Below are 72,089 nucleotides of genomic sequence, written 5' to 3'. Positions count from 1 at the left end.
TTGTAAGTACAATACCAACCATAATACCTACTAAAAAATTAAATACCTTGGAATAAATTTAACTAAGAATTTGAAAGATCTTCACAATGAAAATTACAAAACATTAAAGGAAGAAATAGAAGAACACACACAAAAATGGAAAAATATTTCATGTTTGTGCACTGGAAAAAATAATATCATCAAAATGTTCATACTACCCAAAGCGATTTATAGATTCAATGAGACCCCAATCAAAACTCCAAGAACATTCTTCTCAGATCTAGAAAAAAAGAATGCTTAAATTTGTGTAGAAACACAAGAGACCCCCAAATAACTAAAGCAACATTAAACAAGAAAAAGTTGGAAGTATCAGAAGACCAGATTTCAAGACATACTACAGGGCAGTTACAAACAAAACAGCCTGGGACTGGAACAGAAAAAGACATGTATACCAATGAAACAAAATATAAACCAAAAAAATTAATCCATGCAGCTACAACCAACTAGTCTTTGACAAATGAGCTAAAATCAATCCCTGGAGAAAGGACAGTCTCTTCAACAAATAGTGTTGGGAAAATTGGATCTCAACATGCAGACATATGAAACAAAACCTGTACTTACACCCAGACAAAAATCAACTCACAACTGATCATGACTCTAAATCTATGGCCTGATATCAACAAATTACTAGAGGAAAATATTGGGAAAACTGCAAGATATTAGCATAGGAAAGACTTCTTGGTAAAGACCCCAGAAGCACAGGCAATGAAAGCAGAAAGAGACAAAAGGGATTACATCAAGCTTAGAAGATTTGTGCTGCAAAGGAAACACTAAGCAAAGTGAAGAGTGGTAGAAAATATTTGCAAACTATATAACTGATAAAGGGTTAATATCTTGAAGTAACACCTTGACAGTAGGGACTCCATTTTGGAGCACTTGAGACTCCATTCTGGGAAGGTGCCCCCCCCACACCATGAGACTCTGGTCTGAGACTATGATCTAAAACAGTTGAATAATAGCAGTCCACTACATCTCACTTGGCAGAGCACAGAAACCCCCTAGCATGATCGCTCAAGCTTGGAAGTGGATAGACTACACCTGGGTTAATGATAAAAAATGTAATTTGTCTAAGTCCTACGTATGATTAAAACCAATACCTGGATTAATGTCAAGATTATAATTGGAATTGTTAAGATTGTAACTGGTATTGTCAATATTATAATTGATACTAGCTTATTGATACTAGCTTATTGATACTAGATTATAATTGATACTAGTTTCACATAGGTTTTAGGTCAGTAACCAGTAACCAGTAACCATGTATTCCCCCCTATTCCTAGCAAGCATGAATTCCCCTCCCGATTTTGTGGTTTTTGCCTTTGTAAACCCTGTTGCTTTGGGCTTCAGGGTCGAGAGTTCTTTAGGGCATGAGCCCACTCTCCACCACCCGCAATAAAGGACCACCAAATTTTATCAATCTGTGGAGCTCTTTTGTTTGCACTCACTCAGGTACAACAATCTGATGTTCATAAAGATCTTAAGAGACTCAACTTCAATAAAATAATGCAGTTAAGAAATGGGCAAAGGACATGCACAGAAAATTTTCAAAGGATGCAATCAATACAAATGGCCTACAGACACATGAAAAGATACTCAGCATCACTAACCATCAGGGAAATGCAAAAACACCATAAAGTTTCATCTCATCCCAGTTAGAATGTCTATCATCCAAAAATGAAAAAAAATAATAAATGCTGGTAAGGATGTTGGAGAAAAGGCACACTTATACGCTGTTCATAGGAATGTAAAGTAGTACAACCATTATGGAAGACAGTAAGGATATTCCTCAGAAATCTGAAAATAGATCTACTATATGACCCAGCAATCCCACCCATGGGAATTTACCCAAACAAGATGAAATCAGGCTTTGGAAGAGTTATTTATAACCCCCATGTTTACTGCACCTCAATTGGCAATAATTAAGATAAGCAATCAAATCAGATTCCCATTAACTGATGTCTGGAAAAAGAAAATGAGTAGTATGGAATACTGCTCAGTCATAAAAAAGAATGAAACCCTGTCTTTGCAATACATGAATGCAACTGCAAACCATTATGCTTATTGAAATGAGCAATTCAAGAAAGATAAATGTCATTTCTTCCCTGATAAGTTCTGATTAATATAGGATACAAGAATAAATAAGAATGAAATGGATTTATGATTTGATTATTGTTTTTAGCCCTTGTGAATACTCTAGTCAAACTGTGGTTTTGGATTTTTTTTTTTATTTGTTGAATAGTATGGTTAGTGGTGCACTAAACCCAAGGTTCAAAAGAAAATTGTGAAATCATGTTTTTTTTTTTAATTTATGTTTTTGCAAAACTTATAGAGAAAAAGGAAAGGTGAGTGGGGATTGATGGAGGGAGTGAGGGGACTATGGATATCTTCTTAGCATTGTATTTATAAAATACATGATATCTGTTCTCTTTATATTAATAAAAAATTTTGGAGAGCCTAAAGGTAAACATCTCCTACGAGCTGATCTTCAGCAGAAATGCTAAGAATATTCACTGCAGAAAGGACAGTCTTTTCAATGAATGGTGCTTTGAATATTGAATATTCACACATAGAAGATTTAAACTTTATCTCTCATCATATACAAAACTGAACTCAAAGGTGTTCATTTACCCTAGGCATTAAGATGTCAGTTAAGATGCTAGTGTCTCATATCAAAGTACCTAGTAGATACCCAGCTCTGACTCCTGACTCCAGTTTCCTGCTAATGCAGATACTGGGAGGGAGTAGGGATAACTCAAGTACTGGGTTCCTTCCACCATGCAGGAAAGCTGGGTTGAATTCCACACTATTGGCTTCTGTTTGGCCCAGTCCTGTCCTTTGTGGGCATTTGTGGAGTCAATCAACATGAGAGCTCTCTCTTTTTGTTTATCTGCTCTCAAATAAATAATTTTACACTCAATTCAAAATTATTTAAAGACTTAAATGTAAGATCTGAAAGTACTAGGAAAAAAATGCTTCAGGACATTGGATTGAGTAAGTATTTGAAGGATACGACAACAAAGCACTAGAAGAAAAAAGCAAAAATAGTCAAATGCACTTTTTTATTTATTTAACAGGTAGAGTTATAGACAGTGAGAGACAGAGACAAAGAGAAAGATCTTCCTTCCATTGGTTCACTCCCCAAATGGCCACTATGGCTGGCGCTGTGCCAGGAGCAAAGCCAGGAGCAAGCTGCTTCCTTGTGGTCTCCCATATGGGTGCAGGGCCCAAGCACTTGGGCCATCCTCCACTGCCATTCTGGGATGCAGCAGAGAGCTGGACTGGAAGAGGAGCAACTGGGACTAGAACCCAGTGCCCATATGGAATGCCGGCACTGCAGCAAGTGAGCCACGGCACTGGCCCTGGAATTTTACCAAATTAAAAAACTTCTGCAAAGCAAACAAAATAATCAACATAACAAAGAGACAATATGAAATTGGAGAAAATATTTAGAAAATATACACCTATTAAGGTGTATACACCCTTTAAGACATTTTAAAAACTCAATGAAAAATGAACAGATTTTAAAATTGGCATTAGATCTAAATGCTCATTTGTCAAAGAAAGGCATACAAATGGCCAAGAAGTACATGAAAAATGTTCAGCATCACTAATTAACAGGGAAATACAAATACAAATCAAAACCACAATTAGACACCAAGTTACTCCAGTTAGAATGCCTATTATCAAAGGCAAAACAGTGGCTGGTATTGTCACACAGCAGGTTAAGCCATGCTCTGTGACACTGGCATCCCATATGAGCACTAGTTCAACTCCACATCCCATCCAGCTCCCTGCTAATGTGTCTGGGGAAGCAGCAGAAGGTGACCCAAGTGCTTGGGCCCCTGTCATCCACATGGGAGACCCAAATGGAGTTCCAGGCTTCTGGCTTCAGTCTGGCACAGAACCAGCCATTGTGGTCATTTTTAGAGTGAACCAGTGATGAAAGATCTGTCTCTCTGTCTCACTATGTGTCTCCCTCTTTGTAACTGTTCCTTTCAAATAAATAAATTAATCGTATAAAAAAGAAAAATACACACTTGAAGGAATTGTATGCAAATTTAACAAAAACTTGGAGAACTCAGTAACAGGAAAATAAATGCCTTCAAATTTAAATACTGCCAGAATACATAGAGACACACGTAAAATGCATAATAAAATAAACATATACGGGGCTGGCACCATGGCTCACTTGGTTAATCCTCCACTTGTAGTGCTGGCATCCCATATGGGCACAGGGTTCTAGTCCCAGTTGCTCCTCTTCCAGTCCAGCTCTCTGTTGTGGCCTGGGAGTGCAGTGGAGGATGGCCCAAGTGCTTGGGCTCTGCACCCACATCAGAGACCAGGAGGAAGCACCTGGCTCCTGGCTTCGGATCAGCATAGTTCCAGCCATAGTGGCCATTGGGGGATGCACCAATGGAAGGAAGACCTTTCTCTCTGTCTCTCTCTTTCTTTCTCACTGTCTAACTCTATCTGTCAAATAAATAAAAAAGCATATAAACCAATCTGAATATTAGAGAATTCTGAGAAAAAGAAATGTACTGTACATAAAGGAAGAGCACATTTAGACAGCAACAAGATGGATACACTGTGTATCAGGATGGTTACACTTAAAAACACACATTACAAATGCTTTCAAGGATAGAGTAGCAGGACATCTCATTCATTCCTGGTGAGAATGCATCATGGGGTAGATGCTTTATCAGACATCTTGGCATGTTATTAGGAATCCAACACCGTGTCATACACCATACATGTTCTAATATATTTACAGAGCTGGTGTGAAAATGTATGCCTTGATAAAAGCTGACATGAAAATATATATAGCAGCTTTATTCACAATGGCTAAAGCTCATAGAAAACCACATTGTTCCTCAACAGTTAACCACATAACCAAACCTTCAAAGTGTGTGGAGACCCTGGGAAGAGAACAGGAGATGAAGACACATGAAATGTTTAGGGTGCAGGCATTTAGCATGGGGACACAAGAAAAAAGCCGAGGCTGAAGTCATAGGGGATCTAGAAGCCCAAGGAAGACAATGACTTCAAGCAAAGGGCAGAGAGGTATCTGAAGGCTGCCATGAGCTGAAAGCTCAGGCTATGAAGTCACTCCAGGGTAGCAGGATAATACTCCGGAGTAGAGATGCAGATAACTGATGGGAGATCACGGCTTCATGCAGAGGGGCTGGCGGACCTGACAGCTGGCTTGGGATGCAGGCACAGATGGACACTCAAGGAAAGATGTGATGGAGGGTCTGGCATTGTGGTGCAGTGGGTTACACCACTACCTATAATGTTGGCATTCCATATGGGTGCTGGTTTGTATGCTGGCTGTTCCCGTTCAGATCCAGCTCCCTGCCAAAGACCTGGGAAAGCAGTGGAAGATGGCCTTACTGTTTTGTCCTCTGCCACCCACGTAGGAGACCCAGAAGAAGCTCCAAAGGCCTGACTCCTGGCTTCAGATGGGCCCAACCCTGGCCATTGCAACCAATTGGGGAGTGAGCCAGAGGATGGAAGCTCTTTCTGTCTCTCTATGCCTCTGTCTCTCCCTCTATGTGATAAGGAAATAACTTGAGATATTAAATTTCATGGGGTTTTTTTGGACAGAGTTAGGCAGCGAGAGAGAGATAAAGATCTTCCTTCCATTGATTCACACCCCAAATGGTTGCCACGGCCAGTGCATAGTGGCAATCCAAAGCCAGGAGCCAGGTGTTCCCTCCTGGTCTCCATGCGGGTGCAGGGTCCAAGTAAGTTGAGCCATCCTCCACTGCCTTCCCGGGCCACAGCAGAGAACTGGACTGGAAGTGGAGCAACCAGGACTAGAACCTAGAGTGCCAGTGCCACAGCCAGAGGATTAGCCTAGTGAGCCATGGCACTGGCCCTCTATGTAATTTTCAAATAAATCTTTTTTAAAAAGAGGTGCTGGAGACACAGGGGATGGAGACTTATGAAGGCACATGGAATAAGACTGTGTCTAGGGAGGCCATTCATGCATCAGAATTCTACTTCTCCACTGTCTGTCATGATAAAGCCTCCCTTTGAGCAACCACCATTTAAAGATGCCACGTGACAGACTCCTTGTCTCTGAGGCTAATATGTGTCCGTAAAGCCTACTTTAGAAGTAAGAAGTACAGATAATCATAACAAAATCTGTGACTGCTTCTGGAAGACTGAGGGACCAGGGGGTGTGGAAAAACACAAAATTGGGGCCAGTGCCGTGGCTCACTTGGTTAATCCTCCACATGTAGTGCCAGCATCTTATATGGGCACCGGGTTCTAGTCCTGGCTGCTCCTCTTGCAGTCCAGCTCTCTGCTGTGGCCTGGGAAGGCAGTGGAACATGGCCGAACTGCCTGGGCCCTGCACCCATATGAGAGACCATGAGGAGGTATCTGGCAGCTGGATTTGGATCAGTGCTGCACACTGGCCATAGCAGCCATTTGGGGGGTGAACCAATGGAAGGAAGATCTTTCTGTCTCTCACTGTCTAACTTTGCCAAAAAATAAAAATAAAAAACACAAAATTTAATATCTCAATTTATTTCCTATCACTTCTTTTTTTTTTTAATTTTCACAGCAATGTCTTGCAATCACTTGGAAACAGGTAACAACATAGGGACCTAACATATAGACTGAAAGGATTGCAGACTCAAAACACAAACCTGGTTATTCACATCGAATGCACCTTTGCTCTAGAATGACACTGACTGCTGACTGTGAGTTTCCAGCAGTTCTTAGGATGCCAAGTCTTCTGAAAACACTTTGAAACCTGTCTTCCCAGACTGAGAACCCATGGATAACAGGACTGGAGAGAGCAGTGCTCTAAGACTAGCTCAGCATCTGCTTCCACCCTTGGCAGGGAAGTGCCAGGGTCACCCCACACTGAGGGGGAGTAGCTGCATTCTCTGTGCCCTCCAGCAGGCGTGTGTACTAGGGTTCACTCCCAGCCCTGGGGCCTCCAGAAACCCTGCAGCCAGCCTTCCTCCACAGCCATGTGGTGGGGTCATGGGTTGGCTCCCACAGGGTGCACGGGGCACCTGGTGGCCCTCACCCCCCACCATTCCCTGACCTCTGGTCTGGTGCCCCCACCTCCGGGTTGGAAAAATCCCAGAATCAGTTGAGAGCCAGAGATAAGAAGGGAGGATTGGCACAGCACTGGCTGGGAGAGACCCTGAGGGGCCCTGTGGCACCCATGGGTTGGCCTCAAGGTCCCAGGGTGGCTGCAGCAGGGCCTGCGCAGGTCCCCCTGCACTCTCCCCAGACCCAGCTATCTGGAGTTCACAAGTACAGAGATCCTGCATCCTTCAGTGCTGGGAGCACACTTCCTCAGGGTCTCCCACAGCCAGAAGTTCACAAAGGGCCACCACTTCCTCCTGTCCATCCATTTCCTCGCTCCTGAGTCAGCACCATCCATTTATGCTGAGTCATCATGAAATTTCTGCTGGGTCATCATTACCATACCTTCTGAGTCATCATGAAATTTCTGCTGACTCATCATTACCACCTACCTGGTCCCCACATGTTCTCTTTAGAGACCTGAGCCCTGTCAAGGGGTCCTGAGAGATAGGGTGGTCCCCAGCAGCTCCATCCTAGTCTCTAGCAGGTATACATTGCCCCATCTGGGTCCCCAGGGCTCCATTCAGTCTCTAGGGCCTTCATACAGATCTCCTGGTCTCCATCCGGGTCTCCAGGCCACCAGCCAAGTCCCCAGGTCCTCCATCCAAGTGCTGGGGCCTCCATCCAGGTCTCTAGGGCTCCATCTGGGTCTCTAGCAGGTGCACAGGGATCCATACAGTCTCTAGGAGCCTCATCTGGGTTTCCATGGCTCCATCTGGTTCTTCAGTGCTCCATCTGGGTCTCCAGAGCTCAATTTGGGTCCCCAGGGGCTCCATCCTGGTTTCCAGCAGGTGCATGGGGTCCTCAGGACCTCCATCTAGTCCCAGCAGGTGCAAGGGGCCCCTCCTTCCTTCCTTGCAACCTTGGGTTAGATTTAGGGGTAGAAGCATGACTCAGCTGGCCTGGTGCCATGACTCAGCAGGTTAGGTTTGATGTCAAGGTTAGGGTGGGGATGGGATTTGGGTTAGGGTTCATGTTTGAAGCATGACTCACCAAGTTTAGAAGCACAACTCAGGAGGTCTGGAAGCATGATTCGGCAATTTTAGAAGTGCGACTCACTGGCCTAAGAGTATGACTTGGCAGGTGTAGTTGTCTACCTTTGTGGGTAAGGATGCCTGGTAGGTAATAATGACTCAGCAGGTATAAAATGGTGACTCAGCAGAAGTTTCTCAATGACTCACCAGGTCTGGGATAATGAGGATTAAGTGGGTATGTATAATGATGGCTCACAAGGTGTGTGCTAGTGATGATTCAGCAGAATTTCCTGATGACTCAGCAGGAGTCTCAGCATGACTCATCCCTTCCTTCCTTCCCTCCCCTCTTTGCATTCATTTCTGGTCCACTTTCAATTTCCTAAACCCACTTCTGGTCATTCTAGACCCACTTCCAGTCCACTTCTGCATTCCCAGAGTCAATTCCAGTCAACTTCCCGATTCCTACAGTCACTAACTTCCAGCTAATTTATGTCACTTCGGGGTTCTCAGACTCACTTTAGTCTACTTCTGGGTTCCTAAGTCACTTCCGGTCCACTTCCGGCCATTGTATACCCATTTTCAGTCACTTTGGTTCTGTTTATACCCATTTTTGGGTACTTCTGGTGTACTTCCAGGTTCTTATAGTCACTTCCCAGAGGGTCTCTGTTGGTCCCTGGGGGTCTCTGTGGGTCCCAGTTGTCTCTGGGGTTCTCTCAGGGTCTTTCAGCATCTCTGGGGGTCTCTGAGGGTCTCTGGGGGACCCAGGGCTCTTGGCAGGGACACCTGTCCATCACCCAGTCACCCTTGTCCATCACTCAGAAACCTGTCCATCACTCAGAATAGACCTGTCACTCAGGAAAAACATTTTAATTCTCATACAAGTTTCTGTCAGCAAATTGGTCCTGGGTCCGAAAGACACCTTTTCTTACAGGGACTCCCTTGAGTTTTTGTCAGAGAAATTTTGTCAGGATCCAATATGGCTATAGCTCCTGTCAAAACAATTGCCAGAATCCAAGATGGCCACCACTGACATCAGAAAACACACTGCCAGACTCCAACATGGCTGCCACTCCTGTCAGAAAAATTTGCCAGCCTCCAAGATGCCTGTCATTCCTGTCATAATGAGAATTTGCCAGGATCCAACATTCTGCTGCTGATGTCAGAACGAGAATTTGCCAGACTCCAATATGGCTGTCATCAGAAAATCTAAAAATACATTTCTTAAAAATTTCATTTAAAAATTCATTAAAAATTAAAAATTAAGTAAAAATTAAAAATGTAAAAAGACATTCAAATTCCATTTAAAAATTCATTAAAATTGGCTGGCGCCGCGGCACACTAGGCTGATCCTCCGCCTTTCAGCACCAGCACACCGGGTTCTAGTCCCAGTCGGGGCACCGGATTCTGTCCCAGTTGCCCCTCTTCCAGTCCATCTCTCTGCTGTGGCCCAGGAGTGCAGTGGAGGATGGCCCAAGTGCTTGGGCCCTGCACCCCATGGGAGACCAGGAGAAGTACCTGGCGCCTGCCATCGGATCAGCGTGGTGCGCCGGCCGCAGCGCGCTGGCGGCAGCAGCCATTGGAGGGTGAACCAATGGCAAAGGAAGACCTTTCTCTCTGTCTCGCTCTCTCACTGCCCACTCTGCCTGTCCAAAAAAAAAAATTCATTAAAATTCTTTTAAAATTAATTTAAAAAATAATTAAATAATTAGTGTGCATGAGTGGGATTGCCTAGCAACTTGCTTAAGCCAGAGGCCCTGAACGCACCTTTGAGGGATTGCCTAGCAACTGGGTTAAGCCCCGCAGCCCCGGGCAAGCCTGCACGGGGTTGCCTAGCAACGAAAGAAAGCCAGAGGCGTGGAGGATGCCTTCATGGAGTTGCCTAGCCATGTTCCCCCAGTCTCTGCATTTTCCACGGTTCTGGCCCAGGGGCCTTGGGGGTCACCAGCTTTGGGGGGAGGGTTCCAGCTGGACTGGAAATGGAGCTCCTGGGGGCCCTGGGCACCTGCTGGAGACCTGGTTGAAGCCCTGGGGACCCAGATGGAGGCCCGGTGCACTTGCTAGAGACCTGGATGCAACCCCTGGAGACCCAATGGAGCCCTGGAGACCTGTATGGAGCCCCTAGATACCCAGATGGAGCCCCTGGAGACCTGGATGGAGCCCTAAAGACCTGGAAGGAGCTCCTGGGAGCCCCCGGCACCTGCTAGAGACCCAGATGGAGCCTCTAGAGACCCAGATGGAGCCCCTAGAGATATGGGTAGAGCCTTGGGGACCCAGATGGAGCCTTAGAGACCTGGATGAATCCCTGGAGACCCAGATGGAGCTCCTGCAGACTCGGATGGAGCCTTAAAGACCTGGATGGAGCTCCTGGGAGCCCCAGGCACTTGCTAGAGACCCAGATGGAGCCCTAGAGACCTGGATGGAGCTCCTTGGGGCACAATGCACCTGTTAGAGATCTGGATGGAGCCCCTAAAGACCCAGATGGAGCCCTAGAGACCTGGATGGAGCTCCTTGGGGCCCAATGCACCTGTTAGAGATCTGGATGGAGCCCCTAGAGACCCAGATCGAGCCCCTAGAGATATGGGTAGAGCCTTGGGGACCCAGATGGAGCCTTAGAGACCTGGATGGATCCCTGGAGACCCAGATGGAGCCCCTAGAGACTCAGATGGAGCCCCTGTGCACTTGTTAGAGACCCAGATGCAGCCCCTGGAGACCCAGATGGAGCCCTAAAGACCCAGATGGGGCTCCTGGGAGCCCCAGGCACCTGCTAGAGATTCAGATGGAGCCTCTAGAGATATGGATGGAGCCATGGGGACCCGGATGGAGCCCTGTGCACCTGTTAGAGAACTGGTTGTAGCCCCCGAGACCCAGATGGAGCCCTAGAGACCTGGATGGAGCTCCTGGTGGGCCCATGCACCTGCTAGAGACCTGGATGGAGCATTAGAGATCTGGATGGAGCCCCTGGAGATATGGATGGAGCCATGGGGACTTGGATAGAGCTCTGGAGACCCGGATGAAGCCCTAGAGACCCGTATGGAGCCCCTGGGGACCCATATGGAGCCTTTGAGACCCAGATGGAGACCTGTATGGAGCTTTAGAGACACCAATGCAGCCCCTGGTGCAGGCTTGGGGCCTGGAAATGGGCAGGGCTATGGTGATTGATAGTCCTGATCCCCAACCCCATGTTCCCACAAGGTGTGGGTGGTGGGGAAGATGGCGCTGGAGTAGGGGACCTAGGGGTTTCTGGGAGCCAGAAGTGAGGGCGTGGCTTCTCCCAGGGGATTCTGAGCCAGACATGGGGGCCCCAAGGGCCTCTGGGAGCCAGATGTGGGAGCATTCCAGAGAGACCACAGAATCCACAGTCGTGTACAATCAGTTTATGACATCAATGAGAAAGAGAAACTGAGAGCGAGCTGGGGACAGAGGCTTATGGGACATTCCAGAACATTCTGGAACATTCTGAAAACATCCCAGAACATTCCAGAAGCTTCCAGCAGAGATTGCAAGTGAGGGGCAGGGAGACGTTGGCTTTTTACCTGTTGGGGATGAGAAAAAAAATGTGGAGCATTCTGGAAATGTCGCAGAATGCTCTGGAATGTTCCAGAATATTCCTGTTGCCTGAACATCTAGAACATTCTGGGATATTTCGGAAACACTCTAGAATGTTCCCCTGGGAATGTGTGAGGACTGGCTGGCACCACACTGCTCACCTGGGTGTCAGCATCATCACTGGGGACAGGTGTCTGTCAGGGAGGAGAAATTGGCTGAGTCAGCACGGGATGGCCTGGTGGCTCCATGGAACGTTCTAGAGTTTTCTAGATTTTTCTGGAACCCCCTGGAATGTTCCACCCAGGCCACACCCACCAGTTCATTCCCCTCCACCCAGACCACACCTGATTCTCATCCATGTCAGCCATGCCCCCAGCTCACAGCCATGCCTCCACCCTGGCCACACCCCTGGCTCACTCGTGACAGCCATGCCCATCCTGGCCATGAACCCTCCACACTGGCCACACCCCCAGCTCACCCGTGCTGGCCACACACTCCATGTTCTCCCGGGGATCCCGTTCTCCTCCATTAACACCAAGAACTGTGCCAGGTGCTCATCGCTCAGCTCCTGGTCCTGGGCTGTGGGTGGGTGCCCTGTCTAGTGGGCGCTGAGTGTATACAGCCAGCCAGACGCACCGCAGGCAGCATGGGCTCCGTGCTGTGTACACCGAGGGTGCCTCTGTCTAGAGGGTGCCCACTAACTACCACTGGGTCTGCACCAACTGTATACAGTCACAGTCAGGATGGCTCCTTCTAGTGTGTGCTGACTGTATACAGTCAACCAAAATCACCCAGGATAGGATGGGGCTGGGATGGTTCTGTTCAGTAAGCACTGACTGTATACATTCAGCAAAACCTGCCCCAGATATCTAGTAGGTGCTGACTGTATGTGCTTGCCCCATCTAGTGGGTGCTGACTGTATACAGTCAGCCAAGCCCACCCCGGACAGGATGGGATCTACTTAGTATGCACTGACTGTATACAGCTGGCCGAGCCCCCCTCTAGGGTGTGCTGGGGTTGAGGATCTTGTATTTAGTAGGTGCTGCCTGAACACAGCCAGGGTCAGGCTCTCTCTCTAGTGTGTGCCACCAGTATACAGCTGGCCAAGCCCCTCTAGGATGCACCAGGGTCAAAGTTATTCTGCATAGTAGGCACTGATTGTATATGGTCACGGCCAGAATGTATCTCTCTCTAGTGGGTGCTAACTGTATACAGCAGGGTCAGGCTTTCAGGTTGCAATGTGTGTCCCTAGTAGGAGCCGACTGTATACACTCAGGATCCATGTATACAGTCAGGGTCAAGCTCTGGACTGGTTGCATACACTCAGGGTCTGTGTATACAGTCAGGGTCAGACTCTCTTTCTAGCAGGTGCTGGCTGTATCCACATGTGTGTGCAGGGGGCTCACCAGCAGTAAGGGTGATGCAGGTGGCAGTGCCATCGGTGCCCACATTCTGATTGAGAAAGAAGATGTGGCCATTCTCCTGCACCAGGAACTTGAAGTAGTTCTGGCCTTCAACTTCAGGGGGAGAGGTGGGCATTCAGGGTGTGCCAGGGCATGCTGGAACATGGTGGAATGTTTCAGGGCATTGTGGAGCATGCTGGGACATCCTGGGGCAAGCTGGGACGTTCCAGAAGCATTTTCTAGAACATTCTGGAACATTCTAGAACATTATGGAATTTTTCTGGAACACTCTGGATGCTTCCCTAGGGCCTGTTAGAGTCTACTGGGACTGTCTGTAACATTTCGGAATGTTCTGTAATATTCTGGGGGAGAGATTCTAGAACATTCCAGAACATCCTAGAATTGTTAGAAACAAAATTGGAAAGATTCTGGAACATTCTAGAACATTGTGGAATTGTCTGGATGTGTTCTAGAACATCCTGGAATATTCTGGAACATTCCAGTTGCTCCCGTAGGGCCTGCTAGAGAGTCTATTGCAATCATCTGGAACATTCTGGAACATTCTAGGACATTATGGAACATTGCACAAATGATGCGAGTGATTGATACCTGGGCACAGGCCATGCCCACCACAAGGGCAAGAATGAGAGCCTTCATCATCATCGTCTTTTCGTCGTCTGGAACCGGCTGCTACCAGGCATCTCTTTATAGCCAGGGCTTGGGAGAAGGGGCAGGGCTGAGGTTGTGCAAACATCCAGGTTGGCACTGGGATGGGATGAGGTCCCGGGGCATTCCAGAATGTTCCAGGAGCTTCCATGAGCTTCCATTATGGATTCTCTGGGGCTAGGGATTTTCCAGAATTTTCTAGAATGTTTCAAGGACACTAGGCGAGTGTTTCTCAGGTCTTAGAATATTCTAGAATTTTATGGAGTTTTTTTTAGAACTTTCTAGAATGTTCTTAGAACTTTTTCTAGAATACCTGCTGAGTGTCTTCGGGGGTCATAGAATTTACTAAAACGTTCTAGAATACACTCAGAATTTTCAAGAATGCTCTCAGAAATTTTTCCAGAATGTTTCCAGAATGTTCTTGGAATTTTTCCTGAACACCAGGTAGACATCATTGGGGTTTTAGAAATGTTCTAGAAACAATGGTGAATATTCTCAGAATTTTCTAGAATGTTCCCAGAACATGCAGTGAAAGTCTTTGGGGGTCCTGGAATTTTTTAGAATGTTCTCAGTATTTCTAGATTTTTGTAGAATGTCCTAGAACATTCCAGATTGCCCGGTGACCATCTTGGGGGGCCGAGAACCTCTTCTGATGGGCTGGAAATTACTACGGCCCCCAGAGATCAGCACAGGATGTCCTGGAGTGGCCACACCCCCTTGACTCTCCTCCCATGTGTGCAGGTGCTTAGGCTATGTGCGCTGTGTAAATGTCAGCCGGGCTGGGCACAGCACCAGGACACCCGCTGCACCTGGCTGGGGAATTTCCACTCAGACCTGCATCCCAGAATCCCCCTAGGATCACTAGGTGGCATTTTGGAACATTCTGGAACATCCTACAAAATCTCTAGGACATTCTGGGAAAATTCTAGAATATTCTAGAATGTTCCAGAAGATTCCAGAATCTGGATATTTTTTTTCCTACTTTTTCCCTGCCAGGTGTCCAGGCATGGTCTTGTGAGCTCCGGGGAGGTCATTCTGGGCCTCTGTCTCTCAGTGAAAAAACTGGCTTGGAGCAGTTTTGCAGCATGAAATCCTTTAATCCCATTTCCTACTCCAATGACCCCAGGGTTCTGGCTGGCTTCAGCCAAAACAAACTGACCAGGGGAAGCACAGGAGTTTGTGGGGGGCCCCCTGAGAACAGGCAGTGCCGAATCTGGAAGATGCTATGGTGTTCTGGCTTGTACTCTCTTGTACAAAAGTGGTTAAAAGACATCCTCATACTTAAGAATGAGGTATGCCTCCTAAGTAGTGGTTTACCCTGCTGCACCAAAATGCTCATCCTTGGCATTTTATCTGATGTTTCCCTGGCATTTGGACTTGTTTACCTAAGTTCATTTGTTGGAGCCAGTGTTGTGATGAATTAGGATAATCTGTTGCCACTGATGCTGGCATCCCATATGGCCACTGTTTGTGTCTCAGCTGCTGTACTTCCCATCCAGCTCTCTGCCAATGCATCTGAGAAAGCAGCAGACAACCCAAGTTCTTGAGTCCCTGCCACCCATGAGGGAGACTTGGGTGGAGTTCCAGATCCTGGCTTTGATCTGACCCAGTCCCAGCCATTGTGAGTATTTGGTGGGTTGACCTGCAGATGGAAGATCTCTCCCTCCCCCTCCCTGTCTCTCCTTCTTTATAACTCCATCTTCCAGATAAATAAATCCTTTTCACATATTTATTTTTCAACATTTTTTCTCCTTACTTGCTAGTATAGCATTCTCCCTTGGTGCTGCTGCTCTCAGTGGACTTGTCCTCCTCAGCCTCTGACTAGAGCACAGCCACCTCTCCAATGCTGACATCCTCTGACACATGTTTCACTCTTTTGTTCTTTCTAAACTGCAGACTCTTGGGCAACCTAAGTAACTCTCATGCATAAACTTGCATAGACACACACACTTGAGGACTACTTAGTCTTGGATTTCAGGTTGCAATTAACTTTAATTTTCAGAGGACTGGTGAAAAAACAAGTCTGGAAGCCAGGGTGCAGCCTTATGGTTCAGATGTCTGTGTCCCACATTGGACTTTTTGGGTTTGATTCCCGGTTCCAGCCCCTGACTCCAACTTTCAGATAATGTAGACCCTGGTAGCTAGCAAGTGATGGTTCAGATGATTAGGTTCCCTGCTCCTGGGCCAGCCCTGACCGCTGTGGACATTTCAGCAGTTAACTAGAGGGTGAATACCACTTCTCTGTCTACTTGTTCATTTCTTTGCATCTCAAAGTAAAAAACAAAACAAGCATGTTTGCATCATCCATTAAAATAACTTCCTCAATGGAAAAAGTAGTGTCATTGTTATTTTTGGGGAAAAATAATGCTTCTTGGTTGTAAATGATATTTGAATAATGCATAAGTGTACATCAAACTTCCATTGTGGACAAGGAAGAGAAAGATGGAAGCAATAATTTTTACTTCTGGCTTTGGTACTTGTCATGTAACCTTGAAAAATTCATTTAAACTCATGGGACCTGAGCATCCTTAAAATTACAGGCTCGTCTAGTTGAGGCAGGTGGTGTAAGGGGAGGTGGCAGGAAGCTGAGAGCTTTCCTTGTTTCTGTGCCAACAGAGCTAAGTGACATTAGCAAGTCATTTGACCCCTCTGGATCTTCCTCCCTTGTGAGATAAGATTGTCTTTGTAGTTAAAGGATTTATTCTACACAGTCCTATCTTATGGTAAGGTTCACATGACTGTGAAGTGTTTTATAAACTGGCAGTGTAATAATCAAGTTGGCACTGAAGATGAAATATTAAACAGCATAGAACTTCTAAGGCTTGTAGTTCTATTAGGAGCTACACAGAAACATTGAAGTTCATGGGCATTTTTAAATTTAAAAACAGAAACATTGAATCACTGTTCAGAATCAGTATAGTTGCTAAAATTCTTATTTATAATCACTGAGATTGGTAGTGTAATTACTGATAGCATACTCCTAGTGTTGTATATTTTAGTTTATACAATACTTAGACTATATAAAATATAGGTAGCATGGGAAGTGCGATACACAGCAGTCTCGTAGAATGGCAGATGTCCTAAACAGCACTCTGGCCTCAGAATCAGCCCTTAAGGCACTCAGATCTGGCTGAAGAGCCCATGAGAGTATTTTAGGTATGGAAAGCTGTGGGGAGCAACTCGGACTATACTGTTACTGGAATTAAGACTTATTCTATGCATCTGCTCTCCCACAATGTGGCGCTGGGAGAGGAGCGTACAGCTTCTACCCAGCTGCCCCTTACCAACTTGATAAGCTGCAAGAGCCGCTCCTGATTGGAGGAGAGCGGCAGGCTCAGCATGTGAGTAGCAGAGCATGGATTGGTGGAGAGGACTATATAGGAGGAGAGAGATGGCATGGTGGTGTGGGTTGGTTGGAGAGTGCGTTGGAGAGTTCGCGGGGAAGTTCGTTACTTCATTCTTTCTCACTTCTCTCTACTCATTCTTGCTTTGGGAGTCTGCTGTTTACTTATTCTTACTTTACTCTAGAAAGGACTTGTAAAAAAAGGGAACAACAAGCGTCCGGTCCGTTGCAGCTCCTCCGCATGCGGAGGAGCAGCAAATGGTGCCGTGACTCAGATAGGAAACCTAGGAGGGAAAAAACGGGAAGAAGTGGGAAATTACTGGAGAGAGAGACTAGCAAAGAGCCTAGGGGAAGGCCAGACGGAAAGAGTGCCGGTGAAAAGCTAGTTAGAACCCAGGAAAAAAGTCGTCGGGGAAGAAAATTAGAAGCTAGGAAAGAGGTATTAACTGGGAACGTCTGGGAGATTCAGTCTTCCATTACGCCCACCGCTCCAACATGTCACAGACGGTACAGACAATGGAGTTCTTTGGCTACTCTTTGCCCACTGGCTACCTCTTCCTCCTGCTAGGCACCATTCTCTATTTCTCCCTAAAGATCATCCATTGTGGGCTGAATGTGGTTTCTCTCTCTTCCTACTCCCCACCTCCTCGCAGCTTTTCTTCTAAGCGAGGGAAACGAGGGGGGAGGAAAATTCATGCATTCGTAAGAGCAGTTGTGGAGATGTCCCCCTGGTTTCTACAGCAGTGGAGGCAGGTGGGACGGAAATTACGCGAGGCTGGGGATTCGATAGAAGTGCTGAAGCTGTGGCAACTCATTGATCAGGTGCTTCAGGACCCCACGGAAGGGATCGAGTTGTTGCTTAATGAGGGGAGTGAATTGCAGGAAGAATTATGGCAGGGCAGCCAGGCGAGCAGCTATTGTAACGAACAGGTGAGAAGAAAATCAAAGAAGAATTTAGAGAGCCAGGAAGCTTACGTGGGGGAGAAGGAAGCTGAAGAGGGAACCTCGCCCCCGAGAGAGATGCCAAGAATATATCCTGGCCCTACAAGGCTGGCAAATTCAACCATAAAGGATGAATCACCACCCCGGTATCGCCCATTAGTACTACCAAAGTTTCCTCCTGTAAAGAAAAGTCCCTTTTTTCCACATGAGATTGAAGAAGAGTGGGAGGAGGAAAAAGGAGTGATGGAGGGAGTAGGTATGCAGGAGGAGATAGAAAGGCCGAGAACCAAAAGCAAGCAAAGGGGAGCTGTTTATAGAAAACCTGCTTGGGAGCAGTACCAGGAACCAGGCCAGGTGTTTCCTGTAATTCAGGATCAACAGGGAAACAGTGGTTGGACGCCTCTTGACCATAAATTACTTAAAGAGTTGCAACAATCAGTACAATTGTATGGGCCCCATGCAAGTTACACTCAGGCAATCCTTGATAACATTGGGCAGCAAGGCCTAATACCCGAGGATTGGAGAAACTTAGTAAAGGCGGTGTTGGGCGGGGGTGACTTCCTCTTATGGTTAGCTGCTTATAAAGAATTCGCGCGAGAATATTCAAAGCAGAACTATCAAGCAGGGAATCAAGCATGGGATGAGGAAATGTTAAATGGAGAAGGGCGATTTGCCAATCCCGATGAGCAGGCCCGATTACCAACAGCTGTCCTCTTACACGTGAGAGAGATAGCAAGAAGAGCCTGGAAGGTGATACCCAGAAAAGGAGAAATAAGACACAGCCTAACTAAGATAGTACAGGGCCCTACTGAACCTTACACTGACTTCGTGAACAGATTAATGGAAGCAGCAGGAAACATTTTTGAAACTGTGGAAGAAGCAATGCCCTTAGTCAGAAGATTGGCGTATGAACAGGCCAATAAAACATGTCATGAAGCTCTTAGACCATGGCAGCATAAAGACATCCCTACCTTTTTGAAAATCTGTAGGGATGTCATGGATGATGTAGCTTCTGGATCACATGCTGCAGTAGCTGTAACCCGACAATTTAGACAGAACATGAGGGGACGAATATGCTTTAGATGTGGTCGAGAAGGGCATCTAATGAGGGAATGTAGGGCGAAATTTCCAGCCCGAGATCGGCAGGGCATAGAGAACTCGAGAAGACCAGGCCTTTGCCCACGCTGTAGAAGAGGAAATCATTGGGTCAGTGAATGTTACTTTAAAATGAATAGCGCAGGCAATCCCCTGAGGATGCCAAATGAGCCGGGCCCCATAAGAAGATCAGGTGTATATGGACAACAGCAAAAAAACGGAATGTGGGCCCCTGCACCCTGGGGCCAAAACAATCGGTGGGTGCCACGGTACCAACAATACAAAAACCAAATATTTACTGCGCAGAGTTATGAGCCACCGAATATTCGGTACTAACACCTCAAATGGGGCCACAAGCCATAGAGGTGAGGGCAGAAACAATTTCAGCGGAGCATAAGGGACTTGGAATAATCATAGGAAAAGAAACAAATGCTTTAAGAAGCCTAATGGTCATTACCAGAGTCATTCAATTACCTTTTGATAAGTTAAAAGTGCTAATACAATCTTCAAAGGGTATTATTCAAATCAAGCCAGAAGAACCTGTGGCTCAAATGCTGATCATGATTGGAGCGCAGGATGTTCATGGACCCCAAAGGGAGAAATTTGCAGCCTTGTCCCTATCTTTAGCAGATCGACCTCTGTGGACCTTAACCATTAGAGGAAAGTCGATTCAGGGCCTGCTAGATACAGGTGCAGATGTAAGTATAATTTCAGAAAATGATTGGCCGAAGTCATGGCCCCTTCAGCCAGGAGATAATACTTTAGTAGGCCTAGGTGCGGCCATGACACCATCAAGAAGTGCTCAGGTGCTTCATTGGCAGGATCAAAAAGGGAACAAGGGAAATGTGCAACCTTATGTTAGTGCACTCCCCATCACATTATGGGGAAGAGACATTTTAGAACAATTGGGACTGACATTAACAAATGAGGGCCAATTGGAGAGTTCTACAGGACGGCGTATTATGTATAAAAAGGGATATCAGGAGAGAGGATTAGGCTCCAGAGAAGGCAGAAGGGACCTAGCCCAGCCCAAAGGCGATTTTAAAAGACAGGACACGGGTTTTTCGTGGGGGCCACTGAGATGCAGCCGCTACCATTGTCATGGCTGGACAACAAGCCAAAGTGGATACCACAGTGGCCCCTTACCCAGGAAAAGTTGGCTGCGGTAAATGATATAGTGTTACAACAATTAGAGGCAGGCCATTTGCAACCATCAACCTCCCCATGGAATACGCCAATATTCGTGATAAAGAAAAAATCGGGGAAATACCGGTTGTTGCATGATTTACGGGCTGTTAATCAGCAGATGCAACCCATGGGGGCGTTACAACCCGGACTCCTGGTTCCTACTATGATCCCAAAGCATTGGCCATTAATAGTACTCGATCTGAAGGACTGCTTTTTTAGCATACCTCTACATGAACAAGACATTCAGAGGTTTGCTTTCACCGTACCTTCCATTAATCATCAAGGTCCCGACAAAAGATACGAATGGAAGGTGCTTCCCCAAGGAATGACTAACAGTCCTGCCATATGCCAGCTATATGTTGACCAGGCAGTAGAGCTGGTTCGACAACAGTGCCCAAAAGTACAAATTTTACACTACATGGATGACTTGTTAATAACGGCTGAAAGTGAAAGTCACCTTATGGAAGCATATAAGCTGCTGCTATTATATTTGGAAAAAGTTGGGTTACAAGTAGCGCCAGAGAAGATACAAAAAGGGGAAGTAGTACAGTACTTAGGGCTTAAAGTAACTTCTGAAAAGGTGACCCCATTAGAATTTGAAATTGCAATAGATGGGTTGCAGACCCTTAATGACTTCCAAAAATTATGTGGCAATTTAAATTGGTTGAGGCCCTATTGTAAATTAACCACCGAAGATATGATGCCATTATTCAATATTTTAGAAGGAGATGCCCAGCTTGATTCCCCTCGTAGATTGACAAAAGAAGCCCGCTTGGCGTTACAGAAAATCGAAAAACAAATTAAAGCAATGCAGATGGAAAGATGTGATCCACAACAAGCCCTAGAAATATTAATTTTTATGGAACAGCTGTATCCCTTCGCAGTCATTTGGCAAGGAGGACCCTTGTTGTTTGTATACCCACATTCACATGCACCGCGTGTACTATACACCCAAGGCATAGCGGTGGCTGATTTGATATTAACAGCAATAAAAAAGGCGACAGAAATGGCGGGGAAGACTCCAAAGTGATGTGTAGTTCCCTTTGCTCAAGAGGCAGTAGAAGCCTTTACAAGGGAATGCTGGCAATGGGCATACATAGTTCTCATTCTACAAATAGAGATTGACAATCACTACCCTCACCATCCATTTGTTAACTTCTGCACACAGGTTTCAATAAAACGGGTGCAGAAGGTGCGAAGGGATCCAATTCAAGGGGCAGTTACCATATTTACGGATGGAGCTAAAGGCGGAACAGGAGCAGCTATATTTAACAATCAACGATATTTTGTCTTAACAGCATCCCATTCTCCACAACATGCAGAATTAGCTATTATCGCAACAGTATTACGCAGAGAGAGAGCGCACCCATGAATATTTTGTCTGATAGTGCATATGTGGTGAATGCAGTTCAGATGCTTGCTACACAGTGCCTTATTCTTAAATCCTCCTCAGTCTATTCTTATTTAAGTGAAATTCAGGGGTTATTAAATCAAAGAGAGCATGCTATTTACATAGGCCACATAAGAGCTCATTCTAATTTACCTGGCCCACTTACTCGAGGAAACATGATGGCAGATCATTATTCAAGATTCTTGCTTGCATGCACCGCTTTGGAACAAGCTAAAGAATATCACTCTAAATGGCATGTTAACACCCACACTTTAAGTTTTAAATTTAATATTCCCCGCAAGCAAGCAGAAGATATTATTAGATCCTGTGAAAAGTGCGTTGTTATCATAGTTCCAAAGATTCCTGCGGGAGCCAATCCCCGTGGCCTTAAACCAGGACATATCTGGCAGATGGACGTTACACATATCCCCTCTTTTGGGCGACAAAGCTGTGTTCACGTCACTGTAGATACATATTCAGGTGTAGTCATGGCCACAGCCATGAATAAAGAAGGAGTACAACAAGTAATCCAACACTGCTTGCAGGCTTTTGCAGCCTGGGGAGTTCCTCATGTGATCAAAATGGATAACAGCTCAGCGTATACATCAACTCGTTTTGCTGCATTTTTGAAAGAATTCAGAATCTCCCATATTACCAGTATTCCATACAATCCACAAGGGCAAGCTGTGGTAGAACACACTCACTTATATTTAAAAAATTTAATAATTAAACAAAAAGGGGGAATAGGGGAAATGGCCACATCCAACAAGGATGCCTTGGCCCTAGCTCTTTATACAATTAATTTTTTGAACAAGAAAAAGAATGGTAAAACACCTGCAGAAATGCATGCTCAATCAGCTGATAAGGAATCAATACAGTGGGTAATGTGGAAGGATTTACAGGACAACCAATGGAAAGGCCCGTTCCCCTTACTCAGAAGAATACGAGGCGCCATTTGTTTTTTTCCACAAGGTGCGGCACAACCAATATGGACCCCTGAGAGAAGAATTCGGTTGGTAAACCTACCAACAGAAGAGCTAGAAGAAAAAAACTCTATTTGAGGAAGAAAAACAATGAATAACCAATCCCTGGGATCTTGAATATGGGACATTTTTCAACGAACTCTGAAGTAGCACGACAAACAAGACAGTCAATAGCATGAAGATCACGCTGAACTTTACACAGGCGCGTATCAACGCCAAAAAATAAAAAGAAAGGGGGATATGTGGGGAGCAACTCAGACTATACTGTTACTGGAATTAAGACTTATTCTATGCATCTGCTCTCCCACAATGTGGCGCTGGGAGAGGAGCGTACAGCTTCTACCCAGCTGCCCCTTACCAACTTGATAAGCTGCAAGAGCCGCTCCTGATTGGAGGAGAGCGGCGCGCTCGGCGTGTGGGTAGCAGAGCACGGATTGGTGGAGAGGACTATATAGGAGGAGAGAGACGGCATGGTGGTGTGGGTTGGTTGGAGAGTGCATTGGAGAGTTCGCGGGGAAGTTCGTTACTTCATTCTTTCTCACTTCTCTCTACTCATTCTTGCTTTGGGAGTTTGCTGTTTACTTATTCTTACTTTACTATAGAAAGGACTTGTAAAAAAAGGGAACAACAAGCGTCCGGTCTGGTGTGGCTCCTCCGCGTGCGGAGGAGCAGCAGAAAGCCACTCTGGCAAAAAAGAAAAAAAAAAGGACCTAAATAAAAGATCTCTGTGAGTGAGATCCCAGTAGAAAGAACAGGCCATCAAAGAAGGAGGTACCTTTCTCTGAAGGGAGGAGAGAACTTCCACTTTGACTATGACCTTGTCTAAGTAAGATCGAACTCAGTGAACTCAAGAGGCTTCCATAGCCTTGGCAACTCATGACTAGAGCCCAGGGAGATTTCTGATGCCATAAACAAGAGTGTCAGATTGTTAAGTCAACAACAGGAACAACTGTGTGCTTACTCCTTATGTGGGATCTCTGTCCTTAATGTGTTGTCCAATGTGAAGTAATGCTATAACTAGTACTCAAACAGTATTTTACACTTTATGTTCTGTGTTCTGCAAACTGATGAAATCTTAACTGAATATAAACTAAATCGATCTTCTGTGTATAAAGATAATTGAAAATTAATCTTGATATGAATGGAATGGGAGAGGGAGTGGGAGATGGGAGGGGTGCTGTTGGGAGGGAAGTTATGGGGGGGAAGCCTTTGTAATCCATAAACTGTACTTTGGAAAATTATATTTACTAAATAAAAGTTTAAAAAATTAAAAAATAAAAAATAAATAAAAATGTAGGTAGCAATATTTAATGCTTCTCTTACTGTTCCTGGATTGGATTATAGTATATGTTAATAAACCCTTTTTAAAGATTTATTTATTAATTTGAAAGACAGAATTATAGAGAGAGACACAGAAATAGACAGAGATGTTCTGTCTGCTGTTTTACTCCCCACGTGGCTGCAAGCAGCTGGAGCTGGGCTAATCCAAAGCCAGGTGCTTCTTCCAGTTCTCCCACATGGATTCAGGGGCCCAAGTATTTGGGCCATCTCCTGCTGCTTTCCCAGGCACATTAGCAGGGAGCTAGATTAGAAGCAGAGCAGCTGGGATATGAACCAGTGCCCATAGGGGATGCCAGCACTGCAGGTGGTGGCTTCACCTTATATGCCACAGCACCAGCTACAGCCTATTCATTTTAAATTAATAACTAAAGATTATCTGCTGTTCAGCCTCCAGGCTTTGGCTTGGCCCAGCCTCTGCTGTTGTGGACATTTGCGGAGTGAACCAGAGGTTGAAAGATCTCTTTTCTTATGTCTCTCCCTCTCTAACCTTGCCTTTCAAATAAATAAATGAGTCTTTGAAATAAAAATACATACACACACACAAACACACACAGTACCAACACAGTGGGTAAAGCCATGGCCTGCTGTGCCAGCATCCCATATGGGTGCTGATTCAAGTCCCAGCTGCTCCACTTACAATCTAGCTCCCTGCTAATGTGCCTGGGAAAGCATCAGAAGGTGGCCCAAGTGCTTGAACTACTGCATTCATGTGGGAGGCCTGGAAGAAGCACCTGGCTTTAGATTGGCTCAGCTGAGGTCAATTTGGGAAGTGAACCAGCAGATGGAAGATCTGTCTCTACCCCTTCTCTGTAACTCTGCCTTTCAAATAAATAATAGATTTTAACAATGGGGGAAAAGGGCAGTTGTGTTGCCTTCCCTTTCCTTAGAGTAACATAATCAAAATCTGTTAGGCAAATGAATAAGGAAAATTCTGAAATCATGTATTGACCACAGAAGAGAATGGATTCCTTGTGCATTTTCTGGAAGCCCATGCTAGTTAGAACCAAGGGAAGCATAACAAAAAAGGGGAGGCCTATATCCCTCTTATTTGTCTTCTTTGTTCATTGGAGCAGTGGAGAGTTGAGTAATGTAATATTGGTGTTTGTCTCCATACAGTTCACTTCTATTTAGCTGGTTCTTTTTTATTTTTGCATTTCTTTTTTATTTATTTTAAGAGATTTATTTGAAAGGCATAGAGACAGGGGTCTTCCATCTGCTGGTTTGATCCCCCAATGTTTGGGTGAGGCTGAAGGCCGATGAGCCCCCTTCCAGTTCTCCCATGTGGTGTGGGGTCCAAGCACCTGTCCATCACCACTGCACCTGTTGGCTGGAGTGGGACAGGAATTTGGGCGGCAGGGACTTGAATCAGCAACTGTGATGCAGGCCCTGCAGTTCTGGTTGCACCCCCAAACCATGGTGCCAGCCTTGATAAACTTTTCTTTAAAGTGGAATTAGGGGTAAAAACGATCTGAGGTGCATGTGCGGTTCCATTGTGAGAGGGGCTGAGGCCCCACGGGTGACCAGGGGCCAATAGGAACACCTGCAGCCTTGGCCCTCAGGTCCCAGACATCTCCCCTCTCCTTCTGCCCCACCCACAGCAGCCCGGCCCAGGCCCAGTCGTGCCTTAGGGATTTCCACCCCAAACTGGTCAATTCAGGTCACTTTGTGATCCCTGAACAGATTCAGTAATGCATGCTTCTTCTCTACTACAAAGATCTTATGTTGGTCATATTTCCAGTTACCAAAATCAAATCAACTCACACCTGGACTCTGAGTATTCAATGACATTAGTTATCAAAATAAATGTATTCAAATATTCAAAGACCACTTCAAAGCTTAACTGCCTTCAAGAGTTTTTGGCACTGGAACAGCCACTGTGGTTTTCTACACATGAGCACTCACTATTTTATATACCATTTAACAATTCAAACATCACTTCAGCTTCAGCAATACACAACAATAGAATGGATGATTCTACATAATAAACATGTTACATTAGTTTGGACTTAAAACCTAGAACTAAAACCATGTGGTAATATGGATGGATTTAAGGAAAGATGTAGAGCTAGGTAGCTAAGGCCACAGAATCCCAGACCTATTGATTTTAAGTGAGTCTAGAACAATAGCATTCCATTGCATTATCTTCCATCTCAGAGTCCTGCTTTTCCAGTGAGACCCACCCCACTCAGACCATGTATTTCCTGCCTGTGTCTTCACGGTGGTGGAAGCTGTTCTCATACAGGCATCTCCTGGATAGTCACCAGCTTCCTGATTTACTACCTGAACTGGAATCAACAGTTGTGAGGGATGTTTCCCAAACACCCAGGCTGAACTGAATGTTCGTCTCTGGCAGTCAAAAACTTCTGCCTTAGGAAACAGAACATGTCCTCTACTCTGCGGCTCCTTTTTCTTCTCATGGGGTTCTGTGGTGATCTGTGGTTTTCAACACAAATCCTGGTAGCATTCTGACTCAAAAGAAAGACCAGGGATAAGAGTTACTACTGGGGGCTGCTGTTGTGGCATAGCAAGTTACACTGCTGCCTGCAGCACTAACATCCCACATGGATGCCAGTTTGACTCCCAGCTGCGCTACTTCTTCCCTAGCTCCTTGCTGGGTAAAGCAGCAGAGAATGGCCCAAGCACTTGGTCCTCTGCCCCCACATGTGAGACCTGGAGGAAGCTGCTGGCTTCAGCCTGGCCCAGCCCTGGCCATTGTGGCCATTTAGGGAGTGAGTCAGCAGATGGACCTCTGTCTTTCCCTCTCTTTTTCTCTCTGTAACTCTGCCTTGCAAATAAATACAACTTCAAAAAGTTATTCTCCATCAAGTAATACACCCTTTTCCAGGCAGTTGTAAAGCTGGGAGTCATAGCTTCTTGTATATTTTGGATAATAAGAGTTTTGGTTTGAAAGCATGTTCATCTGAAACAATGATCACTCATTATCCTTTGTTAGAGAAGGGGGGTCTGCTCTTTGAAAGTGAAAATTAGAAGCGGTAATGTGTGATGAGCTCCACCTGCCAGGTCTGGGGAGACTTATTTGAAAGACAGGACACCAGGAGAGGAAGCTTTTCTGATTCCCTGGCCCTTGCTTTAGTCTTATGTCTTTACTTCTTTTGTTGCATCTTGATGTCAAGAGTGTACTCTTTATGCTGAAATGAGGAATTGTGTCTTACCTCTTTTGGGCCTTTTTCTAAGAAGAGTGTATATATTTTTCTTGCATATAAGGATGGCTTCTGGGGTGGGTGGATCTTTCTTGGAAGTTTTCACAAGCCAGCCAGTAGCCTATATTTTCTTCACAGAATTCAGTTTTTAGAAAAGCCTCCAATACAGCCAGACCATCTATATGTAGGGAAGAGCAGGTAGAAAAATAAAAAGAAACATGAGGAATATGAGGAAGCTAATTATCAAATAATCCCTTGTACTTTTCTAGTACTAGGATTAGCTATTCTCGTTTTTACTCAATCCTGTAATCCTGCGGATTTAGCTCTTTAAAGACAAAGATGCCTGTAGGCAAAATACTTCATTGGTTCCATACTACTAAAACAGAAATACTTCAGTTTGTTTTAGTGCCAAAAATGTATTTACAGGAGAGGCATAAATCCTCAGGGAACTAAGTCTCTTGCAAACACTGCATGCAATGAAAAGCATCCTCAGCCTCAACCAAGAGCACTGCCATTGCAGAGCTGAAGGCTGATTTATCTTCCCCACCTGGTATGAATATGCTGCGAAATAAGTGGAGATAAACAGACCTTCTAGGTTAAGTCAAATTCTCCTTGGTGAGCTGCTCATTTGAGGACACAGCCTTTCTGCACTCTTGTGATACTTGCAATGGATTCAATTCAAGCCTAATTCACAATTGCTGGCCAGCAGCTCCTGGAATGCTTCTGACCACAACAGTGCCTCCTTCAGGGAAGGTCTGCAAGAGCAGTTCTCTAATGAGTTGTGCTCAGAGCAGTCCCCCTCCCAGCTCAGCAGTGAGCTCTTCAGATTGCAAACACAGGAATCTCAACTTACTTGATGAAAGCTTGCTACCCGCTTTTCTTGCCAATTGTGGCCTTCCCAGGAATGGTGGAGTTTTGCCATAGGTAGCTCAACCCAGTCTTCAATACTCTTATTCTTAAAAAAAAGACAATTCACTAAGTGGTCATCCTTGAATACACTACTGAGCCTGAATGCATTTTTACCAAATAAAGTCACCCAATAGCTATAAACCAAAAGCCAACAACAGGCTTACCCACCTAATATTACACTCAGCCCCGAAGTACTGAGCAGTTTCATCAGTTCCTCAGAATGTAACTACGCTGTGAGGACTAAAGATAGGACTGCCCAAATTTTAATTATCAATACACTGCACAGCTAATAAAGCAGATGCTGTCTCTGGCCCACAAAAGGAGACAATTTCCCTGGAAGGTTAACCACAATCGGGAGACATTTTGCACCTGATGGAACCCACAGCAGAACTGCCTTGAGCCAGCTCCTCTCCTTCCCTTTCCACCTTTAGTCCTGGATGGGCCAGAGACCATGCACAGGAGGTGCCATTGGTCACCCGTGGCCCCCTGTCTACCTGCAATGCTCCTGGTAGGAAGATGCTGCAGAACAGTGATTTGTCCCATCATTGTCACTGTGTGAGATCATCCCATCATGAGAAAATGACCATGGATTCAAATGAGATATCAACCGCAGAAGCACTTCCCCCAGCATCAGTGCAGGAGGGTGGATGATGGAAGGCACAGCATGGCCAGGACTCTAGGGACCCTGCAGGACTCTGCTGCCCTGGATGCCTATAGCAGGCAGCTGCATGCGGCCCAGTGTGCCAACAGCGCCCTCCTACGAAACCCTTCCCCCTGTCTGCCCATGCAGACCACACAGATGCTGTGTCAGTGAGTAAATCAGCACCGCGCACTTGGTTTTCCTGATGAGACTTGGCCTTCATTACTTCCCCAAGTGCAGCACGTGCTGCAAGCCTCAGCCAGCAGGGCCAGCGGGAGAGGTGGCAACTACCAGCTGCCCAACAATGACCACTGCCTTTATAGCCAGCCTACATGGGGCGGGTCTGGCAGCACTGGTCCTGCCCCAGGGCAAGAAGGATTGGCCCGAGGTTCCCCGCTGGGCAGAGCCTGAGCTGTCCTGCAGCAGATTCTGGAAGCAAGAGAGCTGCTGATGGCTGAGGCCCTGGCTCAGAGCACACTTAGTGAGACCCCATGCCCGGCAAGGGCGCTGGGGCCCTGGACTTTCCCAGGCTGCAGTCCTAGGGTGGAGGCTTACTCAGCCCTCCTTCCCCAGCCCTGCCCACAGGTGGAGCGGGGTTCCCACGGGGGCATCTTCCTTCATGGGAGCATGGGTGAACCCCAAATGCCGCGACTCCCAGTTCTGAGTGCTGGCCCGCAGCCTTCCGGGAGGGAGTAGGATACAGAGACTTTGTGGGGAGGTGACACTTGAGCTGGGCCTGTATTTTGGGTTTGCTCTGGATGCACAACCCAGTGCGCCTGGACCTGCGGGTCTGCTGCAGGCCTCCTGGAGGCTCTGGGAGCTGGGCGTCCTGGTGGCAAGGGCAGGAGGGCGGGAGGTCGAGGCGCTGAGCTCCCACTGGGTGCACCAGGCACTTTGGAGCTGTTCAGAGTAAGGAGTTGAGGTCACCTCCTGAACCACTGCTGGTCCCAAACTCCTGGTTTGGGATTTGCCAGAACCCTGAAGTAGGGGTGTGGTGGGGGTGGTAGTGGTTGGCTTCAATGCACTGTATTTGTGAATTCTTCAAACACAGCTTCTCCCTACTCCTGCAGGCTTTCAGGTGATTGACGAGGACAGAGTCCCTCTGCTGCAAAGTGACTGAAGTTTGGAAACTACGTCCAGAACATCACAGTGTGTATTCAGCTGATCATCCTTCAGGCCTGCAGGTGGACAGCAAGAGCAACAGTAAGATATTAACTACTGTAGATACTCTCCTTTCGTTCCGGTAGACCCACCAAAAGAGAATGGGAGATGAGTACTTGAACATTGGAACCAGTCAGCATGCTAGGGTGAGCTGCCAGTACTTGGAGCTCAGGAGTGGACATGGAGAGCAAAACATGCATTGTAACTAAAGAGGACAGTTAGGCATTTTACTGTGAAAAGGGAAATCATTTAAAAGTGAGCAAGACACCTTAAGTAAATGTCTGTATATTTATTTTTGTTTATTTGCAAGGCAGAGAGAGCCCTTCCATTTATTGCTCATTCCTCAAATGTCTGCACCAACCAGAGCTGGGTCAGGCTGAAGCCAGGAACTCAGTGTGGGTCTCCCACACAGGTGGCAGGGACTCAAGTACTTGAGCCATCAGCTGCTGCCTCCCAGGGTTCTGTTAGCAGGAAGCCAGAAGCAGAAGCAGGGCTAGGGCTTGAGCCCTGAGCATTCTGACTGGGATGTGGAAGGCTTTACCACTATGCCAAACACATGCTCCAGTAAGCTGTTTCAACACGTTTGCAAAATGTAAGAATGTGGTTTTAAATATATGCTCTTCATCTTAAAAATTTGCATAATCTTATATTCAGTTTCATGTGATTCAATACTTATTATTAAATACAAGTAACATTTAGATACATGCTTTCCTCACCAATACAAACCTCAGTAATTTTTTCACTTAGAACCTTGAATATTAGCATTCATTCAGACTGAAGTTCACTCATAAGCTGGGAATTGTGACAAAGAGACAGTAGGGAAAAAATCTAGATGTGTATCTGATACCTAATAAGGTTCTGAACCTGAATGACAGAATCTGAGTAACTGTTCAGAGAGTGACTTCATACCTCTCCCCTCTGTAATGAGAAGACTGTGTCCTTTGGCCACTTTCACATGATGTTATGTAAATTTTACCTGAAAAGCCTTTTATAAATTCTGAAGTACCATACAGAAGCATATTATGCATTTCCATATGTGTGAAAAAAGGCAAAGTCAAAGGCATAGCTATTCCAGAGAGAAGTTAGGAGGATTAGCTCAGTTTTTAAGTGTGTAAGTACCATTAAATATCAACATATTTGAAATAGATTTATATATAGAGTGTGGAGTTCATGATAGATATTGAATAAATGCACTCTGGATAATAAGCAAATATCAGAAATAATGCCACACCCATCAGTGTTTAAACTCTTCAGACAGCTCCGTGCCAGGGAAGTGCAGTGATCCCTGTAAATTAACAAAAATCAATCTGTGTATACCCATGGAAGCCACTGGTTTATATGCAGCCTATACTAGAGGTTTTTGTGTTTAGTTAAATTACTTGATTTTTTAATGAATGCTTTCAGACTGATACCTGATGCTGAGTGGCAGACAATTTTTTCTGAAAAATATGTGGTTGAGAAATATAAATATAAATCAGTTTATAATTTTTGTTTCTGAACATTTTTATGCATTGAGACAGTACCTGCAATAATCAGAAGACTTTTCCTCAAAAAGTTGCTACATTGATGCATCTTCATTTATGTATGTAATGTATGTTTATGTAAAAGGAAGGAGAGAGAGAGAGAGAGAGATCTATCTTTCATCTGCTGGCTCACTTCCAGATGGCCACAATAGCTGGGGTGAGCCAGGCCGAAGCCAGGACCCTGGAAGTCTGCCCCAGTCCCCCATGGGGGTGCAGGAACCCAAACTCTTGGGCAATCTTTGCTGCTTTCCCAAGCAAAGAGCTGGACGAGAAGTGAAGGAGGTGAGTCTCAAAGCAGTGCCATAAGGCATGCTGCTGTTGCAGTTGGCAACTTACTCCTTTGTGCCACAATGCTGGCCCTGGATTGATGACATATTGAAGTGCTGCCACTGGCTTTTGGCTAAATAGGATGACTTAACGTGTTTTCCACTCTGTGGAAGAGGAACAAATAAGGCAGTTGGTTGTAAAAGTTGCCCATGGAAACCACAGCCTGAGAAAGATGAATCAACTCACCTTGCATTTTCCACATTGCATCTACACCACCCTTTTCTGGACAAACATCTGATTGTATGCCCTTGTGATGGAGGTTCTCAGGATGCTGGAAATTTTTCTAATTTTTTTAAAAATATAGATTAAGAAGAAGGCAAATAAAAAAAAATTACAAACTGCTGCCAATACCAAGAAGAGATTATTGAGTGTAAAAGGTCACCTGTTGGAGCCAGCACTGTGGCACATCAGGTTAAAGCCCTGGCCTGAAATACAGGCATCCCATATGAGTGCTGGTAGAGTCCCAGCTGCTCCACTTCCAGTCCAGCCTCCTGCTAATGCACCTGGGAAAACAGTAGAGGATGGCCCAAGTCCTTGGGCCCTTTTGCTCATGTGGAGACCCAGAAAAAGCTCCTGGCTCCTGGCTTCTGATCAGCTCACTCTCTACCTCTCCATATAACTTTTTCAAATGAATAAAATATTTTTTTTAAAAAAGGTATCCTGCCATACTTCTTTCTTCCCTGTTAATTCCTAGGAATTAAAAATTGTTACGGGGCCAGCACTGTGGCAAAATGGGTTATAGCAACACCTGCAGCACTAGCATCCTCTATGGGCACCATTGCATGTTCTACTTCTGATGCAGGCCTCTGAAAACATACTGGGAAAGCAGTAGAATATGGTAGAAATCCTTGAGTCTTGCACCCAAGTGAGAGACCTGGATGAAATTTCCCTGACCCCTGGCTTTTTTTTTTTTAAAGATTTGTTTATTTATTTGAAAGAGTTACAAACACCCACACACACACACACACACAGAGAGAGAGAGAGAGAGAGAGAGAGAGAGAGAGAGAGGTCTTCCATCTGATGGTTGCAATGGCTGGAGCTGCGCTGATCTGAAGCCAGGAGCTAAGAGCTTCAAGTTCTCCAATGCATGTGCATGGGCCCAAGCACTTGGGACATTTTCTACTGCTTTCCCAGGACATAGCCAGGAGCTAGATCAGAAGTGGAGCAGCAAGGACTCAAACCAGTGCCCATATGGGATGCCCATAATGTTTTCTTTAATTGGAGAAATGTTCCTTTGATAGAATGAGCGTATGACCCCACAATATTCTCTACTTACTCATAATAGGGTCTGAGATGTAAAAGTCATGATTAATTTCTTAGAAGAAAATTTACATACCCAGAAGCAAAGAGTGAAAATTAACCTTTTGTTTTTCTCATGAATGAATCAGAGTTTCAAAGCTAATACTTAACTTGTATTTTAGAGGAGTTAATGACTTAACCATCTCTTCTATTAGAAATACTACGTTGTGGCCAGTGCTGTGGCACAGCAGGTTAAAGCACTGGCCTGAAGTGCCAGCATCCCATATGGGCTCCGGTTCTAGTCCCAGCTGCTCCTCTTCTGATCCAGCTCTCTGCTATGGCCTGGGAAAGCAATAGATGGCCCACATCTTTGGGCTGTTCTGAAGCTCTTAGCATAGTGAACATATATTAGATTCTCATTATTGAAATCTTTAGAAATGTCAGAAAGCATGTAACTTTCTTTAATGATCTGAAACAGAGATGAGATCCATAAGGGCAGAACTGCTCAGCAGCCACACTGCAGGAATATGCATCTTTCTGACGATATCTTCATCTGCTTCTTGCAGTTGCAGCTAGTCTATGAGCTCTTGGTCTGTTTTTTGCCCTTGGGAGGGCCTAGGGTGCTGTATATTGTCTGTAAGGATTCAAAATTTGTTGTATATTAGTGTCTAATCATAAAATTTCCAAAGTGACAAGCTGGATGTAATAAACTATTCCAGACTGAAAAAAAAAAAAACAAGAAAATACAAACATGGTGTACTGTCTATAAAGTACAGCGGTAAATCTCTATTATAGAGATACAATGTCTACACAATTCTTTGTTTCTTTCCCTCTGAAAGTCTACATTCAGCTCTCGATGGTGTGATTACTTAGGAATAGATTTCATATTCTTAGTTTCATAGTCAGTGAACTCGGAATTATTATTGTAGTATTGAGGATTGTACTGACTAAAACACTATGTTTATTCCATGTTAAATAATATCATCGTATCTTTGGATTCCATTTGTCCTGCTACTGATGTATTCACAGGAGAGGGGAGGTGGGAGGAAAACCCAAGATCCATCAGGGTGGAGGAGGAATGTCAGAGGCTGTGGTTCTATTGTACTGCAGCTTGGGTTCTGGAAGAACACATTAATGGACCCAGATGGTTTGAAGCTAACTGAAGGGCTATGTTCTGTACAATTGTCTGTGGTGCTGCATTTTCATTTATGTAAAATTTATTTCCTTCAAGTAATATATTAATTTGGATGAAAATGAAGATGTTAAGGAATTTTCAGAATGGGTCTGTTTAACCCTCATTGGCTTTGTTTTTAGGCACTTAACTCAGAAAAGAAAAGATAGAAAAATACATTTTGGGTTCTCTTCATCTGTACCACAGCACTCTTTGGTTAAGATTTGTCATTTTGTCATATTTGATTCTCTAGACTCCCTGAAAAATCCCCTACTTCATTAGATGGAGTCCGTGTCTCACCATGGCAGTGAAATGTTCCAGCTTTGCATTTAGCTAGGCCGTGGACACATGCCATGGCACTTGCCAGCCAATTGTGTCAGGGGCATCATCTGAATCAGAATTACTTGCATGAAAAAAGGAGTTGCAGATTCTTCCAGTGAAAGTGGAGAGGAGCAAGAGCTGCAGAACATTGCCAGGGTTGAATGTGCCATGGGATGCCATGTGGTGGCTGGTGTCTGGGGTGCTGGTTCTGCAGAAGATAGGGCTTATGGGGGCTGGTGCTGTGGTATAGCAGGTAAGGCTGCCTCCTGCAGTGCCAGCATCCCATATGGTCGCCGGTTGGAGTCCAGCCTGCTCCACTTCCAATCCAGGTGTGCTGTGGCCTGAGAAAGCAGTAGAAAATGGCCCACATCCTTGGACCCCTGAACCCACATGGGAGACCTGGAAGAAGCTCCTAGCTCCTGGCTTTGGATCAGCTCAGCTCTGGCCATTGCATCCAATTGGGGAGTAAACCAGCAGATGGAAGATTCTCTCTCTCTCTCTCTCTGCCTCTCCTCTCTCTGTAATTCTGACTTTCAAATAAATAAATCTTTTTTTTAAAAAAAAAGCCTATGCTTAAGGGTAGTGTTTATGGAAAATGTGTGGGACATTTTTCAGCAAGATTTTAGATGAATTTTCCAACCCCTGAACCTCCTAGAGATTAGAATAGACTTCTAACGCACAACTTCCACTTATGCTTAATTAGGTTTTTGTTTTGAATTGTTTTTGATGAAACAGCAAGGAATTCTGAGTTATAGACTTCCTATTTCAGAGACAGAAGAACACTGATGCCTGCATTATAATTAAATAATGCCTATCACCCTTTCTTAAGCAACAAATGATCACAGATTCTCTCTTTGCTGCTAAGTAATGAGCATGGTGATTCTTCCCACCGTAACCACCTTCCCACCTACACTCCCTCCCCTCTTCCTCCTTCCTCTCCTGTTGACATGGAATGCCTTACATAGCTAGGCTGAACTTTTAATCCACTTGGCCCTAGGTGTTCATACATTTCAACTCTGTGTGATTATTCATATGCCCTTTTTATGACAAGGCTTATGTCAGAATGACAAATTATATATTCACCTAATACTGAGAGTCATCAAATTGATTTCTATTTTCTTCTCTCTTAGGCAGTTCTTGAGGGGCAGAAATATTTATTTTGTATATCATGTATTTATTCAACTAAAAGACTGACTGTCAAGATGCTGAGTTTTAGTGTCAAAGCAAATATGTTTCTAGACCCCATGAAGTTTACAGTCTGGCAAGAAAGAGCCATCTACCCAAAGAATATTGTTTAACATAGTAAATGCTGGTGTGAAGTCAGTGGATAAAGATTGAAGCATTCTTAATCTAGCACTAACTCTAATCCCATGATCTCTAATTGAGAGAAGTAATCAGAAACACAGAACTCCATGTTACCCAGTTATCTCTTTGAATTTCTGATTAAAAAATAAAACATATCAAACAACACACAAATACCTAGTAGTGCATAATATTTGTATACTATCTTGATATTAAAAATAAGAACAAATAACCATGAAAAATAGCAACTTTGAATCTCCTTTGTTTTCTAGACAAGTTATAATCCTATGTGGTTGTTTACAGTAAATTATTACAGTAAATTACAGTACATCATTACAGTAAATTATTACAGTAAATAATTACAGTAAATTATTTTTGTAGGTACTCTTCATCTCTCACATTTTTCCATTTGATAAATCAGATTTTAAAAACTTAGACACAAGACAAAAGAAATATCTTTAAGCTAGTATTATATATTGATTGACATTCTAAAAAACAGTTATTTATTTATTTGAAAGTCACAGTTACACAGAGAGGAAGGGGAGAGAGAGAGAGAGAGAGAAGCATCTTCCATCTTTTGGTTCACTCACCAATTGGTCACAATGGCTGGAGCTGTACAGCTCCAATGCCAGCAGCCAGGAGCTTCTTCTGGGTCTCCCACACAGATGCAGCTGCCCAAGGACTTGGGCCATCTTCCACCGCTTTCCCTGGCCATAGCAGAGAGTTGGATCAAATGAAGAGTAGCCGGGTTCAACCTCCACCCATATGGAATGTCAGTGCTTTACATGCTATGCCACAGTGCTGGCCCCTTGTTTGGCCTTTAACTTAGACTTTTTTATGATATTAAAAAACACCATGCTTTTCTAAGCTCTTTCCATTCAGTTTCTATTTTGTAAATTCCAGATAATACTGTCCCCAGAATTAATCTAAGGTATAAATGCTATGATATAAGGCATTTAAACCCTTAACCTGTCTCTTTGAATACACAGCTATGTTAGCTCTGTGTCCATTCTTCTGTCTCTGTACTAGATGAATAAAAAGACAGTTTAAAATGATTTGAAAAGAACTATAAGGGGTTGGTGCTGTGCTGCTGCTGCCAATTGGGGAGTGAACCAGCAGATGGTAAACCTCTCACTCTCTCTCTGTCTCTGCCTCTCCTTCTCTGTAACTCTGACTTCCAAATAAATCAATAAATCTTAAAAGAACTATAAACATCAATAAAACACAAATGAAAATTGTATTCTCAAAACTGGATATTAAACCATGCCTTCTACACCTCTGTTAAAAGCTAAATTCTATCATAGTCATTTATGATTTCTAGGGCCAAAGTAGTAAATAAGATTTTTCTGGAAGAGACAGAGGTTATGAGGGAGCCAGGATTTGGGGTCAGTTAGCAGCAGTGAGTGTCATTCTTTCAGATTTGATTCAGGAAAGGAAGAAAGCAACTGATCCCTGAGATTTTGGTGGGGGGAAGGAAAGGAAGGAGTGACTGAATAAAAGCAAAGGCCCTCTGGTTGTGGGCACCCACCCCTGACTACAGCCTTTGGGAGGGTCAGCTGGTGTCTCTAGGGATGCTGCGGCCTGTACTCCATTTCCCAGAGTTCCCAGGAGCTCGGATGTATTATGCCTTCTGAATGCCTGTGCACATGCGCATGCTGCTGCCATTCCCTGGGGCCTGAGTTGGAACAGAGGGAGTTCATTCCCTGATCAGGGTCAGCCCTGGGGGCTGTGCTTCTCCTTCTCTGGCATTTACTGCATCTCCTGCTCTGCACGTGCGATCCCAGGGAGTTTCCAAGTGCTCACCCCAAGCCTGCCTCCTGCTGCATCTTCCCTCTTCATCCTCCACCTGTGGGTCCCACTTACCAGGGAGTCTCTTCCCGCCACTCCCCGAATCGCTCCCCGTGTGTCCAGAAGAAAGGGTACCTGCTCCAGTGACTTTCTGCTGCAGGTTTGGCATGCAGGAAGGGGCGGGGACACGTGTGGGAGAAGGGTGGGTGCCAGGGAGCCATAGATCATGGCAGCTTCCCCCGAGGTCAGGACTGGGACCCGGGCTGTTCTGTCTCCCACCTCCACTTCCCAGGCTCCCAGTGCCTGGAATCTCTCCTGCAGGACCTCACCCAAACTGTCCCTAATGTGCTTTATTTAGTGGTTACAGGAGAGAGGGGGCAGCATTCTGGGAACATGCACACGCAGGGAAGGAAGGCAGAAAGACTCCAGCTCTCCACAGTTAAATAAGCTGGGTTCCCACTGTGGGTGGTCTCAGAATGCAGTCTGGCCAGGCCTCTTGATGTTTCCTGGGCTGGTTCCTGCAGGGTGGGGCTGGGTGGCCTTCAGCAGGGAGCCTGGGGCAGCAGAGGGGTGGGCAGGAGGATCTGACTAGGATCTGCCCCACTGCTCTCATCCTGCACCTCATCTTCCTGGTGGGGAGAAGTGTGAAGTGTGCATTGATCCCTCTCATATTAATTATCAGATTTTTCCAATGTGGAATTTGAAGCTGTTCCAGAAACCTGGGGTGGGAAAACTCCCTTCTTTCAAACAGGCACAGAGACAGTGGAGGATCCAAGGAGTTTCTATTAATGGCCCTAGGCTCAGCTGGAATGATTTCCTGAGAATTGTGCATCAAATTCAAGTTTCTTAGCTGTTACAGCATTGGTGGGTTTAAATGGCAGCCTTCATGACTTAGGTCCACATTTCCAATGGTCAGTGGGTCCAGTATGTTTGTAAAAGAGATGCCGGGGACAGATTTATTAGGATAGATTTATGACTGGAGTTTACAGAAGCAGAACTTAGGACATCTTCCCTCCCTAGATAAGATTTCAGTGGGCAGCTGTTTCACTCGTTAATTGTGAGCATCCACTTTTAAAGGTTTGTGTTGGATGGGGTCCACTTCTCTTTCTTTGATGATGTATTTGGCTGCTTTTCATTTTCTGTCTTCAGCTATTTCTTCTCCTGTTAGCAAGGCTGTCAACTGTTTTGACCTGCCACTGATCCCTTTGCAAAATAAGAAGGGAACTAAAATTAATGCAAGTCTACTGTGTTGTCAATAACTGGAGCTACTTTTTTAAAGATTTATTTATTCATTTGAAAGAGTTACACAGAGAGAGGAGAGAGAGAGAAAGAGAGAGAGACGTCTTCTGTCCGATGGTTCACTCCCCAATTGGCAGCAACAGCTGGAGCTGTGCCAGTCTGAAGCCAGGAGCTTCTTCTGGGATGAAGCTGTTTTTTAAAATAATTATTTATTTATTTGAAAGGCAGAGTTACAGAGTGGTAGAAACAGAAATCAATGGCTGGAGCTGTTTGGATCCAAAACCAGAAGCCAGGAGCTTTGTCCAGGTCTCATAGGTGGGTGCAGGAGATGAGGGATTTGGGCCATCTTCTACTGTTTTCCCAGGCCACAGCAGAGAGCTGGATGGGAAGTGCAGCAGCCAGGATCCCAACCGGCACCCATATAGGATGCTGACACTGCAGGCAGTAGCTTTACCCACTATGCAACAGTGTTGCCCACTAACTGGAGCCCTTTTAATCTGAGTTTGCATAAAGTGGAGAATTACAACATCATAAATACAGATAAGTAACATCTTTTTCTCTGCCCAGTACTTTACAGTTACCCAGTGATCCACTGAGAATCTTACTTTCCACACTGTGTAATTAAGAAGGCCAGTTACTTGTCTTATTTTGGGTTCTGTGGTTAAACCCATGACATTTTTGAAATGGGAGGATATTAGTTCTGAAATTTCATAAAGACTGCTCTGTGGAAGCATCAATAGAAGTTATAACTGTGAGAGTGGTAAGAAAGAAGAGGGGAAGAAATAAGTGCCCCTTACTCCACACAGAGATGTCCACAAATGGAGTAGAAGATGTGCCCTTGAAAACTATGGCTGACTTTCTGGGACAAACTGTGTTTGAGTGCTTCACATGTTCTGATAGAAAGGTGTTGCCACCAGGTTATTAGTATATTTATTTAGTTAGTTTTTAAAAATTTATTTATTTATTTGAAAATCAGAGCTACACAGAGAGAGAAGGAGAGACAGAGAGAGAGAGAGAGAGAGAGAGAGAGAGAGAGAGAGAGAGAGATGTCTTCCATCAGGTTCATTTCCCCAGATAATACTACATAATTGTGAACTTTGCTCAGTTCCTGACCTATACCTTTCCTTTAACCTAGTACTTTGCCATGTAGTAGCCCATGAAAACTGCAGACTGCATAAATGAATGAATATTTGGAGGGTTGTGATTTCTTAGAGGAACATCATGAGACAGAAGGAATAAAACAAAACAAAAGTATCCTCCGTATATAGAAGATATACTGTTTTTGCAAGCTATAGAGAAGAGGAAGAAGAAGGAAAGTAGTGAGACTGGAAAGGTTGTGGCAAAGGTAATAGGCACTAGTCAAGAATTCAACAAGCCCATTAGGAAAGTATTAAGGATTCTTTACTTCCATGTAGACTCTGCCCTCTAATGGTGAACAGGGTCCTCTAAACCCACTTGTTGCACAAATGAAAACCCAAGCATTGTCTTCTCCCACAGATGGAGTCTGCTATTGGTTTTGGTTTACATTTCCCTAATGGCTAGTGATATTGGGCATGCTCATCTATGTCTTGACAATTGAGATTTCTTCTTCTGAGAAACATCTATTCTGATCATTGCCCATTTCTTACGTGTACATTTTGCTTCTTGTTTGGAGTTTTTCCAGTTCTATATATGTATGTTCTGGCTATCAATCTTTTGTCATAGTCAGAGTTTTCAATGTTTCCTGCCATTCCGTCCATTGTATCTTCACTCTGTTGATTACTTTGTTGTGAAGATGTATCTTAATTTGATATGCTCAAATTTGTATATTTTATTTTTGTTACTTGTGCTTTTGGAATCTTACGCAAACTGTTGTCTCTGCTAATGTTTTACAGTTTCTCATATGTTTACTTAGGTTTTGGGTTTTTTTTTTAACATACATAATTTTATTACAAATTTTTTTTTAAAAAAACAACACAGAATGCAACATCCTAACAAAAAATCCAAATTTACAAATGATACTAATTCGTACAACTTTGCTGTGCTACCATACACAAGTCAAGAAATTAAAGAAACCATTAAATATTTAGGAACATTCAACATCAGAAGCTTTAAAATCTAACTGTATGTAGTAGCCCCTCAAAAAGCTACAACCTGCATTTTTTAAAAAAAGTATTTTCTCTACAAAGAATCTTATCAGCTATACAAAAATCTGTACAGTTTTTTTATACTGAAGCTAATATTGAGCTGCACTTGAATTCACATTCTTAGCAAAACAACTGCCTGAGCACACACGCACACTCCACACTCATCATTACAGGATAGCCATTTATTCTTCATCTTCATCCTCTTCCTCATCATCTTCTTCTTCTTCTTCCTCTTCTTCCTCCACATCTTCGGGTTCATTCTTCTTCTTTGAGCCTGTGGGCCTACCAGGGCCCTTCTTTCCCGCTTCACTTTTGCCCTTGGCACGGTATGCAGCAATATCCTTTTCATATTTCTCCTTTAGCTTAGCTGCTTTCTGTTCATATGGTTGTTTATCTTTGGCTGAGTGTTCAGACCACATCTCACCCAATTTTTTTGCAGTGTCCCCAATGGACAGGCCAGGGTGTTCACTTTTGATCTTTGGGCGATGTTCAGAGCAAAAGAGAAAGAAGGCAGATGGTGGTCTTTTAGGAGCATTGGGATCCTTTTTCTTTCCCTTCTTATCACCCTTGGGAGGAACGTAATTTTTCATCTCCCTGTCATAACGAGCTTTATCACTTTTTGCCATATCTTCAAACTTGGACTTTTCCTTTGCAGACATGGTCTTCCATCTCTCCGAGCATTTCTTAGAGAATTCTGTGAAATTGACCAAAGAGTCAGGGTGTTTCTTCTTGTGCTCTTCCCGGCACGTCTGCACGAAGAAGGCATAGGAGGACATTTTGCCCCTCGGCTTGTTGGGGTCTCCTTTACCCATGACGACGGAACGGTGGCCACCTGGTGTGAGTTGTTCCTCAGACTCCCGCAGAGCGGCCAGATCCGACAGCATTGCTTCCTTTCCTCAGCTCCGGCGTGAACTCAGGATGTGAGGGCGATCTGGCTGCGACATCTGTCACCCCATTGATCGCCAGGGTTGCTTCGGCTGATCTGGCTGGCTAGGCGGGTGTCCCCTTCCTCCCTCACCACTCCATGTGCGTCCCTCCCGAAGCTGCGTGCTGGGTCGAAGAGGACGACCTTCCCCGCTAGAGGAGGACCGGTCTTCGGTCAAGGGTATATGAGTAGCTGCGCTCCCCTGCTAGAACCTCAAAACAAGCTCTCAAGGTTTTGGTTTTATATTTAGACTTTTAATTAACCTTGAGTTGCTTTTACATAGTGTATGAGGTGTTGGGGTATCTTTTCAGGCTTCTACATATGGATAATCACTTTCCTTTAAACCATTTGCTAAGGGGATTCTTCTTTCTCCTGTTTGTTTTCTTTCCTTTATTAAATAGGGGTTGGCTGTAAAAAAGTCAGTTTATTTCAGCTGCCTATTTTTTCCATTGAACTATGTGTCTGTTTTTCCAACAGTGCTAACACTGCTTCTATTTTTTTTAAGATTTCTTTATTTGAAAGGCCAGATGCTTCTTCCAAGTCTCTCATGTGGGTGCCAGCACCCAAGAACATGGTCCATCTTCCACCAATTTCCCAGGTGCATTAGTAGGGAGCTGGATTGGAAGTGGAGAACCTGGTCTTCTAGCAACAACATATGGGATGCATGCACAGCAGGACAAGGCATTAACCTACTACACCACAGCATCAAACCCTTCCTTATTTACTTCTGCTGTGATCTTTCATTATTCACTTTTCTACTGCCCTGCATCTTGACTCATTCCTTTTTTTTTTTTTTTCTGGGTCCTGCAGGATGGTATTAGGTTGCTTCTGGGATATCTTTTTTATGTTAGTAGATACTTGGTAATCTAAAATCATAGTTTTTACTTTCTATATTTCTCTGCTAATCACGAGGACCTTCTAGATGACAGCAGAAAATGCTAGCAGAAATGAGGATATATTAATTTGCTAAGAAAATACCACAGAGAATATGATGTAAATCATGGAATTTTACTTCTCAGAGTTGTAGAGCTTGAAAATATCAGATCAAGGTGCTAATAGGCTCGATTTTTCCAGAAGCCCTTCTCTGATGTGACAGACACATCTATCATTTGATCTGCTTAAAAGCACTTTCTTCAGGTAGAGTTATGTTGGTGGTTAGCACTTCAGTGTTTGAGTTTTAGGGAGGCATATTTCAGTCCACAACAGCAATGGGGCCCTGTGGTCTACTTCAATGACAGCCATCTCTGCGGAGGATAGAAAGTTTGAAATCAGCGTTATGATTTCTCACATTATTACTGTCAGTGCTATCTCCATCAAATGTGCATTCATGTACACACAAACAAAACTACCTGTACACATAAACACATTCAACAGTGGAAATGCCTGATGGTTGTGTACAGGTAACATCGATATAATAATCCATAAGATGGCCTATTAGCAGACATTAAAAAGAGAATTAGAAAGAATGACAACAAAATCTGCAGTTACCTATATTTATGTCTATATGTATGATATTCAGTATTTATAGTTGCTAAAAGATGAAAACTGATGTGTGGAAATAAAAGCTAAACCTTACCTTGCAATATTGCAGCCTAGTCTACATGAAAGATGTCTTCCTAAAACCTTTCCCTGGGCCCACCCTGTGGCATAGTAGATTAAGCATCCACCTGCAGCACCAGCATCCCACATGGGCAAAAGTTTGAGTCCCTGCTCCTGCACTTCCAATCCAGCTCTTTGCTAATGGCCTAGGAATGCAGTGGAATATGCCCTGAGTGCTTGGGCCCCTGCACCCATGTGAGAGACCTGGAGGAAGCTGCTGACTCCTGGCTTCTGGCACCTGGCTTCAGATTGGCCTAGCTCCAGCCATTCTGGCCATTTAGGGGTGAACCAGTGGATAGCAGACCTCTCTTTCTCTTCCTCTCTATATCTGTCACTCTGCCTCACAATAAATAAATACATTTTTTAAAAACCTTTCCCTTTTTAAATTTCTTAATTGTTTTAAAGATTTATTTATTTATTTATTTACAAGTCGAGTTACAGACAGAGAGGAGAGCCAGAGAGAAAGAGAGAGGTCTTCCATGTGATGTTCACTCCCTAATTGATTGCAACTGCCAGAGCTGTGCTGATCCGAAGCCAGGAGCCAGGAGCTAGTTCCAGGTCTCCCAGATCGGTACAGGGGCCCAAGGACTTGGGCCATCTTCTACTACTTTGCCAGGCCATAGCAGAGAGCAGGATCAGAAGTGGAGCAGCTGAGTATTGAACCGGCCCCCATATGGGATGCTGGAGCTTCAGGCCAGGGTGTTAACCTGCTCCACCACAGCACCAGTCCAACATTTTAAATTTCTGATACTCTAAAGTAGCAAAGGACTGCATTACATCTAGGAAAGATGTATTTAAAAATTATAAATCTAGTGCATTTTAGCAGAAGTCCTAACAAATACTTCTGATTTTCTCAACATTATGTATAAATAAATGATAGAATGAGTCATTGTCAGATTAATAGAAGGAGTTTGAGAGGATTGTCTCTCTTTCAATTGTGTTGAATAGTTTGAGAAGCATTAGTTCTTTAAAAGACTTGTAGAATTCAATAGTGAGGCTGTCTGATCCTGGACTTTTCTTTCTTGGGAGGGTCTTTATTACTCATCCAATCTCTGTCTTGGTTTTTGATTTGTTTAGCTTTTCTATGTGTCTTCATGACTCAATTTTGGTATATTGTGTATGTCCAGGAATCTGTTGATTTTTCCTCTAGGTTTTCCAATTTGTTAAACATCACAACAGATGCCCGCATCATATATTGCAGTGCTAATCTGAGTTTTGGGTACTCCACTTCCAAATCAGTTTCATGTTAATATCCCTGGGAAGAAATGGATAATAGCTCAAATTCTTTCCTTCTTGTCATCTAATTTGGAGAACTGTAACCTCAATGGGGACTTGAAACCTGGTCTTGCACAGTTGTAGCCACATAGAAAGTGAACCAGCAGATGGGATATCTCTCTGCTTCTCTTTCCTTCTCTCTTTGTCTCTGTGTCTCTCTGCCATTTTTTATCATATTAAAATATTTAATTACTTATTTGAAAGAGTTACAGAGAGAGGGAGAGACAGAAATCTTCCACCACCTAATTCATTTTTGAGATGACTTTAATAGCCAGAGTGTGGCCAGGTTGAAGCCAGGAGCTTTTCCTCCGATGTGCGTGGCAGCATCCCAGCACTTGGGCCAACTTTCCCTGCTTTTTCAGTCCATTGGTAAGGAGCTGGATCAGAAATGGAATAGCTGGTACTTGAACTGGTGCACATACAGGATGCCAATATAACAGATTGCGGATTTGTCCACTGCACCACAACCACCAGCTCCTCTTTCTGCCTTTCCAATAAATAAATCTTTTGAAAAAGAACTTAAGGTAGTAAAAGTCATCATGACTGAGCAATGACAAATTTATTGAAGTGATCGACTTTCTTAAAGGTCTATTTATGAATTTGAAAGGCAGCACTAGAAAGAGAGAGTGGGAGAGATGGATCTTCCTCCTGGTTTGTTCACTCCTCAAATGGCTGCAATGACTGTGGCTAGGCCAGACTGATATCAGGAGCCAGGGGCTTCTTCCAGGTCTCTCACATGGGTGCAGGAGCCCCAATATTTGAGTCACCCTGTGCTGCTTTTCCAGACACATTAGCAGGGAACTGGATCCGTTTGGAGCATTAATGTCTATGATACTCTCCTTGCAGTTGAAGGATTTAGAATCCATTTCAATTATGGGTGGGCCAAGTACAACAGCTCCCAATTGTCCAAGGTTTGGATTAGATGGGTTCTGAGAAATTTTGTTAAAATAGTTATTAATCATAACTCTCAGTTTAAGCTTTTCTTACCAAATTTTCATGTTTGCTGATGTTTATATCTATGGGAAAATTGGGTCTCTGGATTGCAACCAATGAAAGCATCCAGACTAACAGTAATAAGGTCAACAGTCAGCAGAATGATGTCCAGCTGAACTGAAATAGCTTTTCTTATTTGGTAGAGGGGTTACCTCCTGCATTATACTGACATACTGACATAGACAGTAGATATTGGAGCCTGTCTCTTTTGCCAAATGGAGAATGCCGCATTTTGATCCATCATATATATATTTATATATTATAAATTTCTATACATAATATAGAATTACATATAATTATCATAAATATATAATATATAATTATATATACATATTATATATGAATTTATTTATATATAAATATATAATTATTTCTGATCCAGCTCCATACCAATGGATTGAAAAAGCCATGAAAGATGGTCCAAGTGCCTGGGTTGCTGCCACACACATTGGAGGAGGAGCTCCTGGCTTCAACCTGGCCACACTCTGGCTATTGAAGTGATCTCAATAATATATATATATATGTATAATATATATAATAGTTATAATAAATTATATAATATTATCTGTTTATAATTATTATATATTATATAATATATTATATGATAAAGCATAATATATTTTATATATGAATATATTTATATACATAAATATATATAAATAAATGTAAATATATATATAGAATTTATTTACGTATTTGACAGGTGTACGTACAGACAGTGAGAGGAAGAGACAGAGAGAAAGGTCTTCCATATGCTCATTTACTCCCCTAATGACTGCAATGTCTGCAGCTGGGCCAATCTGAGCTAGGAGCTTCCAGGTCTCCCACATTTTGGCAGGGACCAAAGCACTTGGAACAGCTTCTACTGCTTTCCCAGGCTATTGCAGAGAGCTGGATGGGAAAAGGAGAAATGGGGACTAGAACTGGTGCTCATATGGGGTGCCAGCACTGCAGGTAAAGGATTACACCACTGCACCACAGTGCTGGCCCCAGTCTATCCTTTATTAAGGAGATCTCAGTAATCATGTTCAGGTATTGCTGTCCTATATTCATGGCCAAAGTCCTAGCAGGCAACATGGTTTGGAGAATCGTAAGCACAAGGTGTGTAGGAGACTTCATTTCTCATACAGCACAGTTAATAACAAGGTTCCAAGAGGGGAAATTACTTGCATCATAGTCTTTGAGAACTAATGGACATCACAGGTGATCTAAAGAATTTAGAAGGTTTGTGAGCCCCTAGAGTGAAAAAGTCACTGGGAGCACAAGGACAGTGCCTAGAGTTTATTTTGATGGATTTTAGCCCCTTTCATTGGAGGGAGGCCCAAAGAAGCTGGACTGATTAGTAAACCTCAGAAGTGTCTTTTCAATGTGAAGGCAAACTGAGACTGAGGGTTTTTTGGAAAAACGTTGAACAAAAGACATTTCCCACACTTGGTTAAGACACATCATTTATCTACTTATTTTCATCAGATCTGTTAACATTAGGTATAAGGTACAGTGGACATGGTGGATGACATATAGCAATATGATTTTAGTAATATATCATGAGGTGCTTTTTTTAAATGGATTTAGCAGGTAAAATTGGGCTACCTAATGGGATGTAGCTGGAATAATCACCTTTTTGTTAAATAAATCTGAGGTAATAAGTGTTAGTGTATGAAGACATTGAGTTTTCTTTATTGGGCCTTCTTGGCTATTTTAATCTGGGATCTGCGAATTCTCATTTTCTTTATTTTATTCCTCATCATGTCGGACCAACTCTGCTGCTTTGGGGATTTTTTTAGTACATCTGACATTTGGAAATTTAGACAATAGTATAGTTAAAATGAGATGTACCAAGTAAAGTATTTATTTTTATTCTGATACATATTTTGGAATTCTTCTAAAATTCCTATTGAGTATCCTTGTTAAATTTAGTTGCATCCCAGGTTAAGACTTATTGGAGGCAGGCTCCATGGCTCAATAAGCTAATCCTCCACCTGCAGTGCAGGCACACCAAGTTCTAGTCCTGGTGGGAGAGCCAGATTCTGTCCCAGTTGCTCCACTTCCAGTCCAGCTCTCTGCTATGGCCCAGGAGTGCAATGGAGGATGGCCAAAGTGCTTGGGCCCCGTACCTGCATGGGAGACCAGGAGGAAGCACTTGGCTCCTGGCTTTGGATCAGCGCCATGTGCCAGCCGCAGCACACTGGCGGCAGCGGTCACTAGGGGGTAAACCAACAGAAAAAGGAAGACCTTTCTCTCTGTCTCTCTCACTGTCCACTCTGCCTGTCAAAATAAAAAATAATTTTTATAAAAAGACTTATTGGAGCCACTTTAGTGATTATACCCATGAAACTTTGTTAATAAATGCAAATAGAACCTGGGAAAATTGATGTATATCTTATGCTGTAGAGACTTAAGATTGAACATCTTTTTATCTTTTTTAATTATATAATTTAAAAACAAATTTTAGATTTTTTTTGACTTTTCTAAGTCACAGCTCTGGCCCCATTAATATGACTTAACAATGTTTTTTCCTCTCAGACTTATCTCTATTGTTTCAGTTAACTGCATGCCTTTTCTTTACATTCAGATTCCCTCAGCTGTCAAAGCTTATTCATCTTAATTCTGTTGTTCCTATTTCCCTCCCTTTTATTCTGTCCCTAGGCTAATTGAGATCATGATTCTCCATTCCTTCTGTGTGGTGTCACAGTAGGATTGAAGTGTTCTTTTTCTCTTCTGATTTCTAAAGAAAGAAATTATGTATTCCCCCAGTTTAGATATTTTAATAATGCACTGTAAAACAAAGGTTAAATGTTCTTAATTTGACAAGAATTTTCGGGGCCAGTGGTGTGGCATAGTGGGTAGAGCCACCACTTGCAGTGCTGGCAGCTCATATGGATCCAGATCTCTGCTAAAGCCTGGGAAAGCAGTAGAAGATGGCCCAAGTCCTGGGCCCCTGCACCCATGTGGGAGACCTGGAAGAAGCTCCTTGCTCCTGGCTTTGGATTGGCACAACTCTGGCCATTGCAGCCAACTGGGGAGTGAACCAGTGGATGGAAGACCCCTCTCTCTTCTCTGCCTCTCTCTGTGCAACTCTGACTTTCAAATAAATAAATAAATCTTTTAAAAAAAGAATTTTTTTCTAATTTTAGATTTGTTCTACTTCATTGCCACTTCAGGGTGTGTGTAAGGAGTGCATATCCAGTTTTTCTATTTTGGAATTTTGGGATTTTGTATTAGCTCTGCTGTGTATTCATTTTTCTTGAGCATTGGTGATATCTTCTCCTTAGTTGTATTAAGAGAGAGAGCAATAGTCCTCATGTCTTTTTAGGTAAGTAAGACATATTAAAAACAGAGCATTCAGTATACATTCATAGTATTTTGACTTGTTCAATTGATTTTCCTGACCTCCCTTGGATATTCTTGGTCTTTGCTGTACAACTTTCTATACTCATTAATTCTTTGATATTCCCAAATCCAGAAAATGAATGTCTCAACAGCTGTGTTCCTGTATTTGCTGGGACTCAGGGTAAGAAGCAAAGTGGAGGTGTTCAGGAATCTAAAGGTACATGCTACATAGCAAAGCACATCATTTCCTATACAAAGTGACTGGGAAATCCAGAATCTTTTGCACACATATTGGATCCTGAACTATTACTGGACTATTCAGTAAGATTTTAATGTATTTATTTTCTGTGTGTGTGTTTGTATTTCTAAACAGACTCTGCTGGGCTACTTAACATTAACATGTATTGCAGAATTCTTTCATCAGTTTTTACTTTTAAAAAGTTTCTTTTTCAGTTTTATGGGAGAGGGTAGAAGTTTTCTGCTATGTAACTGAAAATTCATTCATTCATTAAAGTTAAAAATATTTGTTGCAAATTGGTAGAATACTATTAATTCTCATGTAATTTACACGAAACTAAATACATTCTCTATTTCGTTTTGCTTAAAATTTCTGCATGTGTGGACTTCTTTTTTCCTTCTTGCCCCAAATCCCTTTGTGTATTGGGATGGCAAATGGGTTTTACACTGGAGAAAACATGTTATTTTGGCAAAGAAGTACTTAGCGTTCCTGCTTCAAGTATTCAAATATTGCATTGGAAATCAGTATATTTGTTTACTGTACAAATGTCCTTCATACAATTTTGTAATCTTCTGGGATGGGAGAGGAAGCAGGAAATAGGAGGATTATGGGTGGGAGGGATGTTTTGGGGGAGGGGAAGCCACTGTAATCCAAAAGCTGTACTTTGGAAATTTATATTTATTAAAAAAATTAAACAATTTTGTAATCTTCATCTTCCTTTTTATTTCATCCTTTTTAAAAAAAGATTCATTTATTTTACTTGAAAATCAGAGTTACACAGAGAAGGAGAGAGAGAGAGAGAGAGCAGTCTTCCAACCGCTGGTTCACTCCCCATTTGGCCACAATGGCTGGAGCTCTGCCAATCCAAAGCCAGGAGCCAGCAGCTTCTTTTGGGTCTCCTATGCAGGTGCAGGAGCCCAAGGGCCTGGGCCATCCTCTACTGCTGGATAGTAAGTCTTACTTGCCTAAAAAGATGGATAGTAATTTGAGTAGCCAGGACTTGAACTGGCACCCAATTGGAATGTCAGCACTGCAAGCCACAGCTCTACTTGCTACTCCACATCATCGGCCCCCTAAATTCTTATGAGTATTGCTACACGATTGGAATTTATAATTGATAATGCTGAACAATTGAAACTGTCTTATTTACAATTGTAGGACTGGATATGGCAGTTTTACTTGAAGTAAAGTATGTAGCCTGCTTATTGTATGATTTTCGGAAAAGCATGTATTTATATATAACAGCAGATCTGTTAATCATTTAAAAGTGAATTGTCATGATTACCCAGATGTAAGGAATGCAATATGTGCTAATGAGTTAGCAGTCACAGAGATTTAGAATTAGAGGGATTTTAGAACTTTTTCAATACTGCAGTTTTTATGAAAAACTAATAATTTTTTTATTTGACAGGTAGAGTTATATACAGTGAGAAATCAGAAAGGTCTTCCTTCCATTGGTTCAGTCCCCAAATGGCTGCCACAGTTGGAGCTGTGCCCATCCAAAGCCAGGAGTCAGGTGCTTTCTCCTGGTCTCCCATCCGGGTGCAGGGCCCAAGCACTTGGGCCATCCTCCACTGCCTTCCCGGGCCATAGCAGAAAGCTGGACTGAAAGAGGAGCAACCAGGACTAGAACACTTTGCCCATAAGGGATACCAGCACCACAGGTGGAGAATTAACCAAGTGAGCCACGGCGCTGGCCCCTGATAAATTTACTCTTAACAAAATATCAAAATATCTTATTCAGTATAAAGTTAGTAGTGAAAAGAGACTACCTTGTTGAACACAGAAATTTGAGATTATATTTCTTGGTATTAATTTGCATCTTAAGGCTTATTGCCTAGTTTATTTCAATATTTCAATCTAATATTACTAATAATATCTTGTACTTAGTGGTTCACTGTGTGCCAGACAATATTCTTTTGATTTTTTAAAAGATTTATTTATTTATTTATTTGGAAGTCAGAGTTACACAGATATTGAACAAGAGGAAGAGAGAGAGAGAGGTCCTCCATCTGCTGGTTCACTCCCCAGATGGCCTAAAAGGTCAGAGATATGCCAATCTGAAACCAGGAGCCAGGACCTCTTCAGGGTCTCCCATGCAGATTCAGGGGCCCAAGGACTTGGGCCAACTTCCTACTGCTCTCCCAGGCTATAGCAGACAGCTGAATGGAAAGTGGAGCAGCCTGGACTTGAACCGGCCTCCATATGGGATGCCCCCACTGCATGCAGTGGCTTTACTAGCTACACCACAGCACTGGCCTCAAGACAATGCTCTAAAATGATGCATTAATTATTCCCAAATATTGAAAAGTGGCAGGGTACACATTTGAATGTGTTGTTTTGTACTAGTTGTAGAAACAGTTTAAAATATATTTATATTTAAAAATGTAAGCTTTGATCTAAAGGTTTACTTTCCCTTAAGGTGCCTGTTTGGAAACTGAGAGATCATTGAAGTCTCAAGATAGAGTACAACTGATCTTATCCAAGCCTCCTTTATCACATGAGGATGCTAAATGCCAAGCCCAGAGAAGTAAAGTGAACTGTTCAAGGTCACATAGGTAAGTTGTGGCAGGGATAATTCTGTATTAGCATTAGGTATCCTGATACATAGGCCACTGTTCTGTCAATTTTGTACTCCTTCTGGAGTTAAAGATTCTAAGTTGTGGAAAATTGAATTTGGAAATTTAGTGGTTGCTATGTTGTTATGGTGAGAAATTTCTGTGTATAGCTATGAGTTGCTTAAATTTTATTCAATATATTTTTCTAGTATGTTTGCTATTTATTTGAAATGTATAACAAGTAGCTTCATCTATTTGCCAAAAGAATTTTTTAAAGATTTATTTATATTATTTGAAAGTCAGAATTACACAGAGAGAGAAGGACAGGCAGAGAGAGTGGTCTTCCATTCACTGGTTCACTCCACAGTTGGCCTCCATGGCTGGAGCTGTGCTGACTGGAAGGCAGGAGCCAGGAGCCTCTTCCTGGTCTCCTATGCAGGTGCAGGGGCCCAAGGACTTGCACCATTTTATAATGCTATCCCAGGCCCTAGCAGAGAGCTGGATAGGAAGTGGAGCAGCCAGGTCTTGAACTGATGCCCCTATGGAATACCAGCACTGCAGGTGGCAGCCTCACCCACTATGCCACAGTGCCAGCCCTTGCCAAAAGAATTTATAGAAGCTATTCCATATATACACTTAACAATTATTTAGTTACTTGACACGAACTATCCCTGCATATTTGAAAATTTTGAATGGTATCACTTGGGTTTTAAGAATGTTATATTTTAGGTCTCTTAATATTTTTAGTGATGATGTTTTAAAGGCCCTTTCTGCTTTATGAAAAATGATAAGGATTTTGTTTTACAATGGCCATAGTATTACTACTTAAAGCAATAGATTAAATAACACTTTTAAACAAAGTCATTTAATACTGAATTCTAACACACTGGTATATTTTAAAGTGAGAAACCGGATTTCTTTCAGATATTCTAAAGAAGAATGATAATCAAAATTGAAGACATCTACAGTTTTTAATCACTTGTTTTAAATATTGGTCATAATGGTCCAATTTTGAGTTTAATTTTAATTAGCTTTTAAATGATTCAATATGTTTTATAGAAAAAATTCGGAGAACATAATTATATACTCAACCTCCCTCCCTTCTTTTTCCTTCTTTGTCATTTTTTTTAGCTTATGGAATGACATTTTCAGTTTACATTACATTAAAAAGGGTTGTTGAATCAAGGGACAAGTTTAACAGGCAAAAAGCAAAAAGATCCTAATTTAGAGGGAATACAGACAATGGCTCTAAACAATATTTGAATATCACATCTAAACAATATTTGAATAAATTGATAAATATTTTAATTTCTCCTACTAAAATGCTCAAAGTCTTTAATTATTTATCAAATATTAGTGCAAAATTATGGATTTAAATGATCCCAAAAAGTGATGAATTTTTGTGTAATAAAGTCCAATTTTTGTCAAGGCTTTTTGACAGTCTCACAGAAAACTTATGTTTGTGAATGGGAAGAATAATACCAAAATATCCATACTACCAAAAGCAATTTGCAAATTCAATGCAATTCCAATCAACATACCAACGATGTTCTTCTCAGAGCTAGAAAAAATGATGCTAAAATTCATATAGAAACATGAGAGATGCTTAACATCTAAAGCAATATTATAAAGAAAAAAAAGCTGGAGACATCACACCATATTTTAAGACATATTACAGGGGTCAGCACTATGACAAAGCAGGTAAAGTCACCGTCTGCAGTGCCGGCATCTCATATGGGTGCCAGTATGTTTCCCAGCTGCTCCACTTCTTATACCCCTCTCTGGTATAGCCTGAGAAAAAAGTAGAAAATGGCCAAAGTCTTTGGGCCCCTGCACCTGCAGAGAGACCTGGAAGAAGCTCCTGACACTTGGATTCAGATCAACAGAGCTCTGGCCATTGTGGCCATTTGGGGAGTAAACCAGTGGATGGAAGACCTCTCTCTCTCTCTGCCTCTACCTCTCTGTAACTCTGCCTTTCAAATAAATATACTGCAAAAAAAAAAGAAGAAGTGTTAGCACTGATATAATAACAGACACATAGTTCAATGGAAAAGACTTGGTAGCATAGAAATAAACCCAAATTTCTACCAGCAACTCATATTTACCAAAGGAACTAAAATGAACTGGAGAAAGAAGAATCTCTTTCACAAGTGGTGCAGAGGAACTTGATTATCCATATGTAGAAGCCTGAAAAGAGACTCCAACATCTCTTACACTATGTGAAAGTGAACTCACAGTGAATTAAAATGTAATCATAAGACCCAAACCCAAGTAAACATAGGGAAACTCTAAATATTGTCAACACACAATAGCTTTTGGGTAAGATTCCAATAGCAATAGTCACAAAAATAAAAACAGAGACATTTGAGTATATCCAACTAAGATACTTCTTCACAACAAAGTAAACATCAGAGTGTAGATACAATGAACAGATGGCAGGAAAAATTAAAACTCTGAATGTTTACAGATTTCCAGAACATTTACATGAATTGGAAAAACTCCAAAAAATACAGTGAAGAAACAGGCAAGGATCTGAATAGACATTTCTCAGAAGAAATGTAAATGGTCAAAACATGTGAATATGCCTGATGTCACTAGCCATTATGTAAATATAAATCAGAACACCATATCAGTCTCCAACACCTGTGGGAGAATACAACACTCAGGTGTTTGTGTGTGCAACAAGTGGGTTTAGAGGACCCTGTTCACCTCTGGAGAGCAGAGTCTACAGGGAGGTAAAGAAACCTTACTGCGCAGGGGCATGCTAATCTTCTCTGTATCGTTCCAATTTTAGTATATGTGCTGCCGAAGCGAGCACATGTGCTGCCGAAGTGAGAAAGAGATGAAAAGAATTTATCTCAGCTAGCCACTAATATTCAAGAAACAAGGTCTTCAGGAAAGCCAACTCAACTGACATTTTCATGTCATTGTTAAATAAAGGAAAAATTATCTAGGTTCAGCAATACGTAGTTTATAAGAGAAAGACTACAGAGTAATTTCCTTGGCATAGAAATAACTTCGTCTTTTTTTTTTTTTATCTATGAGGGCTTGCTATCACCACCACACACCCACATCCCATATACAAATGCCTGGCTTGAGTGGTAGCTTCTCTGCTTTGAGGCAAGTTTCTGCTAGTGTGCACCCTGGGAGGAGACGGAGGATGGCAGAAGTGCTTGGGTCGCTGCACCCAAATGGGACATCCAGAATGAATTCCCAGTTCCTGGTTTTGGCTTGGTCAAGCTTTGGCTAGTGCAAGTGTCTGGGGAGTGAAACAGTGGTTCCCTCTTCCTGTCACTCTGCCTTTCAAATCAAAAACTGTTGTTGGTAATGACTAATAATGATATTCACTGATTGTCAAATTTTGAATCTATTAATTATAGACAATTTCTCTTTGTATTTTTAAACTTTCATAATGTTCTGTAGCCAATTTCATCACTAGAAATAAAAACTTTTCCTCAAAAAAAAAGAGAAACCTTACTGCTTTCCTAATGTGCTTATTAAGTTCTTGACCAGCGCCTGTTAGTCTTGCCACAAACTTTCTAGTCTTACTACTTTCCTTCTTCTTCCTCTTCTCTGTGACTTGTAAAATAGTATACATTCTATATACTGTGGATACTTTTGATTTATTTTATTCCTTCGGTCTCCTATGAAGTTCCTCCACAAAAGCACAGCCCTCAAAATATTCATTCATTTATGCAGTCTGCAGATTTCATGAGCTACTAAATTCCAAGTAGTATGTTAAAGGCAAGATCTGGGCCTAAGAGAAAAGTGGTCTAAATTCTGTGCCTAGAAGAGGATTTGGGACATAGTAGAACTTCAGTGAAGTGCTATGTGAATGACATGCACTCATTAAATGAGTAATCTAAAGCATACACTTCATTTAAGCAACACAGCAGCCCTACTCACCTCAGGTAGAGCAATTGAGAGGAATAATGTGAACAAAAATAAGACATCAATAAGTTGAATAATAACAGAGAAAAAACAAAATGAGATAGATGCCAACATTACTGAGCTATTTTTGAGGAATTAAATTGATAGAGGGGCTGGCATTGTGGCCAAGTGGGGAAAGCTGCAATCTGTGAGGCCAGCATAACATCTGAGTTCCACTTTGAGTTTAGGAATCTCCACTTACAATTTAGCTCACTGCTAAACACCTGGGAAACCAGCAGAAGATGGACGAAGGACTCAGGTCCTTGCCACTCATGTGGGAGACTTGGATGAAGCTCCTGACTCCAGCATGCCCCAGGCTCAACTGTTGAAACTCTCTGGGGTGTGAGCCAGCAGATGAAAGCTATCTATGTCTTTCCCTCTCTCTCTAAATCCACCTTTCAAATAATAAAGATTTAATAAACAAATTAACTGATTTCAAAATACACAAAAACATGAACAATACCATATCATTTTTATGCCAAACTGATAAAAAATAACAAATGCTAGAGAGCACATGGGAAAAGAAAACCATCATATATGGTGGGTGAAAACACAAGTTAGTACAGATGTTATGCAGAACAGTATGGTCATTCCTTAAAAAGGATAAAAATTGGGGCCGGCGCTGTTGTGCAGTGAGTTAAAGCCCTGGCCTGAAGGGCCAGCATCCCATTTGGGTGCCAGTTCTAGTTCCAGCTGCTCTTCTTCCAATCCAGCTCTCTGCTATCTCCTGGGATAGCAGTAGAAGATGGCCCAAGTCCTTGGGCCCATGCACCCATGTGGGAGACCCAGAGGAAGCTCCTGTCTCCAGGTTTCAGAATGGCATAACTCTGGCCTTTGTAGTCATCTGTAGAGCGAACCAGCTAATGGAGGACCTCTCTGTGTCTCTACCTCTATTGTAACTCTTTCAAATAAATAACAAAAATTAAACTAAGATAAAAATTGACCTACCATGTGAGAGTTATCTTGCTCTTGGCTATATAGAATAAGGAAATTTTATTAGAAGGAAAGGAGGAGAGCATATCAAAGATACAGCAATTTTCCCATAACACAGCCACTATAACACAGTTCACTGCAGCCAGGATTTGAAACCAATCTAGCTGTCCATCAGTGAAAAACAATGGACAGGGCAACCTCTTTTAGATTCAAAAAAAGAACAAAATATTATTAAATTAATTGAAATAAGCCAGAAGCAGGAACACAAATGTCACCTGGTCCTTGTCACATGTGGAAGTGAAAGAAAATAATGGATCTGAACACAGAACTGTGATTACTAGAGGCTGAGAAGGGAAGCAGCTAGGGATAGAGGGGGATTGGATAATAGGTATCAAAAATCAAAGAGACAGAAAGAACTTCTGGTGTTCCATAATATAATGAGATGACTACATTCAACCATATTAGGTTCTGTGTAAAGAACTGAAGGAGAGGAGCTGGTAGTCTCAAATCATGGAGAAGAATTAGAAACTGTAGTTGCTTGGGGGCCAGCATTGTGGCACAGTGGGCTAACACCCTGGCCTGAAGCACCAGCATCCCATGTGGGTACCAGTTCTAGTCCTGGCTGCTCCTCTTCTGATCCAACTCTCTGCTATGGCCTGGGAAAGCAGTAGAAGATGGCCCAAGTCCTTGGGTCCCTGCACCCAAGTGGGAGATCTGGAAGAAGCTCCTGGTTCCTGGAATCAGATTGGCAGAGCTCCGGCCATAGTGGCCATCTGGGGAGTGAACCAGCAGAGGAAGACCTCTCTCTCTCTCTGCTGCTACTTCTCTCTGTAACTCTGTCTTTCAAATAAATAACTCTTTAAAAACTTAATAAAACTGTAGTTGCTTAGCTTGATCACTTTTTACTGCATAAATGTGTGCAAATATTGCACTACACCCTGTAATAATGCATGACTAGGACACATTAATCACAAATTATTTCAATGAAATTTTAAAAATTAGAAGCATTTCTTTATATTAACAATGAACTATTTGAAAATGAAATTAGAGAAACATTTCCATGCATAGCAGCATAAGAACCAGGAACCAATGTCTTCAATGTTATCAGTGATGAATCAGATTCACAGCCCCCAGCACTCAGTTTTTGCCATAGACCTTACCATGGCAATTGTGGGCATATAATAGTAAATCAATGGACAGGAATCCTTTGTCTCTAAATCTGCTAAATAAATAAACAAGGAATTCATCAAAGAAAAAGAGATATCAATTTGGATGCCAGGCACAAAAACACATGCACTTGAGCTATCCTCCAGTTTGTGATGCCAACAAATCTTTCAGACATGTTACATTTTCAGAGACTTTTCTGTAATCTTGCTAAGCTTTCTGGAAATCTGCCTTATAGCAAAGGGTTTCCCAATTCCATTACACTCATGATTTTTCTTTTGTGTGATATATTAGTTTACCATCTAGAGATAATTTATGGTACAAAACTTTTCTATGCATGCATGTTTTCTCATTTGTGAGTCTATTCATGGGAATTGAAGACTGATTTATAACAGAAATACATTTTCCAAATTCATTGCATAGACTTTTGTTCCTTATGAATTCTCTGAAGTCTGTTGATGTCTAATTTCTGGCTAAAGGTTTTATTGTATTTACAGCATGCAAAGACTATCATCTTTTGTGAATTCTGTATCTATACAAGCCTGAAATAAAGAAAATGTTTTTGCACAATCAGTATACGCCTAAGAAACCACCTGTGTCAATTCTCTGATGTACCATTGACTTCTGACTCTAATAATATTTATAAGCTTTCTCCTTTACATGAGTCTCTGTTGGATAGGATGTGATTTCCAGCAAAAGGTTTTGTCACAATACTTACATGAATTTTGGAGAAAAGCTCTTCCACATTCATTATATTGTTAAGGTCTCTCCCTTCTTCAAATTCCATGATGGATTATGAGGCATTACCTATGTGAAATGACTTTCTCACATTTATTTCATTCATTAGATATATATGTTGTGCATTCTGATATAAGGAGAGATTTGGGCAGAGCTTTCCAACACTCATTACACCCATAAGGTTTCTCTCCCACGTGAATTCCCTGTTGTCTTATGAGGTATGGCTTCTAATTAAAGGGATTTTACTTTCAAAGGAGTTTTTCCCTATATGAATTTGATGATGTACAATGAGGGCTGAATTATGGTAAAAGGCTCTGAGTCATTACATTCATAAAATTGCTCCCCATGAGAATTCTTTTATGTTTGATGAGGTCTGATTTGCACCACAAAGGCTATTCACATGTATTATATTCATGCATTTCTCCCCTTGGTGAATTCTCTAATATTTCATGAGATATAACTTGCACAAAAAGGTCAGGTAGAAAATTCCCTGTGTGGATACTCTGATATCTTATGAGTTATGAAGTACAGCAAAGAGGCTTTCCACCATCCTTCCATCCATAAAACCTACCTAAATTGAGCAACAAAGATATAGAAAACGTAAACACACACATAACCAGATGGAAATGATACCAGTAATAAAGACCCTCACTACCAAGAAAACCCCAAAACTGGAAGGCTTCACTGCTGAATTCTAACAGACATTTAAAGCACTAACTGCAATTCTTCTCAAGTTATTCAAAATAATTGAGAGAGAGGCGATTCTCCCAAATTCTTTCTATGAAGCCAACATCACCTTCATTCCTAAACTTGAAAAAAGTGCAACAAAGAAAGTAATTATAGACCAATTTCCCTGATGAACATACATGCAAAGATCTGCAACAGAATTCTGGCCAATTGAATCCAACAATGCATCAGAAAGATCATCCACCCAGACCAAGTGGGATTTATCCTTGGTATGCAAGGATGGGACCAAAGGCTTTTCCACAGTCATTTCATTTATAAGCTTTCTCCATGGTGTGAAGGCTCTGATACTTTCTGAGGTTTGACTTCTCAGCAAAGGTTTTTCCACAGTCGTTGCAATCATAAGGTTTCCCCCAGTACAAATTGTCTGATGCTTTGTGAGCTTTGATTTCTCAGCAAAGGCTTTTCCACAATGATTGTATTCATAAGGTTTCTCCCCTCTGTGAATTCTCTGATGATTTATGAGGTTTGCCTTCTGGCCAAAGGATTTTCCATAGTCATTGCATTCATAAGGTTTCTCACCTGTGTGAATTCTCTGATGATTTATGAGGTTTGCCTTCTGGCCAAAGGATTTTCCACAGTCATTACATTCAAAAGGTTTCTCACCTGTGTGAATTCTCTGATGATTTATGAGGTGTTTCTTCTGGCCAAAGAACTTCCCAAAGAACTTACAAATCATTAGATTTGTAAGATTTCAACCCTGTGTGAATTCTCTGATGTCTAATGAGATCTGACTTCTGGTGAGTGGTTTCCACACAACCATTACACACATGAGGGTTTTCCACAATATGAGTGCTGTGATGGAGGGTATGGCAGAATTTAATACTGAATGAATTCCCACAAGGTTTACATGCATAGGATTTCTTCCCTATATTTGGTCTATGATTCAGTCTAACATGTGATTAGTAAATGACAGGTTCCACAGTACCAATATACTTATAAATGTTCTCTCTTTTCAGGTGAATACAATCAGAATTCCACAGTCAGTCACCTGGGAGGGGTGGATGAATCCGGAAACAGCTGGTTTCCTTGTACTAAAACAAGCGCCATATCACAAAGGACTCTTGCATTTCTTTTTCTTTTTTGCATTTTTCACATTTTCTTATTTATGGTGGTTTGTAATAAATTTTCTGATGTGGGTTGTGGTTTTGAGGCTGGCTTAAGGAGTTCAGGGAACCAGAGGAATGGTCTTTTTCAATTAGGGCACAGCTGTTGGCTCTCTCCAATTCTGGCTTTCTGTAATTGCTTTGGGTGCCTCAGCCAATTTTTCGTTTTGAGCGACTTTTTCCTAAATGTTTTGTTGGTCTGAGTTGGTTTTGCCTTTTTCCTTTTCAAATTGTGTATTCTGATGCAATACAAACAAGGGTTTAGAAAGAGGATCCATTGTGAAATTGAAAAACAGAACATATTGGGTTTTGATGATTAGAAATCATAGGCAACATGACCAAGATGAGTTTTTGGGTTTTGGAAAATGACATAGAACCCTTCCACTGAGGGCAGATATTAATTTCCTCCAAATCGAGAGTGAGTGCGATTTTCAGGTGAATTCAATCAGAATTCCACAGCCAGTCAGCTAGGAGGGGTGGATGAATCTGGAAACAGCTGGTTTCCTTGTGTCTAAATCCTGCCAAATATCACAAAGGACTCTTGAATTTCTTTGACTTTTTTCCCTTTTTTCTTTTTTTCATGGTTTGTAATGAATTTTCTGATGTGAGCTTTGGTTTTGAGGCTGCAATATAGAGTTCAGGGCACCGGAGGAATGGTCTTTTTGAAACATGGCACAGCTGTTGGCTTGCTCCAATTCTGGCTTTTGTCATTGTTTTGGGAGCCTCAGCTGACTTTTGGTTTCTTGAGTGGCAATTTCCTAAATGTTTACTGGGTCTGAGTCAGTTTTGCCTTGTTATTCCCAAATTTTGTATTCTGATGCAATACAAGCAAGATTTTGGACAGAGTAGCCATTATGAAAGAAAAAAAAAAACACAGCAAATTGCCCTTTCAGGAATAGAAATCTATAGGCAACATGACCAAGATGAGTTTCTGTGTTTTGGAAAATGGCATGGAAAGCTTCTGCTGAGGGGACAGATTCTAATTCCCTCCAAAATGAGTGTGAGTGCGATTTTGAGGTGAATTCAAACAGAATTCCAAAGTCAGTCTGTGGAAGGGGGGGGATGAATCTGGTAACAGCCAGTTTCCTTGTGTCTAAATCCTGCCAAATATCACAAAGGACTCTTGCATTTCTTTGGATTTTTCACATTTCCCTTATTTATCATGGTTTGTAATGAATTTTATGATGTTAGGTTTGGTTTTGTGGCTGCAATATGCAGTTCAGGGCACCGGAGGAATGGTCTTTTTCAAACAGGGCACAGCTGTTGGCTTGCTCCAATTCTGGCTTGCTGTCATTGTTTTGGGTGCCTCAGCTGACATTTGGTTTCTTGAGTTTCACTGCGATTGTCAGGTTAATTCAGTCAGAATTCCACAGGCAGTCAGCTGGAGGGGTGGATGAATCTGGGAACAGCCAGTATCCCTGCAACTAAATCAAACATAATATCATTATGGATTCTTGCAAATCTTTGGCTTTTTTCTCTTTTTTCTTCTTTATCATGGTTTGTAATGAATTTTCTGATGTGAGCTTTGGTTTTGAGGCTGCAATATGGAGTTCAGGGCACAAGAGGAAGGTTCTTTTTCAATCGGGGCACAGCTGTTGGCTTGCTCCAATTCTGGCTTGCTGTCATTGTTTTGGGTGCCTCAGCCGATTTGTGGTTTCTTGTGTGGCAATTTCCTAAATGTTTTCTGGGTCTGAGTTGGTTTTGCCTTCTTCCTTCCCAATTTTGTATTCTGATGCAATGCAAAGAAGAGTTTGGATAGAGTAGCCATTGTGAAATAAAAAACAGAGCAAATAGGCATTTGAAGCTTAGAAATCTATAGGTAACATGACCAAGGTGAGTTTTTGTGTTTTGGAAAATACAGTGGAAGACTTTGGCTGAGGTGACAGATATTAATTGCCTACAAACTGAGTTTCACTGTGATTTTCAGGTTAATTCAGTCAGAATTCCACAGGCAGTCAGCTGGAGGGGTGGATGAATGCAGTAACAGCTGGTTTCCTTGCAACTAAATCAAACCCAATATCATTATGGATTCTTGTATTTTTTTGGCTTTTTTCTCTTTTTTCTTATTTATCATGGTTTGTAATGAATTTTCTGATGTGAGCTTTGGTTTTGAGGCTGGCATATTGAGTTCAGGGCACAAGAGGAAGGTTCTTTTTCAATCAGGGCACAGCTGTTGGCTTGCTCAAATTCTGGCTTGCTGTCATTGTTTTGGGTGCTTCAGCTGACTTTTGGTTTCTTGAGCAGCAATTTCCAAAATGTTTTCTGGGTCTGAGTCGGTTTTGCTTCTTATTCCCAAATTTTGTATTCTGATGGAATACAAGGAAGAATTTTGACAGAGTAGCCATTATGAAAGAAAATAAAAGACAGCAAATTGCCCTTTCACGATTAGAAATCTATAGGCAACACAACCAAGATTATTTTCTGTGTGTTTAAAAACGACATGGAACGTTTCTGCTGAGTTGACAGATTCTAATTCCCTCCATATTGATTGTGAGTGCGATTTTGAGGTGAATTCAATCAGAATTCCAAAGTCAGTCTGTGGAACCGGGTGGTGAATCTGGAAACAGTCAGTTTCCTTGTGTATAAATCCTGCCAAATATCAAAAAGGACTCTTGCATTTCTTTGGCTTTTTCACATTTCCCTTATTTATCATGGTTTGTAATGAATTTTTTGATGTGAGCTTTGGTTTTGAGGCTGCAATAGGAAGTTCAGGGCACCAGAAGAATGGTCTTTTTCAAACAGGGCACAGCTGTTGGTGTGCTCCAATTCTGGCTATTGTCTTTGTTTTGGGTGCCTCAGCTGAAATTTGGTTTCTTGAGTTTCACTGCGATTGTCAGGTTAATTCAGTCAGAATTCCACAGGCAGTCAGCTTTCCTGGTGGATGAATCTGGGAACAGCCGATTTCCTTGCAACTAAATCAAACCCAATATCATTATGGATTCTTGCATTTCTTTGGCTTTTTTCTCTTTTTTCTTCTTTATCATGGTTTGTAATGAATTTTCTGATGTGAGCTTTGGTTTTGAGGCTGGCATATTGAGTTCAGGGCACAAGAGGAAGGTTCTTTTTCAATCAGGGCACAGCTGTTGGCTTGCTCCAATGCTGGCTTACTGTCATTGTTTTGGGTGCCTCAGCCGATTTGTGGTTTCTTGAGTGGCAATTTCCTAAATGTTTTCGGGGTCTGAGTTGGTGTTGCCTTCTTCCTTCAAAAATTTTGTATTCTGATGCAATACAAGCAAATATTAGGACAGAGTAGCCATTATGAAAGAAAAAAAAAAAAACACAGCAAATTGCCCTTTTCGGATTAGAAATCTATAGGCAACACAACCAAGATTATTTTATGTTTTTTTAAAAACGCCATGAAGCACTTCTGCTGAGGTGACAGATTCTAATTCCCTCCAAATGGAGTGTGAGAGGGATTTTGAGGTGAATTCAATCAGAATTCCAAAGTCAGTCTGTGGAAGGGGGGGATGAATCTGGAAACAGCCAGTTTCTTTGTGTCTAAATCCTGCCAAATCTCACAAAGGACTCTTGCATTTCTTTGGCTTTTTCACATTTCCCTTATTTATCATGGTTTGTAATGAATTTTCTGATGTGAGCTTTGGTTTTGAGGCTGGCATATTGAGTTCAGGGCACAAGAGGAAGGTTCTTTTTCAATCAGGGCACAGCTGTTGGCTTGCTCCACTTCTGGCTTGCTGTCATTGTTTTGGGTGCCTCAGCTGATTTGTGGTTTCTTGTGTGGCAATTTCCCAAATGTTTTCAGGGTCTGAGTTGGCTTTGCCTTCTTCCTTCCCAAATTTTGTATTCTGATGCAATGCAAAGAAGAGTTTGTACAGAATAGCCATTATGAAATAAAAAACACAACAAATAGGCGTTTGAAGCTTAGAAATCTACAGGTAACATGACCAAGGTGAGTTTTTGTGTTTATGAAAATAAAATGGAACACTTTGGCTGAGGTGACAGATATTAATTGCCTCCAAACTGAGTTTCACTGTGATTTTCAGGTTAATTCAGTCAGAATTCCACAGGCAGTCAGCTGGAGGGGTGGATGAATCCGGGAACCGCCGGTTTCCTAGCGACTAAATCAAGCCCTATATCATTATGGATTCTTGCATTTTTTTGGCTTTTTTCCCTTTTTTCTTATTTATCATGGTTTGTAATGAATTTTCTGATGTGAGCTTTGGTTTTGAGGCTGGCATATTGAGTTCAGGGCACAAGAGGAAGGTTCTTTTTCAATCAGGGCACAGCTGTTGGCTTGCTCCAATTCTGGCTTGCTGTCATTGTTTTGGGTGCCTCAGCCGATTTGTGGTTTCTTGTGTGGCAATTTCCTAAATGTTTTCTGGGTCTGAGTCGGTTTTGCCTTCTTATTCCCAAATTTTGTATTCTGATGCAATACAAGCAAGATTTTGGAGAGTAGCCATTATGAAAGAAAAAAAAAAAACACAGCGCATTGCCCTTTCAGGATTAGAAATCTACAGGCAACACGACCAAGATGAGTTTCTGTGTTTTGGAAAATGACATAGAACGCTTCTGCTGAGGGGACAGATTCTAATTCCCTCCAAAATGAGTGTGAGTGCGATTTTGAGGTGAATTCAATCAGAATTCCAAAGTCAGTCTGTGGAAGGGGGGGATGAATCTGGAAACAGCCAGTTTCCTTGTGTCTAAATCCTGCCAAATATCACAAAGGACTCTTGCATTTCCTTGGCTTTTTCACATTTCCCTTATTTATCATGGTTTGTAATGAATTTTCTGATGTGAGCTTTGGTTTTGAGGCTGGCATATTGAGTTCAGGGCACAAGAGGAAGGTTCTTTTTCAATCAGGGCACAGCTGTTGGCTTGCTCCACTTCTGGCTTGCTGTAATTGTTTTGAGTGCCTCAGCCGATTTGTGGTTTCTTGTGTGGCAATTTCCCAAATGTTTTCAGGGTCTGAGTTGGCTTTGCCTTCTTCCTTCCCAAATTTTGTATTCTGATGCAATGCAAAGAAGAGTTTGTACAGAATAGCCATTATGAAATAAAAAAAAAAAAAAACAAGAAATAGGCGTTTGAAGCTTAGAAATCTACAGGTAACATGACCAAGGTGAGTTTTTGTGTTTATGAAAATAAAATGGAACACTTTGGCTGAGGTGACAGATATTAATTGCCTCCAAACTGAGTTTCACTGTGATTTTCAGGTTAATTCAGTCAGAATTCCACAGGCAGTCAGCTGGAGGGGTGGATGAATACTGGAACCGCCGGTTTCCTAGCGACTAAATCAAGCCCTATATCATTATGGATTCTTGCATTTCTTTGGCTTTTTCACATTTCCCTTATTTATCATGGTTTGTAATGAATTTTCTGATGTGAGCTTTGGTTTTGAGGCTGGCATATTGAGTTCAGGGCACAAGAGGAAGGTTCTTTTTCAATCAGGGCACAGCTGTTGGCTTGCTCCAATTCTGGCTTGCTGTCATTGTTTTGGGTGCCTCAGCCGATTTGTGGTTTCTTGAGTGGCAATTTCATAATGTTTTCAGGGTCTGAGTCGGTTTTGCCTTCTTATTCCCAAATTTTGTATTCTGATGCAATACAAGCAAGATTTTGGAGAGTAGCCATTATGAAAGAAAAAAAAAAAACACAGCGCATTGCCTTTTCAGGATTAGAAATCTACAGGCCACACGACCAAGATGAGTTTCTGTGTTTTGGAAAATGACATAGAACGCTTCTGCTGAGGGGACAGATTCTAATTCCCTCCAAAATGAGTGTGAGTGCGATTTTGAGGTGAATTCAATCAGAATTCCAAAGTCAGTCTGTGGAAGGGGGGGATGAATCTGGAAACAGCCAGTTTCTTTGTGTCTAAATCCTGCCAATTATCACAAAGGACTCTTGCATTTCTTTGGCTTTTTCACATTTCCCTTATTTATCATGGTTTGTAATGAATTTTTTGATGTGAGCTTTGGTTTTGAGGCTGCAATATAGAGTTCAGGGCACCGGAAGAATGGTCTTTTTCAAACAGGGCACAGCTGTTGGTGTGCTCCAATTCTGGCTATTGTCTTTGTTTTGGGTGCCTCAGCTGAAATTTGGTTTCTTGAGTTTCAGTGCGAATGTCAGGTTAATTCAGTCAGAATTCCACAGGCAGTCAGCTTTAGTGGTGGATGAATCCGGGAACAGCTGTTTCCTTGCAACTAATTCAAACCCAATATCATTATGGATTCTTCCATTTCTTTGGCTTTTTTCTCTTTTTTCTTCTTTATCATGGTTTGTAATGAATTTTCTGATGTGAGCTTTGGTTTTGAGGCTGGCATATTGAATTCAGAGTACAAGAGGATGGTTCTTTTTCAATCAGGGCACAGCTGTTGGCTTGCTCCACTTCTGGCTTCCAGTCATTGTTTTGAGGGCCTCAGCCGATTTGTGGTTTCTTGTGTGGCAATTTCCCAAATGTTTTCAGGGTCTGAGTTGGCTTTGCCTTCTTCCTTCCCAAATTTTGTATTCTGATGCAATGCAAAGAAGAGTTTGTACAGAATAGCCATTATGAAATAAAAAAAAACAACAAATAGGCGTTTGAAGCTTAGAAATCTACAGGTAACATGACCAAGGTGAGTTTTTGTGTTTATGAAAATAAAATGGAACACTTTGGCTGAGGTGACAGATATTAATTGCCTCCAAACTGAGTTTCACTGTGATTTTCAGGTTAATTCAGTCAGAATTCCACAGGCAGTCAGCTGGAGGAGTGGATGAATCTGGGAACAGCCGGTTTCCTAGCGACTAAATCAAGCCCTATATCATTATGGATTCTTGCATTGTTTTGGCTTTTTTCTCTTTTTTCTTCTTTATCATGGTTTGTAATGAATTTTCTAATGTGAGCTTTGGTTTTGAGGCTGGCATATTGAGTTCAGGGCACAAGAGGAAGGTTCTTTTTCAATCAGGGCACAGCTGTTGGCTTGCTCCAATTCTGGCTTGCTGTCATTGTTTTGGGTGCCTCAGGTGATTTGTGGTTTCTTGTGTGGAAATTTCCTAAATGTTTTCGGGGTCTGAGTTCGTTTTACCTTCTTCCTTCCCAAATTTTGTATTCTGATGCAATACAAGCAAGATTTTGGACAGAGTAGCCCTTATGAAAGAAAAAAAAACACAGCAAATTGCCCTTTCAGGATTAGAAATCCATAGGCAACACAACCAAGATGAGATTCTGTGTTTTGGAAAATGACATGGAACGCTTCTGCTGAGGTGACAGATTCTAATTCCCTCCAAATGGAGTGTGAGAGGGATTTTGAGGTGAATTCAATCAGAATTCCAAAGTCAGTCTGTGGAAGGGGGGGATGAATCTGGAAACAGCCAGTTTCTTTGTGTCTAAATCCTGCCAAATATCACAAAGGACTCTTGAATTTCTTTGGCTTTTTCACATTTCCCTTATTTATCATGGTTTGTAATGAATTTTCTGATGTGAGCTTTGGTTTTGAGGCTGGCATATTGAGTTCAGGGCACAAGAGGATGGTTCTTCTTCAATCAGGGCACAGCTGTTGGCTTGCTCCAATTCTGGCTTGCTGTCATTGTTTTGGGTGCCTCAGCCGATTTGTGGTTTCTTGAGTGGCAATTTCCTAAATGTTTTCTGGGTCTGAGTCGGTTTTGCCTTCTTATTCCCAAATTTTGTATTCTGATGCAATACAAGCAAGATTTTGGAGAGTAGCCATTATGAAAGAAAAAAAAAACACAGCGCATTGCCCTTTCAGGATTAGAAATCTACAGGCAACACGACCAAGATGAGTTTCTGTGTTTTGGAAAATGACATAGAACGCTTCTGCTGAGGGGACAGATTCTAATTCCCTCCAAAATGAGTGTGAGTGCGATTTTGAGGTGAATTCAATCAGAATTCCAAAGTCAGTCTGTGGAAGGGGGGGATGATTCTGGAAATAGCCAGTTTCTTTGTGTCTAAATCCAGCCAAATATCACAAAGGACTCTTGCATTTCTTTGGCTTTTTCACATTTCCCTTATTTATCATGGTTTGTAATGAATTTTCTGATGTGAGCTTTGGTTTTGAGGCTGGCATATTGAGTTCAGGGCACAAGAGGAAGGTTCTTTTTCAATCAGGGCACAGCTGTTGGCTTGCTCCAATTCTGGCTTGCTGTCATTGTTTTGGGTGCCTCAGCTGATTTGTGGTTTCTTGTGTGCCAATTTCCTAAATGTTTTCGGGGTCTGAGTTGGTTTTGCCTTCTTCCTTCCCAAATTTTGTATTCTGATGCAATACAAGCAAGATTTTGGAGAGTAGCCATTATGAAAGAAAAAAAAAAAACACAACACATTGCCCTTTCAGGATTAGAAATCTACAGGCAACAGGACCAAGATGAGTTTCTGTGTTTTGGAAAATGATATAGAATGCTTCTGCTGAGGGGACAGATTCTAATTCCCTCCAAAATGAGTGTGAGTGCGATTTTGAGGTGAATTCAATCAGAATTCCAAAGTCAGTCTGTGGAAGGGGGGGATGAATCTTGAAACAGCCAGTTTCTTTGTGTCTAAATCCAGCCAAATATCAAAAAGGACTCTTGCATTTCTTTGGCTTTTTCACATTTCCCTTATTTAACATGGTTTGTAATGAATTTTCTGATGTGAGCTTTGGTTTTGAGGCTGGCATATTGAGTTCAGGGCACAAGAGGATGGTTCTTTTTCAATCAGGGCACAGCTGTTGGCTTGCTCCAATTCTGGCTTGCTGTCATTGTTTTGGGTGCCTCAGCCGATTTGTGGTTTCTTGAGTGGCAATTTCCTAAATGTTTTCTGGGTCTGAGTCGGTTTTGCCTTCTTATTCCCAAATTTTGTATTCTGATGCAATACAAGCAAGATTTTGGAGAGTAGCCATTATGAAAGAAAAAAAAAAAAACACAGCAAATTGCCCTTTCAGGATTAGAAATCCATAGGCAACACAACCAAGATGAGATTCTGTGTTTTGGAAAATGACATGGAACGCTTCTGCTGAGGTGACAGATTCTAATTCCCTCCAAATGGAGTGTGAGAGGGATTTTGAGGTGAATTCAATCAGAATTCCAAAGTCAGTCTGTGGAAGGGGGGGATGAATCTGGAAACAGCCAGTTTCTTTGTGTCTAAATCCTGCCAATTATCACAAAGGACTCTTGCATTTCTTTGGCTTTTTCACATTTCCCTTATTTATCATGGTTTGTAATGAATTTTCTGATGTGAGCTTTGGTTTTGAGGCTGCAATATAGAGTTCAGGGCACCGGAGGAATGGTCTTTTTCAAACAGGGCACAGCTGTTGGTGTGATCCAATTCTGGCTATTGTCTTTGTTTTGGGTGCCTCAGCTGAAATTTGGTTTCTTGAGTTTCACTGCGAATGTCAGGTTAATTCAGTCAGAATTCCACAGGCAGTCAGTTTTAGTGGTGGATGAATCTGGGAACAGCCGGTTTCCTTGCAACTAAATCAAACCCAATATCATTATGGATTCTTGCATTTCTTTGGATTTTTTCTCTTTTTTCTTCTTTATCATGGTTTGTAATGAATTTTCTGATGTGAGCTTTGGATTTGAGGCTGCCATATGGAGTTCAGGGCACAAGAGGATGGTTCTTTTTCAATCAGGGCACAGCTGTTGGCTTGCTCCACTTCTGGCTTGCTGTCATTGTTTTGAGTGCCTCAGCTGATTTGTGGTTTCTTGTGTGGCAATTTCCCAAATGGTTTCAGGGTCTGAGTTGGCTTTGCCTTCTTCCTTCCCAAATTTTGTATTCTGATGCAATGCAAAGAAGAGTTTGTACAGAATAGCCATTATGAAATAAAAAACACAACAAATAGGCGTTTGAAGCTTAGAAATCTACAGGTAACATGACCAAGGTGAGTTTTTGTGTTTATGAAAATAAAATGGAACCCTTTGGCTGAGGTGATAGATATTAATTGCCTCCAAACTGAGTTTCACTGCGATTTTCAGGTTAATTCAGTCAGAATTCCACAGGCAGTCAGCTGGAGGGGTGGTTGAATCCGGGAACAGCCGGTTTCCTAGCGACTAAATCAAGCCCTATATCATTATGGATTCTTGCATTCTTTTGACTTTTTTCTCTTTTTTCTTATTTATCATGGTTTGTAATGTATTTTCTGATGTGAGCTTTGGTTTTGAGGCTGGCATATGGAGTTCAGGGCACAAGAGGATGGTTCTTTTTCAATCAGGGCACAGCTGTTGGCTTGCTCCACTTCTGGCTTGCTGTCCTTGTTTTGAGTGCCTCAGACGATTTGTGGTTTCTTGTGTGGCAATTTCCCAAATGTTTTCAGGGTCTGAGTTGGCTTTGCCTTCTTCCTTCCCAAATTTTGTATTCTGATGTAATGCAAAGAAGAGTTTGTACAGAATAGCCATTATGAAATAAAAAAAAAAAAACAACAAATAGGCGTTTGAAGCTTAGAAATCTACAGGTAATATGACCAAGGTGAGTTTTTGTGTTTATGAAAATAAAATGGAACACTTTGGCTGAGGTGACAGATATTAATTGCCTCCAAACTGAGTTTCACTGTGATTTTCAGGTTAATTCAGTCAGAATTCCACAGGCAGTCAGCTGTAGGGGTGGATGAATCCGGGAACAGCCGGTTTCCTAGCGACTAAATCAAGCCCTATATAATTATGGATTCTTGGATTTTTTTGGCTTTTTTCTCTTTTTTCTTATTTATCATGGTTTGTAATGTATTTTCTGATGTGAGCTTTGGTTTTGAGGCTGGCATATTGAATTCAGGGGACAAGAGGAAGGTTCTTTTTCAATCAGGGCACAGCTGTTGGCTTGCTCCAATTCTGGCTTGCTGTCATTGTTTTGGGTGCCTCAGCCGATTTGTGGTTTCTTGTGTGGCATTTTCCTAAATGTTTTCTGGGTCTGAGTTGGTTTTGCCTTCTTCCTTCCCAAATTTTGTATTCTGATGCAATACAAGCAAGATTTTGGAGAGTAGCCATTATGAAAGAAAAAAAAAAAAAACACAGCGCATTGCCCTTTCAGGATTAGAAATCCATAGGCAACACGACCAAGATGAGTTTCTGTGTTTTGGAAAATGACATAGAACACTTCTGCTGAGGTGACAGATTCTAATTCCCTCCAAAATGAGTGTGATTGTGATTTTGAGGTGAATTCAATCAGAATTCCAAAGTCAGTCTGTGGAAGGGGGGGATGAATCTGGAAATAGCCAGTTTCTTTGTGTCTAAATCCTGCCAAATATCACAAAGGACACTTGCATTTCTTTGGCTTTTTCAGATTTCCCTTATTTATCATGGTTTGTAATGAATTTTCTGATGTGAGCTTTGGTTTTGAGGCTGGCATATTGAGTTCAGGGCACAAGAGGAAGGTTCTTTTTCAATCAGGGCACAGCTGTTGGCTTGCTCCAATTCTGGCTTGCTGTCATTGTTTTGGGTGCCTCAGGTGATTTGTGGTTTCTTGAGCGGCAATTTCCTAAAAGTTTTCTGGGTCTGAGTCGGTTTTGCCTTCTTATTCCCAAATTTTGTATTCTGATGCAATGCAAGCAAGATTTTGGAGAGTAGCCATTATGAAAGAAAAAAAAAAAACACAGCGCATTGCCCTTTCAGGATTAGAAATCTACAAGCAACACGACCAAGATGAGTTTCTGTGTTTTGGAAAATGACATAGAACGCTTCTGCTGAGGGGACAGATTCTAATTCCCTCCAAAATGAGTGTGAG

At 42.4% G+C, this 72,089-nt stretch overlaps 1 long non-coding RNA gene and 1 pseudogene across 3 annotated transcripts; one reads left to right on the top strand and one right to left on the bottom strand.

The window, feature by feature from the left end:
• The first annotated feature begins 29,127 nt into the window (after nucleotides 1–29,127).
• On the top strand, nucleotides 29,128–55,217 carry LOC149120486 (uncharacterized). 3 transcript variants are annotated; one of them, XR_016225764.1, is made up of 4 exons: nucleotides 29,128–29,211; nucleotides 29,801–29,933; nucleotides 51,710–51,845; nucleotides 54,891–55,217. It is a non-coding gene; the product is annotated as an uncharacterized LOC149120486 (long non-coding RNA). The 3 variants fall into 3 exon arrangements; XR_016225763.1 differs by having other exon boundaries at nucleotides 29,134–29,315; XR_016225765.1 differs by lacking the exons at nucleotides 29,128–29,211; nucleotides 29,801–29,933 and adding an exon at nucleotides 46,161–46,216.
• Nucleotides 54,596–54,663, bottom strand: LOC138847924 (U6 spliceosomal RNA; annotated as a pseudogene).
• Nucleotides 55,218–72,089: the final 16,872 nt, after the last annotated feature.

Source organism: Oryctolagus cuniculus, chromosome 19, assembly GCF_051225735.1.
Source record: "Oryctolagus cuniculus isolate XC-2025 breed Fujian yellow rabbit chromosome 19, ASM5122573v1, whole genome shotgun sequence".
Classification (NCBI taxonomy): domain Eukaryota; kingdom Metazoa; phylum Chordata; class Mammalia; order Lagomorpha; family Leporidae; genus Oryctolagus; species Oryctolagus cuniculus.
The sequence above is the reverse complement of the archived record's forward strand: the minus strand, read 5'-3'. Positions and strand labels throughout refer to the sequence as shown.